Raw genomic sequence first — 71,291 nt, 5'->3', positions numbered from 1 at the left:
GTTAAATCTTCAGAGAATAATTACCACAGTCATTTTTAGACTGGACGCCGTGCGGCGACTTTGCTGTCAGTGAAGAGAGACGGGAAAGACCAAAGTGCCGTTTGCCCCTCTCAGTGTGGCCCTGAAGGACGGTGTCCAGGCTGAAGTTCTGTTCCCACCGGACGATCCTCCCCCCAGATTGTCCTTTCTGAGCTCTCGCCAGGTGATGGTAAACACTCAGGTGGGAAAGACCAAAATCTACAACAAGATGTTTAAAACAAAGCTGATATATTTAACAGATATCCAGAATATTAAACTCCAGCCCAGTTATAGGGATTATTAACATCAGCAGAAAGAAACCCCAAATGTCAGAATGAACATGGTTCAGCCCTGGATGCGATGAACAGCAGAATCCAAGCCCTGCAATCAGATGTTATCTCGTTGGTGTCTCAGCACGTCTGATGACTGAGCGAATCCCTTCAAACACACGGATCATAGAATGATAGAGAGTTACAGAACAGAAGGAAGCCATTCAGCCCATCGTGTCTGTACCGACCGAAAAAGAGCGATCCAACTTAATCCCACTTTCCAACACTTGGTCCATACCCTTAGAGGTTACGGCAATTCAGCTGCACATCCAAGTACTTTTTAAATGAGTTGAGGTTTTCTGCCTCGACCACCCTCTCAGACAGTGAGTTCCAGACCCCGAACACCCTGTCCGTTTCTGTGTATCCTGTTACTTTTTCACTGCTATCCGGAAGTCTATAAACAACTCCCACCAAAGTCTTGTATTCTATTCTGTTACTCATTTCTACGCAAAGCTTTTCTACTGCGTGCTCACCTTTACTGATATCTCTTCTTTGTAATGCAGTAATAGTATCCCTCCTCTATATCGCTGCTCCACCGCCTTTTCCAATGTCCCTATCCTTTCTAAACGGCTTATAACTTGAAATATTTATCTTCCAGTCATGCCTATTTGTCATCAGGTCTCAGTGATGAGCACTACGTCATGCACTATAAGCTGAATTTACGCTTCTGATTCACTTGTTCTATTTCTTATGCTACGTACATTAGTGTATAGAACATTTAATTGGGCATTAGAACTTGTCCTGCCTTTATGCCCTGATGTTGTGTTTAACATACTTGGTAAATAATGTTGGTGAGCTGCAGACACAAGTGGCAACATGGGATTATGTTATAGTGTCAATAATGGAGACCTGGCTCAAACAAGCGGAGGAGTGGCCACTTAAATATTCCTGGCTACAACGTATTCAGGAAAGGCAGGGAGAATAAAGTGGAGGGAGGGGGTAGAGGGGAGCAGGCACTATTGATCAAAAATACTGTTACAGCGGTAGAAAGTGTCGCCATGCTTAAGGGTTCAAAGGCAGAATCTATTTGTTTAGAATTAAGGAACAATTGAGGAGCTATTACGCTGCTGGATGCATTCGACAGGCGAACAAATAGTGGGAAGGAGATAGAGGAGCAAATTGACAGCAAGTTGCAGAAAGATGCAATAATTTTAGAGTAGTGATAAAAGGAAACTTCATTTATCAGAATATAGACTGGGATATAGCAGTGTAAAAGTCAAAGAGGGCGAGCAATTCCTGAAATGTGTACAAGAGAACTTTCTTAATCCGTATGTTTTCAGCCCAACGAGGAAGGAAGCAGTGTTGGATTTATTTAGGGGAAAGAAGTGGGGCAAGTGGAGCATGATTCAGTGGGGGAACATTTGGAGCAGGTTTAGTGCAGTTGTGGAAAATGCAAGGAAAAATCAAGTATGAAAATACTCAACTGGGAAGAGCGAATTTCAGCGAGTTGAAAATGGATCGGGTCCAGGTGGATTGGAATCAAAGATTGGCAGGTAAAACAGTAAATGAGCAATGGGAGGATTTGAGTGAGGAGATAGTTCGGGTACAGACTGGACACATTCTTACCAGGGGAAAGGTTGGGCATGGAAACTAGAGCTTCCTGGATGACAACAGAGTATTTGAGACAACATTTTGTACATTCTGACGACCAATGTCCGGACAGGTGTGCCCGCGGTTATCAACCACAACCTCGTCACTTCCACGCTGACAGATAAAAACCGGCCACATTCTGCTTCAGTGAGATGAAATCCGAGAGCGGTTTCAAGGTCAATTGCAATTGCGAGCAGAATGCATTCAGAAGACGTGAGATCATTGAGATACCTCCAAACACCCTGCCAGTTTGAACAGCAGCTCAAGATCAAAAGTCGGGGGGAAAAAATGAGGGCTCGTCCGGGATTTGAACCCGGGATTTCTCACATATTTCAAGCAACAAACCCAAAGCGAGAATCATACCCCTGGACCAACGAGCCCGCTTGAAAAAAAAACCAACAAGTAGTAGTTTCTGAGTATCAGCGGCCACTTTCCTCAAATCTCCCTTAAAGTACCGTAAATAAAAATGTGTCCGTATATTAGTGAAGAATCATAAAGCCAATTTCTTCTCTGTTGGGTTTTGTTTAGGTCTCCTGACGCTGATAAAGATGATTGGGGACAGTTGATGAGTTAACGGGTGTAAGGGCGTAGATACTCCGGTGTGAGGGTGCAAATACTCCGGTGTAACGGTGCAGATACTCCGGTGTGACGGTGCAAATACTCCGGTGCAACGGTGCAGATACTTCGGTGTAAGGGCGCAGATACTCCGGTGTGAGGGTGCAGACACTCCGCTGAAAAGGTGCAGATGCTCCGATTTAAGGGTGTAGATATTCTGGTGTAAGGGTGCAAATACTCGGATTTAAGGGTGCAGATACTCGGATGTAAGGATTTGTTGCCGCGACTGAAATGCGGCTTCGAACTGTTGTTACTATCCGAGGCAGCGCTGCAGGATCCTTTCATGATCTCTCCCAAATCCAATGAAACCCATCGGAATGTGAATACAATTTTGCGTTTCCAATAGAAAAGGGAATGATATTTATTGTGGAAACAGTCTGGTGTCGCTCACTGCAGAAATATCCATGTCAGAGTGAAGCGGCTCTCCTGCAACCTTCGGACCTTGTCTGTCAAGAAGAATTCTGATTTCCGCGAAGCCAATCACAGGTTCAATGGTGGAAGATCGGGCGCATTCAGCTGGCCATCGAAACCGGGCATTTTGTTTTGCAGCCAAAACAAACATCAGAAACCAGGAAATACGAGACCATGAATATTAAAGTAAGAATTACCCTATCGTCTCTGGGTGGGCTCGAACCACCAACCTTTCGGTTAACAGCCGAACGCGCTAACCGATTGCGCCACAGAGACCACATACGCACTTGGAATTGAATCACTGAATCAACGAGCTAAAAATTCAGGTTGCATTGATCAATTTCACCTCTCTCGACGATCATTTCACTTTTCCTCAATAAAGTGTGTGAAGTTTGCACGAGTGAAAATCTGTGCTCTATTATTCCTGAACATTAAATTCACCTTGCCATTAAACACCTGTGTGTTGGAAGACTCCGTCCCCTCGTGGTCGAGAGGATTGATTTATCGAGCTGTGATTCGCCATTCTCTATTCCAGTAATATTCAGGTTTGCTGAAAATGAGATGAGATGAAATGAGCAGGTCAGACGAGCAGGTCTGTGAAACTACATGGATTTTACAAAGTTGTCTCTTGCACTTACAGTGAAGCGGACGGCAGTTTTCACTTTTAAACGAGTAACTATGATGTTAAGAAAAAAATGTAGCCGAGAAATACTCGATTTCAGCGCGGTGACACTGGGTCAGAGTAAAGTTCAGTTGATGTGATTGCCGAGTGGCGAGAGGGTGGAAAGGCGAACAAAACTAAATCAAAGAAAGTGCAGGTCATTGAGGTGCCTTTAAATTCCTGATTGTTTGCACTGAGCTTCCTCCCAAAGCGTTTGAGATTCACGTGGAGCGATTTCGGGACTTATTTTCCCTCTTCTCAATAGTTTCATCTGGAGATCAAGATCAAATGTCGAGGGCAGCATGAGGCGCCTTCCTGAAATTTGGGAACTGGGGAAGCAGACTTTAGAACGAGGTTCTGTTTATTGAGAAAAAGCAGATAAAGCATTCATTCCGGAACGATCCAGAATCCTATCAGCTCTAAAAGTAACGGTTACCCGTGATTTGAACCTTCTGGTGACGCAATGGTAATGTGGATAGAAGCAGGAACTGGAAAAGTGAAAATTGATGGATTAAGTGAGTGGCCAAAACTGCGACAAAATAGAGTTCAATGTTGGGGAGAGCGAAGTCATCCACTTTAAATCTAAGAAAGGTAAATCAGAGTATTTTCTAAATGGTGAGAAACTAGGAAATGTGGAGGAGCAGAGAGATTTCGGGGTCCATGTACAGAAAACGCTACCAGCTGGCGTACAGGTACAAAAATTAATTACAATGCTGAATGGACTGTTAGTACGTCCGGTTAGCTCATTTGCTTAAAGTGAGCTGTAACGCCACGATCACGGATTTGATTCTTGTAATTTACTTAATTTATTTCTGGTTTTTGTAACTTTTAAAATCGAAGCTTTGCAAATAAAATCCACGGACAAATTCACGGAGACAGTTCTTGAATAACATCCATTGTAACTTTGCCCCTGGGCCGGAGAAATAAATCTTTCTTCTTTGGCCTTTTTCATAATTGATTATATGGCGCAATGGATAGCGTTTTAGACTTCTCCTTGGTTTGTTTGAGAAAACCTTTAAAGCTTGTGGGTTTGAATCCTACCAGAGTTGGATTTTCGTTTCGGGTTGTGTGTTCAGGGCGCTGGGAAATGAAACTTTGCAGCAAAACCGCAACAGGGTCATTAATGTCCGTCACGGATGTCAAACCGCCCCCCACACTTCATCTTACACAAGTGGCTCCAGTGACGCTCGAATTAATGATTGGATTGACGAAACACTCTCAAGAAGGAGACTCGACATCTGCTCTAACCGAAAGTCAATCTGCTGGTCTTCCTGCTCTGTCAGACTGCATGCTCCTTCAGACAGGTTTCTAACTGGACACATGCATCCTGCTGCCGTGCGAGCATTGGTGCTTGAGGGGTAGAATTCTTGCTTGCAGTAATTCTATTCCTGTCAAACTAGCTCCTGAAGTGTAGGATGGAAAGTATCCTGGCTGAGCGGTCAAAGGCACTGGTTTAAAGCTCCAGTAAAATCCCACGATTTGGAGATGGATCAAAATCATAGTTTGCGTCTCCAAAACCGCAGCCTCCCTCCTGTAAACAAGTAATACTAAACATCTCATCTGCTATTGCAAACAGCGTAGTCCGGAGGAATCACATGGCAATTCAAATAAGTAGATGCATTTTGGAACACACCAATTGGACCTTCAACTCCGGTCGAAATGTTCACCGGTAAAAGGTTTGTTTAATCTAGCTGAGACTCGAGTTAACAACCTGGCATTTTCCGACCTCATATATTGATCGATTGTGCCTCTAGAGCCCGGTCACTCTGATCACCTGTCCCACTCTGCTGGAAAGAATCTTGAGGTGAGTGGTCCTTACCTGTGCAAACGTGTCCTATCACCGTGATGAAACTAATATCTGCACTTTCACTTTCAGCTTCTTTCACGTCCTCTGCTCCATCGCACTACATTCGGGTTTTCTGTGAACAGGTCGAAATGAACTTTGCCAAAAATTCTGTCAGTGGTTAAATTTGAACCCAGAAACACCCCAGACATTGGATACACGAGCCTTTGACCACCAGCTCACGCTTCCAAAAAACATAGCCACTGTTTAAAGGTCTGTTTAATGCTCAAATAAATGAATTGGAGCTAATTGACCACATTTACCCCGTGCTGGGGTTGTTCCCCTTGAAGCAGAGAAGGTTCAGAGGAGATTTGATAGAAATGTTCAAAGTCATGAAGGGTTTAGATAATGTAAATAGAGAGACGCTGTTTTCATTGGCGGAAGGGTCGAGAACCAGAAGAAACAGATTTGAGGTGATTGGCAATAGAACCAAAGGCAACATGAGGAAAAACATTTTTACGCAGCGAATACTTATAATCTGGAATGCGCTGCCTGAAAGGGTGGTGGAAGCAGATTCGATCGTGGCTTTTAAAAAGGAATTTGATAAATACTTGAAGGGGAAAAAATAACGTGCCACGGGGAAAGGGCCAAACTGAGTTGCTGTTGCAAAAGGCCGGCACGGATTCGATAGATCGAATGGCCTCCTTCTGTACTGTGTCCATTCTATGATTCTACAATAATTATTATTTTACAAAGAGTGAACTGCCCAACCGAAAAATACTGTCCCTCTCGAAAGCAGAGAGACACTTAACCGCCGTGTAAAATGCGATGACCCCGACGTGCTTCTGATCTGGAGTTAGACGCGCTACCGTTACGCCACGAGGCTCACACCAAAAGGTTGCATCCGAATCCACAAGAGGGAGATCAGTGCCGACCGCTGCAGGGACTGACAGAGACGGAAGCAGCAACAGCAACAGCGCAGGAGCCCCACTCTCTCATCCAGCCGCTGCCCGGTCCCGGCCTGAGCCCTGTCTGGGAGCCGCCTGCCGCTCTCTCTTTTACTGAACGGGACTGACCCAGTATCAGCTCACACACAGAGTCAGGAATTCCACTCCTGGCAGATTCACTTCTTTAAACCTTCTTTAGATTCAGTTAATTATGATTTAATTCAATCCTGATCTGCCCTCCCCTCTGTCAGTTCAGGACTTTATTTAAACCGATACTTGGAGTTCTGTTTTACAGGGTGCCGGCTGTTTAAGCATTTCCCTGTCCCACTACTCCCATTAATAACACTTTTTGCTGCTAACCTGTGCTTAATACAAAATGCCCAGGAATGAGGAAATTTCTCCTGGGGACTGGGGAACTGACTCGGATTCGGCTCAACCCTCAAATCCCCAAAGTTATTGTCACTGCTGCTGCACAGGATTAAAGGAAGGGACCGATCCAGAAGCTGCTTAAAATTATTACTGGCAAATCAGGGTAAAAGGCAAAAGATACAGTCTGCTTCTCTGTCTGTCTATCTGCCTGTCTACCTGTATATCCGTCTGAATGCGTCTCTGCCTTATTCTCAGGCTTTTTGATTGCTGGCTGCAGGCCTCCCTCCTCGACTGAATTACCAAGTACCGGACCGTGTGTCGGAATGAATGACTTTGACTGACCGACTGTCTGCCTTTTTATGGACCCGCATGGCCACATTTCTGAGTTCCTGCCTTCGCTTTGTGTCTCGGGCCTGTTTCTGTATCTCAGGATGAAAATACACACACAACATTCACACACCGACTTTGACCACTGAACGCATCTTTACTCTGCTGCAGTGTGTACCAACTACAAGATGCACTGCACCAACTCGCCAAGGCTTCTTCAACAGCATCTACCACCTGGAATGACAAGGACTGCAGGCTCATGTGAACACCACCATATGCACATTCCGCTCCAAGTCACACACTATCCCGACTTGGAAATGTATCGTCATTCCTTCATCGTCGCTGGGTTAAATCCTAGAACTCCCAACCTAACAGCACTGTGGGAGAACATTCACCACACGGGCTGCAGCGGTTCAAGGAGGCGGCTCACCACAACCGTCTCCAGGGCAATTCGGGATGGGCAATAAATGCTGGTCTCGCCAGCGACGCCGAAATCCCATGAATTAACATCTTAGTTCCTTAGTTAGTTCCTTCAGATTTTTTCCTTTGTAACTTGTGAAATTTTGATCATTGAGATGTTTGTGAGGGAAAGCGTAAGAGGATTGCCGGCGTTTCGTGTGGGACAGAAGTGATGTTGTCTAACGGAGAAGCGACACAGTGCTATGAACTGAGCAAAGGTTTCTCTAGTTCAGCGGTCGACACGTTCGCCTCACACGCGAAAAGTCCCCGGTTAGAACCCAGGCGGAAACGTTATTTGGGAAGTTATCCTGATGACCTTCCAGGGCTGAGCTTCACCTGTGAAAATGTTTGTTCCTGTTAAATTTAACAACGGCTCTATCACAGTCCTGGTGTCATAAACACTGAACATTTTTAACCAGACTCTTAAAATACTGTCCGGGAAATGAGAACGGATGAAAGTTCGTAACATGCAAAGAACAAAGTTTCGCTGTCACTCGTTAACCATGCTAATATTTCCACCGGTCGGCAGCAGAAACTTATCGTTTCATTAATGAAGATTGCAGTTATTCATCTTTCACAGAGAATCATCGGTTTCGTGTATTCAATTCGGAATGCTCATAATTGTTTTGTGAAAATTATTTCCTTGATCGAGAATCGAACCCGCAGCACGAAAACGAAACCATTACATCGTAAACTCAAGCTGCCAGCCAGCAAATTAAGTAACGCAACGATTTCGGGAGATGAATCCCTGAATCTCTCTGCTCCTCCATACTCCCGAACTTCTCTCCATTTAGAAAATACTCTGATCTATCTTAGTTTCTCAGTGGATTATATCACACTTCCCCACATTGAACTCCATCTGTCACAGTTTTGTTCTCTCAGTTAATCATCAATGGCCCTTTGCTACTTTCTGCTCCCATCTACACTATTTACTGCGCCAACTATCTTGCTGATATAAGGGTGAAAACTGCCCTCCGCTTCACTGTAAGTGCAAAGAGGCAACTTTGTCGATGCCGTGTAGTGTTACAGAACGGCAGGTTGGACCTGCTCGTTTCATCTCATCTCATTTTCTGGTAACGGGAATATTACTGAAATAGAAGCTGGTCAAATAACAGTTCAAAAAACCAGTTCTCTCTACCACTGGGGACTGAGCCTTCAAACGTACAGGTATTTATGAGTCTAATGCTCAGAAATAATACAGCACAAATCTTCACTCGTGCAAGCTGCACACCCTTTATTTTAGAAAGGTAAACTGATGGTGGACAGCTGCTGTATTGGTCGCTGCAACCTCAAGCTTTAGCGCGGTGAATTAATGGTTTAGTACAAAGCACATAGTGTCTCTGTGGTGCAATCGGTCAGTGCGTTCGGCTTTTAATTGAAAGGTTGGTGGTTTAAGCCCGACCAGGATAACTTTTACCTCGGGATTTATTGCCTCACAGCGTCAGGTTTTCAATGTGTGTTTTGTCTGCAAGAAAATGCACGGTAAAAATTGCCAGCGGAGCACGGCTGATATTCCAGCATTGACCCGACGGTCCGATAGCAGGCACATACCAAAAATTTAAAAATCCGAGATTGGCTACACGGAACTCAGAATTCTTCTTCACAGACAAGGTCCGAAGGGAGGACTCAATGGTTGCCGGAGAGATGGTTCACTCAGATATGGATATTTGTGCAATGAGCGAGACCAGACTGCTACCGTGTTTCCACAATGAATGTCACTCCTTTATTTTGGAAAAGCAACATGGTTTGTACATTCCGACCGGTTTCAGTTGATTTGTGAGCGATCATTAAAGGCCCCTGCAGCGCTGTCTCGGCGAAAAACAGTTCTAAGCCGCATTTCAGACGGACAACAAAGCCATCAGTTTCCCGCTGTTCCCCAGCTCCCAAATTGAGAGAGGCTGCGAGAGCAGGATTTATGGAGATCCGGAGGGAGTGAAACTTTATTTGGGCTTCAGTGGGAAATCCAATGAAAGTGAATAAGAGTTCTAGGATTTGAACCAGTGAAACGCCCTGAGCGGGAATCAGATCCAAAAAGCAACTGGCAACAGAGCCGTGCAGCCACTGTAAAATTTCGCTGCAACGCAGCAGATCAGCCATCCTTCCGGAACACTGTGCCCATCCAATCTCGCTTTCTTGTACAATGTACGATATACAGCGATATCAGATTCAACACTAATTATTTCAAGTGAACAATATTTTCCGCTGTTCACCAATTCGTTTTGAATGTACGACTTGCATTATAATGATGAGTTTGCAGAATGAATTGCTCTGAAGCGACATAGATGTGGAGACATTGGCTAAGAACTCATCAGCTGGGTTGTAACTTTACTTTTCCTACCGTCTCAGCCTGCTGGTGTTGCAGGTTAGATCAGCCTTCGCCATTCAAGGGAGTCTGAGAATTCTATCAGGGGACAAAGCAGAGAGACAAGAGACAGAGTCAGGGACAGATACAGAGATGCAAGTAAATAAACAAAGAATATAAATGCCAGGTTCTGCAAACTAGCAGAATTTAAGATGCTGATTGGGAGATATTCCTTCTCGTGTCTTGAAATCTTGAAAGTGAACATTGGGCGGCCGCCACGGTGGAATGTCTCTCCTGCTTTGAAAAAGGTAAATGGGGCCAATTAGATCCAGTTTATTCATTTGTACATTGAACAGATCGTTAAACCGTAACTCACCGAGTAAAATTCAAACCTGTGCAAGAAAGCCCCAGTGGGGTATGAGACTCACGCTTCAAACACTGGGCCATCGCAGCTGTACACAGCAGTTCTTGCACAGCTGTAGGTCAGACTGCGTAGGGTTATCACAGTACCTCCGTCAGACTGCATATGCTTTCAAACAGGATTCCAAATGGACACATGCAACAAATGGCCATGCGAGGATTGGTGGTATTGGCGTTGAATTCTCGCCTGCTAATCATGCGACCCGATTTTGATACCTGGCCAATGCAGGATCGTTTTACATTCTGCACCAATGAGGAACACGGGAACAGGAGTCGGCCATTTCGCCCATCGAGTCTGTTCCGCTATTCAGTCCATAAAAAGCAGGACAAATCGAATCCGGCCAATTGCCGCACCATAAGTCTGCTCTCAATCATCAGCAAAGTGATGGAAGGTGTCGTCGACAGTGCTATCAAGCGGCACGAACTCACCAATAAGCTATTAATCGATGCTCAGTTTGGGTTCCACCAGGACAAACAGGCTCCAGATCTCATGACAGCCTTGGTCCTACCATGGACAAAACAGCTGAATTCCAGAGGTGAGGTGAAAGTGACTGCCTTGACAGCAAGGCAGCATTTGACCGAGTGTGACATCAAGAAGCCCGAGTAAATTTGAAGTCAATGGGAATCAGGGAGAAAACTCTCCAGTGGCTGGAGTCATACCGAGCACAAAGGAAGATGGTAGAGTTTGTTGGAGGCCAATCATCTCAGCCCCAGGACATTGCTGCAGGAGTTCCTCAGGGCAGTGTCCTTGGCCCAACCATCTTCAGCTGCTTCATCAATGACCTTCCCTCCATCATAACGTCAGAAATGGGGATGTTCGCTGATGATTGCACAGTGTTCAGTTCCATTCGCAACCCCTCAGAAAATGAAGCAGTCCGAGCCCGCGTGCAGCAAGACCTGGACAACATCCAGGCTTGGGCTCATAAGTGGGAAGTAATATTCGCGACAGACAAGTGCCAGTCAAGTGACTTTCTAACCACCTCGCCTTGACTTTCAACGAGATTGCCATCGCAGAATCACTCAAATCAACATCCTGGGGGTGACAACATATCAGAAACTTAACTGGACCAACCACATAAATACTCTGGCGACAAGAGCAGGTCAGCGGCTGGTTATTCTGTGGCAAGTGAATCACCTCTTCATTCTCCAAAGCCTTTCCACCATCGACAAGGCAGAAGTCAGGAGTGTGATGGAATAATCTCCACTTGCCTGGATGGGTACAGCTCCAACAACACTCAAGAAGCTCGACACCATCCAGGACAAAGCAGCCCGCTTGATTGGCAACCCATCCACCACCCTAAACATTCACTCCCTTCACCACCGGTGCACAGTGGCTACAGTGTGTACCATCCACAGGGTGGACTGCAGCAACTTGCCAAGGCTTCTTCGACTGCACGTCCCAAACCCACGACCTCTACCACCTAGAAGGAAAAGAGCAGCAGGCACATGGGGACAAAACCACCTGCACGTTCCTCTGCAATTCACACCCCGTCCCGACTTGGAAATATATCGCTGTTCCCTCGTCGTCACTGGGTAAAAATCCTGGAACTCCAAACCTAACAGCACTGTGGGAGAACCTTCACCACACGGACTTCAGCGGTTGAAGATGACGGCTCACGACCACCTTCTCAACGGCAGTTAGGGATGCACAATAAATGCTGGCCTTGCCAGCGACGCCCACATTCCATGAATATTTTAAAAAATGGCTGACCTGTGACCTAACTCCCGATAACCGCCTCAGCCCCATATCTCTTAGTACCTTCGGTTAACAAAAACCTATCAATCTCAGATTTAAAATTAACAATTGAGCTAGCTTCAACTGCCGTTTGCTGAACCGTGTTCCAAACTTCTACCAACCTTTGCGTGCAGAAGTGTTTCCTAACGTTACTCCTGAAAGTCCTGGCTCTAATTTTTAGTCGATGTTCCCTAATCCTAGACTCCCCAACCAGCGGAAATAGTTTCTCTCCATCTATGCCTTCAGTTCCCCTTAATATCTTGAAACTTCGATCAAATCACCCCTTACTCTTCTGAACTCCAGGGAATGCAACATAGGACGAGGAATAGGCCATTCAGTCCCTCGTTCCTGCTCTGCCATTTGATAAGATCATGGCTGATCTGTGATCTAACTGCATATACCTGCCTTTGGCCAACATCCCTTAATACCTTTGGTTACCAAAAAAACCTGTCTATCTCAGATTTAAATTTAGCAATTGAGCTGGTATTACTTGCCGTTTGCGGAAGAGAGTTCCAACGTTCTACCACCCTTTGTGTGTAGAAATGTTTTCGAATCTCTCTCCTGAAAGGTCTGGCGCTAATTTTTAGACTGAGCCATCTACTCCGAGAATCCCCAATCAGTGGAAATAGTTTCTCTCTATCCACCCTATCTGTTCCCCTTATAAACTTCGATCAGATCACCCCTTAACATTCGAAACTCGAGAGAATGCAACCCCAATTTGTGTAATCTCTCCTCGAAACTTAACACTTGAAGTCCGGGTGTCATTCTAGTAAACCTACGCTGCACTCCCTCCAAGGCCAAAATGTCCTTCCGAAGGTGCGGTGCCCAGAACTGCACACAATACTCCAGGTATAACCAGACTTTTGTATAGCTGCAGCATAACTTCTGCCCCCTTGTACTCTAGTCCTCTAGATATGAATGCCAGCATTCCATTAGCCTTATTGGTTATTTTCTGCTTCTGTTCATGACACTTCAATGATCTATGTACCTGAACCGTTAAGTCCCTTGGACATCCACTGTTTTTAACTTTTTACCATTTAGAAAGTACCCTGTTCTATCCTGCCTTGATCCAAAGTGGATGACCTCACATTTGTCTGCATTGAATTCCATTTGCCACAGTTTTGCCTATTCACTTAATCGATCAACATCGCTTTGTAATTTTATGTTTTCATCTACACTGCTTACAATGCAACCAATCTTTGTGTCATCGGCAAACTTAGATATGTGACTTTCTATGCCTTCACCTAAGTCGTCAATAATATTGTGAATAATTGAGGCCCCAAGACAGATCCCTGCGGGACTCCACTAGTCACATCCTGCCAATGTGAGTACCTACCCATTATCCCTACTCTCTGTCGCCTTTTGTTCAGCCAACTTCCTAACCAAGTCCGTACTTTTCCTTCGATTCCATGGGCTTCTATCTTAGCTAACAGTCTTTTATGAGGGACCTTATCAAATGCCTTCTGGAAGTCCATATAAATAACATCCATTGACAGTCCCTTGTCCACTACTTTAGTCACCTCTTCAAAAAATTCAATCAGGTTTGTCAGGCACGACCTACCTTTCACAAATCCATGCTGGCTCTCTCTGATTAACTGTAAATTCTCGAGGTGTTCACTCACCCTATCCTTAATTATAGACTCCAGCATTTTCCCCACAACAACCCGAGTTTGTGTAATCTCTCCTCATAATTTAGCGCTTGGAATCCAGATACCATTCTGGTAAATCTATGCTTCACTCCCTCCAAGGCCAATATATCGCTCCGAAGGTGCTCAGAACTGATCACAGTACTCCAGGTTTGGTCCAAACAGGAACTTTGTATTGCTGAAGCATGACTTCTAACCCCTTGTATTCTAACCCTCCAGATATAAAGGCCAACATTCCATTTGACTTTTTCCTGTACCTGTCCATGACAGTTTAATGATGTATGTACATAGACTCCTAAGTCCCTTTGGGCCTCAAGAGTTTCGAGCAATTCACCATTGATAAAGTATTCTGATGTAATATTTTTCGGTCCAAAGTGGATGGCCTCACACTTGCCTACATTGAAATCAATTTGCCACAGTTTTACTCATTCATTGAATCTAGTAATATCTCTCTGTAATCTAATTCTTCCATCAACACTGCTAACAATTCTGTCATCGGCAAACTTGGACATGTGATTCTCGATCCCGTCATCTAATATCAATCAGACCGGTCAAACTGGGGTAAATTCACATTCAGCTTCAATCTCCACATCATCTTGAGACATTTTATTTACTCCGCGTGTGCTGCGCCTTGGAAACTTCCACACTCTGTCCTCTGGAGTTCAAATCTCACAACTGCAAAGATGTCAAAATCCAATCGGTGACTTCTCACTCAGAAACAGTGATATAAAAGGTCCCGTCCGGGATTTGAACCCGGGACCTCTCGCATATTCACGTAGTTGAAACACCCGAAGCGAGAATCATACCCCTAGACCAACGAGCCGCTTGACAGACAGCCAGGCTAACATTTCACCACCGTCTTCAGCCGATTGGCCATCCTTTCAAACCGCTTCTGTCCATCCAACCTCGTTTTCTATTCCGATGTGCAGCAATATCAAGTTGTACACTAACTATTTCCAGTCACCAATATTATTCTCTCTTTACTAAATTCGTTTCCAATGAACGACTTGTTTTATCAAATAAGACTTTTCAGAATTAGTTAATCTGAAGCTACATTGTCATCTGTCTCGGCATCGTCATAGAATATAAGTTACCATCAGTGTACTTCACTTATAACGCTGTTTTCTTTCACTGTGAGGGCGAAGAGACATAAATGTGGAGACATTAGCTCCGAATTTATCAGCTGGGTTGCACCATTACTTTTCCTACCGTCTCGGTCTTTTTTTTCTTTACCTTTCCCTGCTGGTGTTGCAGGTTAGATCAGCCTTTACCGTTCCAGGATGCCTGAGAAGTCCATCAGGGGACAACACATAGAGACAAGAGACAGGGAGAGATAGAGAGATACATGTAAATAAAGTAGAGTATAAATGGGTGGTTCTGCAAAGTAGCAGAATTTTAGTTGCAGATTGGGCAAGATTCTTTCTTGTGTATTTGAATTTTGCAAGAGTACATTGGACACCCAATTAAAAGCGCCGGCCACGCTCGAGTATCTCTCATGCTCTGAGAGAGATAAATGAAGTGAATTAGATCCAGTTCATTCATTTGAGCATTGAACGGATCTTTAAACAATAATTCAGCGAGCAGAAATTAAACCCGCGAAGGAAAACTCCATTTGATCTTGAATTTAACGCTTCAACCACTCGGCGATCGCAGCGGCACATGGCAGTACTTGCATGGCTGTGGATCAGACTGAGTTGGGTTATCACAGGAGCTCTGTCCGACTGCATGTTCTTTCAGATAAGATTCCAAAAGGACAAATGCATTTACTGATCATGTAAGTATTGGTGGTTCAGGGGTCGAATTCTCGCTCACCACCTGAAAGGTTTGATTTCTGACCAATGGGGCTCCTTTAGCGTTCCAACAGCATCCACCGAAAATCGGACGACGTGAAACTTTCTTGGCGCCTCATTGGGCAAATCAGGGTCAGTAAATCACAGTTTCGGCGTTTGGATGGCCTCGCGGGTCGAAGGCGCTGCTTTTAGGTCTCCACCTCTCCTCGAGGCGTGGGTTGGATTCTGAATTCCGGCATTTAATCCTTTACAAACACGGAGATATTTTTTGTTCCTTTGGCTTTGGTTGATTTTTCTGAGCTGTTGATTTGATCCTTCCAGAAAATCAACCCGATATCCGTCCACGGTAGATTTGTTTTCAAGTAAACCAGCAAAAAATATAAGAACGGATTGTCCTTCACAGCAGCTGCTTCGCACTCGGCTCCAAGCAGCTCCACGACCAGCAGCGAAATCTTGCCTTGCTCTCTGAATACATTAATTACTTTGCTACAATCGGCGGTACCGAGCATCAGCAAGTGAACAACAGCAGAACGGAAAACCACATTAATCATGAATGATGCTGAGAAGAGCCCGAGCCTGTGGAAGGTAGACCAGGTTACCGGAAAGAAATAGCCACCCCGAGCTTCAGGAAGCAGGGAGAGCCTGTCTGTCTGACTGACTGGGAGAAGATTTTTTGCCTGAAAGTGAATGCGGTTTGAAGTGTTGCAGCTCGATGGCACTCCCTGCTGGTGGGAAGTGGCAAATGCTCCAGCAAAACAGCCGTGTTTGAGCAGACACAGAAAGCCTTGAGGTGCCACAGCGCCAAAATGTTAAGCTGTCAACTTACGAGAGCGGCCTTGAGCTAATTGCTGCTTGATCGCTCCTTTGAGACGGAACTGAACGAACGATCATAAAGATCTACTCCTTTGAAGTGTTCTGTTCGACCAGCAAAGCTGTCGTCGGCCGGAAAAAAAACGTACCTCTCTTTGGTAATTTTTTCGTGAGCGCCTTTTGATGCTCTCAGACTCGTGGTGTCCCGTGCTCATGACCGAGGCTGACTCTGGACCTGTTCATCTCGCAGCGCTGTGAGAGTGTGAGCTGCTGCTTACTTTCTACAATCTGAGCCAGTGGTGCAGTAAATAACGTATCTTCTAATAAATTTAAAACATTATAGCTTCGACTCTTACTCGGTTGAAAGGCTTCTGAATTTTTTGCATTACTTTATGACTTACAATGTGTAAAATGATAAAAATTCATCACATGCAAAGAGCAAAAAACTTATTAAAGTTTTGACTGTCTCCTGATGACCATGTCAGTATCTCCTTCAGTCTGAAATAAAAAGTTATCTGTTGATTCAAACAATGATGCAACGACGAACTGCGATTAATTTGCTTCATGCAGTTAATTCAACAGGTTCTTAATTCTTGTATAACGTTCATTCCCTGACTGGGAATCGAACCACGTGGCGGTGAAAGCACCGAATTCGAACCACCAGCCCACCGGTGAGTTCTCAACATTCCGCACCAAACACTGTGGAACTGATGCCATTTATTTCTCTTTCACTCTTTCGTGATTCATTCAGCTCTGTGTTTATTCTCAGGCCTCTGATCTCTCCATTCCTTTCAGCATTTGATTCCGGATATTCTTGTAGTTAAATTTGAATAAGATACCATCTCTCACAGCCCCGGTATAATTGCTGTTTCCCTCTGCAGTTCTGTACAAAATCAAACTGTCCGCAGATACGGACAGTCTCTCTCTCTCTCTCACTCCCCACAGAAGCAGCAGGAGATGCCACTTTAAACTGCCAGTTGCTTCAAACGATGCCCGATAGACCTGCGTTGTCTTGCAGCTTTCCCAGGAGCTACATTTGATTCGGTGCGTTAATTTTGGGAAATTGAATGAAATTCACCGGTAGCTTGTGGTAGTATATTACCTCACTTTCTATTTCGTGTATATGGCTACTTACTCTTGGTGCTGTCATTGCCTGAACATCACCTTTTGTCCCGATCGTAGTTCGAATAGAAAATGCTATTTTGTGCGAGCAGCTTGCCTGGCCCGAAAATGACAAATGACATTCTTTGCTGCTTGTTCGCAGCAAAGAATGTTCAGCGTTACCTTGTGATCTAGTGTTTAGCATTGGGCGCTTTCATCGCCACGACAACAGTTCGATTGGTGTCTGTCTCAAAATCTGCCGATTATACGCTCTACCAAAAGAACACTGTACTCAAATTGCTGATTTTTTCACTGTGAGGGCGAAGAGACATTAGTGGACATTAGTTATGAATTTATCAGCTGGGTTGCAACTTTGCTTCTCCTACCGTCTCAGTCTTCCTTTCTTTACACTTCCCTGCAGATTCAATCATCCTTGGCCGTTTAATAAAGCCTGAGAAGTCCATGAGGTGAAAACACAAAGAGTCAAGAGACAGATTAAAGTATAGAAACAAATATCAAGTTCTGCGAACGAGCAAGAATTTAACATGGAGCTCGGGAGAGATTCCTTCAAATGTCTTGTAAGAGACTATTGGACACTCGTCCGCTGAAGTATCTGTTTGAAGGAGAGAAATGTGGTTGGTTTAATCTGGTTCACATTTATTTGAGCTTCAAACAACATTGAAAAACTGGACCTCGCTCAGAATCAATCGTCAAATATTCCAAAGCGAGAATCAGACCCCAAGCCGAACAAGCCACCGGAAACAAACCACCGGTAACAAACCACTGCAGCCACTGCACAATTAAATACCAGCCGCAGCCAATCGGTTATCCTTTAAGATCTCTTCGATCCATCCAATCACGTTTTCTATTCCGATGAAGAGAAATGTCGAGTTGCACACTAATTATGACCTCCGTTCTCTTTCGCAAACATATCACTCAACAAAACTTCACAAGTCACCCAGGAAAAATAATTCAGTTCAACATCATTAGCTTCCGAAGGACCTGCGAGGACAGGCTGACCAAACCTGCGTTCAGTCGTGAAGCTTGTGGGTGTGTTGTCACCCGAAGGGAGAGAGACAGGCCTGTGACAAAGGGCGAAGGCAGGAACTCAGAAATGTGCCCATTCAGGGCTATATGTGGGCAGACAGTCAGTCACAGTCATTGATTCCGACACACAGCCCGGTCGTTGTTCAGTCAGTCGGGGAGCGAGGCCTGCAGCCAGCAAACAAAAAGCCTGAGAATAAGACAGAGACCCAATCAGACGGATAAACAGACAGACAGATTGACAGACAGACATCTGACTCAACGTCAAAACGCAGCGTGATCGAATCACGTTGGGGTGATATCATTTTCACAGGAGCTCAAGGTCTTGCCCACAGGTTTTATCGCGGGGCAGTGTTTTCTGGATCGGCTGTTCATTGTTCGTAAAATAATATTTTATCAGAATTTAATTTGTTAAATTAAAGTGCTCTTTGTTTGTCAATTTTGATTTACATCCTCGACAATGTATGCAGAAACAAGTAACAATGTTTAAGGCATGTGGCTTATTCAATATACGTTCAAAAGCCCTGTCAGCCGGTGTAAAAATAAACACAAACTACCCAACAAGTGAGAAAGCCCATAAAGCTAAGATGTACACATAGCCGGTTAGCTTAGTTGGTTAGAGCGTGGTGCTAATAACGCCAAGGTCGCGAGTTCGATCCACGGACTGGCCATAAGGTTCCCATTGCAATATTTTGGTAACTTTCAAAAGTTTGGCAGACTTTCGAAACAAGCGAATCCACACAAAATGTCATGAGGTCAATCTTTTGACGTAACATCCATTCATATGTTTTCTGATCTATCTTTTTGAGGTCCAAATTGGACGGCCTCAAACTTGCTTACGTTGAAATCCATTTGCCGCAGTTTTGCCCATTCACTTAATCTAGTAATATCTCTCTGTAATCTCATTCTTCCTTCCACAATGCTTATAATTCTGTCTATCTTTGTGTCATCGGCAAACTTGGAGATGTGGTTCTCGTTCCCGTCATCTGATATCAATGAGACCGCCTAAATTGGGGTAAATTCACATTCAGCTTCAATCTCCACATCATCTTGAGACATTTTATTTACTCCGTGTGTGTTGCGCCTTGGAAACTTCTGCACTTTGTCCTCTGGAGCTCAAATATAATTCAATTCGAACAACTGCATCGATGTCAGAATCCAATTGGTGACTTTTCACTAAAAAGCAGTGAGATAACAGGGCTCGTCCGGGATTTGAACCCGGGACCTCTCGCATATTCTATTAGAAAAACGCCCTAAGCGAGAATCATACCCCTAGACCAACGAGCCGCTTGCTGGAAAGCCCTGCAGCCGGTCTAAAATTTCACCATAGTCTTCAGCCGATCTGCAATCCTTTCCAACCGCTTCTGTCCACCCAATCTCGTTTTCTATTCCGATATACAGCAATATCAAGTTGTACACTACCTATTTCCAGTCACCAATATTAGCCTCTCGTTAATAATTCGTTTACAATGTACGACTTGTTTTTTCAAATAATACTTTTCAGAATTAGTTAATCTGAAGCTACATTGGCATCTGTCTCGGCATCGTCAGAGTATACAAGCTACCATAAGTATATTTTACTCACATTGCTGTTTCCTTTCACTGTGAGGGCGAAGAGACAAAAATGTGGAGACATTAGCTACGAATTTATCAGCTGGGTTGCACCTTTACTTTTCCGACCGTCTCAATCTTTTTTTTCCTTCACCTTTCCCTGCTGCTGTTGCAGGTTCGATCAGCCTTTACCGTTCCAGGAAGCCTGAGAAGTCCATCAGGGGACAACATCGAGACAAGAGACAAGGAGAGATAGTGAGATTCATCTAAATAAAGTCGCTTATACATGGGTGGTTCTGCAAAGTAGCAGAATTTTAGTTGCAGATTGGGCAAGATTCTTTCTTGTGTATTTGAATTTTGCAAGAGTACATTGGGCACCCAATTAAAAGCGCCGGCCACGCTCGAGTATCTCTCATGCTCTGAGAGAGATAAATGAAGTGAGTTAGATCCAATTCATTCATTTGAGCATTGAACGGATATTTAAACAATAATTCAGCGAGCAGAAATCAAACCTGCGAAGGAAAACTCCATTTGATCTTGAATTTAACGCTTCAACCACTCGGCGATCGCAGCGGCACGTGGCAGTACTTGCATGGCTGTAGATGCTACTTTAAACTGCCAGTTGCTTCAAACGATGCCCGATAGACCGGCGTTGTCTTGTAGCTTTCCCAGGAGCTTCATTTGATTCGGTGGGTCAAGTTTGGGAAATTGAATGATTTTCAGCGGCAGCTTGTGGTAGTATATTACCTCATTTTCATTACCGGTAATGAACCACTGCAGCCACTGCAGAATTCGGTGCCACCCACAGCCGATCGGCCATCCTTTCAGACCTCTTCTATCCATCCAATCACGTTTTCTATTCCGATGTAGAGAAATGTCGAGTTGCACACTAACTATTTCCTCCGTTCTCTTTCGCAAACATATCACTGAACAAAGCTTCACAAGTCACTCAGGAAAAATAATTCAGTTCAAAATCATTAGCTTCCGAAGGACCTGCGAGGACAGACTGACCAAACCTGCGTTCAGTCGTGAAGCTTGTGGGTGTGTTGTGATCCTAAGGGACAGAGACAGGCCTGCGACACAGAGCGATGGCAGGAACTCAGAAATGTGGCCATAAATGGGCAGACAGTCAGTCACAGTCATTGATTCTGACACACGGCCCGGTAGTTGTTCAGTCAGTCGGGGAGCGAGGCCTGCAGACAGCAAACAAAAAGCCTGGCCTGAGAATAAGGCAGAGATCCAATCAGACGGATAGACAGACAGACATCTGACACAACGTCAAAACGCAGCGTGATCGAATCACGTTGCGGTGATATCATTTTCACAGTAACTCAGGGTCCTGCCCACAGGTTTTATAGCGGGGCAGTGTTTTATGGATGGGCTGTTCATTGTTGGTAAAATAATATTGATCGGAATTTAATTTGTTACATTAAAGTGCTCTTTGTTTGTTAATTTTGATCTACGTCCTCGACAGTATATACAGAAACAAGTAACAACGTTTAAGGGATGTGATTTATTCAATATTCGTTGTAAAACCCTGTCAGATGGTGTAAAAATAAACACAAACTACCCAACACGCGGGTAAGCCCATAAAGCTAAGATGTATACATGGCCGGTTAGCTCAGTTGGTTAGAGCGTGGTGCTAATAACGCCAAGGTCGCGGGTTCGATCCCTGTACGGGCCATAAGGTTCCTATTGCAATATTTTGGTAACTTTTAAAAGTTTGGCAGACTTGAGAAACAAGCGAATCCACACAAAATGTCATGTGGTCAATTTTTTGGAGTAACATCTATTAATATGTTTTCTGATCTATCTTTTTGAGGTCCAAAGTGGACGGCCTCCAACTTGCTTACGTTGAAATCCATTTGCCGCAGTTTTGCCCATTCACTTAATCTAGTAATATCTCTCTGTAATCTCATTCTTCCATCCAAACTGCAAAGAATTCTGTCTATCTTTGTGTCATCGGCAAACTTGGATATGTGGTTCTCGATCCCGTCATCTAATATCAATGAGACCGCCTAAATTGGGGTAAATTCACATTCAGCTTCAATCTCCACATCATCTTGAGACATTTTATTTGCTCCGTGTGTGTTGCGCCTTGGAAACTTCTGCACTTTGTCCTCTGGAGCTCAAATATAATTCAATTCGAACAACTGCAAAGATGTCAGAATCCAATTGGTGACTTTTCACTAAAAAGCAGTGAGATAACAGGGCTCGTCCGGGATTTGAACCCGGGACCTCTCGCATATTCCATTAGAAAAACGCCCTAAGCGAGAATCATAGCCCTAGACCAACCAGCCGCTTGCTAGAAAGCCCTGCAGCCGGTCTAAAATTTTACCATAGTCTTCAGCCGATCGGCTATCCTTTCCAACCGCTTCTGTCCACCCAATCTCGTTTTCTATTCCTATTTGCAGCAATATCAAGTTGTAAACTACCTATTTCCAGTCACCAATATTAGCCTCTCTTTACTAAATTCGTTTACAATGTACGACTTGTTTCTTCAAATAATACTTTTCAGAATTAGTTAATCTGAAGCTACATTGGCACCTGTCTCGGCATCGTCAGAGTATACAAGCTACCATAAGTATATTTTACTCACATTGCTGTTTCCTTTCACTGTGAGGGCGAAGAGACACAAATGTGGAGACATTAGCTACGAATTTATCAGCTGGGTTGCACCTTTACTTTTCCGACCGTCTCAATCTTTTTTTTCCTTCACCTTTCCCTGCTGGTGTTGCAGGTTCGATCAGCCTTTACCGTTCCAGGAAGCCTGAGAAGTCCATCAGGGGACAACATCGAGACAAGAGACAAGGAGAGATAGAGAGATTCATGTAAATAAAGTCGCTTATAAATGGGTGGTTCTGCAAAGTAGCAGAATTTTAGTTGCAGATTGGGCAAGATTCTTTCTTGTGTATTTGAATTTTGCAAGAGTACATTGGGCACCCAATTAAAAGCGCCGGCCACGCTCGAGTATCTCTCATGCTCTGAGAGAGATAAATGAAGTGAGTTAGATCCAGTTCATTCATTTGAGCATTGAACGGATCTTTAAACAATAATTCAGCGAGCAGAAATCAAACCTGCGAAGGAAAACTCCATTTGATGTTGAATTTAACGCTTCAACCACTCGGCGATCGCAGCGGCACGTGGCAGTACTTGCATGGCTGTCGATGCCACTTTAAACTGCCAGTTGCTTCAAACGATGCCCGATAGACCGGCGTTGTCTTGTAGCTTTCCCAGGAGCTTCATTTGATTCGGTGGGTCAAGTTTGGGAAATTGAATGATTTTCACCGGCAGCTTGTGGTAGTATATTACCTCATTTTCATTACCGGTAATGAACCACTGCAGCCACTGCAGAATTCGGTGCCACCCACAGCCGATCGGCCATCCTTTCAGACCTCTTCTATCCATCCAATCACGTTTTCTATTCCGATGTAGAGAAATGTCGAGTTGCACACTAACTATTTCCTCCGTTCTCTTTCGCAAAATATCACTGAACAAAACTTCACAAGTCACTCAGGAAAAATAATTCAGTTCAAAATCATTAGCTTCCGAAGGACCTGCGAGGACAGACTGAGCAAACCTGCATTCAGTCGTGAAGCTTGTGGGTGTGTTGTGATCCGAAGGGACAGAGACAGGCCTGCGACACAGAGCGATGGCAGGAACTCAGAAATGTGGCCATAAATGGGCAGACAGTCAGTCACAGTCATTGATTCTGACACACGGCCCGATAGTTGTTCAGTCAGTCGGGGAGCGAGGCCTGCAGCCAGCAAACAAAAAGCCTGGCCTGAGAATAAGGCAGAGACCCAATCAGGCGGATAGACAGACAGACATCTGACACAACGTCAAAACGCAGCGTGATGGAATCACGTTGCGGTGATATCATTTTCACAGTAGCTCAGGGTTCTGCCCACAGGTTTTATAGCGGGGCAGTGTTTTATGGATGGGCTGTTCATTGTTGGTAAAATAATATTGATCGGAATTTAATTTGTTACATTAAAGTGCTCTTTGTTTGTTAATTTTGATCTACATCCTCGACAGTATATACAGAAACAAGTAACAATGTTTAAGGGATGTGATTTATTCAATATTCGTTGTAAAACCCTGTCAGATGGTGTAAAAATAAACACAAACTACCCAACACGCGGGTAAGCCCATAAAGCTAAGATGTATACATGGCCGGTTAGCTCAGTTGGTTAGAGCGTGGTGCTAATAACGCCAAGGTCGCGGGTTCGATCCCCGTACGGGCCATAAGGTTCCTATTGCAATATTTTGGAAACTTTTAAAAGTTTGGCAGTCTTGAGAAACAAGCGAATCCACACAAAATGTCATGTGGTCAATTTTTTGGAGTAACATCCATTAATATGTTTTCTGATCTATCTTTTTGAGGTCCAAAGTGGACGGCCTCAAACTTGCTTACGTTGAAATCCATTTGCCGCAGTTTTGCCCATTCACTTAATCTAGTGATATCTCTCTGTAATCTCATTCTTCCATCCAAACTGCTTATAATTCTGTCTATCTTTGTGTCATCGGCAAACTTGGATATGTGGTTCTCGATCCCGTCATCTAATATCAATGAGACCGCCTAAATTGGGGTAAATTCACATTCAGCTTCAATCTCCACATCATCTTGAGACATTTTATTTACTCCGTGTGTGTTGCGCCTTGGAAACTTCTGCACTTTGTCCTCTGGAGCTCAAATATAATTCAATTCGAACAACTGCAAAGATGTCAGAATCCAATTGGTGACTTTTCACTAAAAGGCAGTGAGATAACAGGGCTCGTCCGGGATTTGAACCCGGGACCTCTCGCATATTCCATCAGAAAAACGCCCAAAGCGAGAATCATACCCCTAGACCAACGAGCCGCTTGTTAGAAAGCCCTGCAGCCGGTCTAAAATTTCACCATAGTCTTCAGCCGATCGGCTATCCTTTCCAACCGCTTCTGTCCACCCAATCTCGTTTTCTATTCCTATTTGCAGCAATATCAAGTTGTACACTACCTATTTCCAGTCACCAATATTAGCCTCTCTTTACTAAATTCGTTTACAATGAACGACTTGTTTCTTCAAATAATACTTTTCAGAATTAGTTAATCTGAAGATACATTTGCAACTGTCTCGGCATCGTCAGAGTATACAAGCTACCATAAGTATATTTTACTCACATTGCTGTTTCCTTTCACTGTGAGGGCGAAGAGACAAAAATGTGGAGACATTAGCTGCGAATTTATCAGCTGGGTTGCACCTTTACTTTTCCGACCGTCTCAATCTTTTTTTTCCTTTACCTTTCCCTGCTGGTGTTGCAGGTTCGATCAGCCTTTACCGTTCCAGGAAGCCTGAGAAATCCATCAGGGGACAACATCGAGACAAGAGACAAGGAGAGATAGTGAGATTCATCTAAATAAAGTCGCTTATAAATGGGTGGTTCTGCAAAGTAGCAGAATTTTAGTTGCAGATTGGGCAAGATTCTTTCTTGTGTATTTGAATTTTGCAAGAGTACATTTGGCACCCAATTAAAACGCCGGCCACGTTCGAGTATCTCTCATGCTCTGAGAGAGATAAATGAAGTGAGTTAGATCCATTTCATTCATTTGAGCATTGAACGGATCTTTAAACAATAATTCAGCGAGCAGAAATCAAACCTGCGAAGGAAAACTCCATTTGATCTTGAATTTAACGCTTCAACCATTCGGCGATCGCAGCGGCAGTGGCAGTACTTGCATGCTGTAGATGCCACTTTAAACTGCCAGTTGCTTCAAACGATGCCCGATAGACCGGCGTTGTCTTGTAGCTTTCCCCGGAGCTTCATTTGATTCGGTGGGTCAAGTTTGGGAAATTGAATGATTTTCACCGGCAGCTTGTGTTAGTATATTACCTCATTTTCATTACCGGTAATGAACCACTGCAGCCACTGCAGAATTCGGTGCCACCCACAGCCGATCGGCCATCCTTTCAGACCTCTTCTATCCATCCAATCACGTTTTCTATTCCGATGTAGAGAAATGTCGAGTTGCACACTAACTATTTCCTCCGTTCTCTTTCGCAAACATATCACTGAACAAAACTTCACAAGTCACTCAGGAAAAATAATTCAGTTCAAAATCATTAGCTTCCGAAGGACCTGCGAGGACAGACTGACCAAACCTGCGTTCAGTCGTGAAGCTTGTGGGTGTGTTGTGATCCGAAGGGACAGAGACAGGCCTGCGACACAGAGCGATGGCAGGAACTCAGAAATGTGGCCATAAATGGGCAGACAGTCAGTCACAGTCATTGATTCTGACACACGGCCCGGTATTTGTTCAGTCAGTCGGGGAGCGAGGCCTGCAGCCAGCAAACAAAAAGCCTGGCCTGAGAATAAGGCAGAGACCCAATCAGACGAATGGACAGACAGACATCTGACTCAACGTCAAAACGCAGCGTGATCGAATCACGTTGCGGTGATATCATTTTCACAGTAGCTCAGGGTCCTGCCCACAGGTTTTATAGCGGGGCAGTGTTTTATGGATGGGCTGTTCATTGTTAGTAAAATAATATTGATCGGAATTTAATTTGTTACATTAAAGTGCTCTTTGTTTGTTAATTTTGATCTACATCCTCGACAGTATATACAGAAACAAGTAACAATGTTTAAGGGATGTGATTTATTCAATATTCGTTGTAAAACCCTGTCAGATGGTGTAAAAATAAACACAAACTACCCAACACGCGGGTAAGCCCATAAAGCTAAGATGTATACATGGCCGGTTAGCTCAGTTGGTTAGAGCGTGGTGCTAATAACGCCAAGGACGCGGGTTCGATCCCCGTATGGGCCATAAGGTTCCTATTGCAATATTTTGGTAACTTTTAAAAGTTTGGCAGACTTGAGAAACAAGCGAATCCACACAAAATGTCATGTGGTCAATTTTTTGGAGTAACATCCATTAATATGTTTTCTGATCTATCTTTTTGAGGTCCAAAGTGGACGGCCTCAAACTTGCTTCCGTTGAAATCCATTTGCCGCAGTTTTGCCCATTCACTTAATCTAGTGATATCTCTCTGTAATCTCATTCTTCCATCCAAACTGCTTATAATTCTGTCTATCTTTGTGTCATCGGCAAACTTGGATATGTGGTTCTCGATCCCGTCATCTAATATCAATGAGACCGCCTAAATTGGGGTAAATTCACATTCAGCTTCAATCTCCACATCATCTTGAATTTTTGTAGGAAGTCTGTAGTTTCGCGACAGAAGCTGGGGGTTCCCTGTACGATGGGTTTCAGGATGCCCTCGATGTATCCAGAGAGGTCCTGACCTTCAAAGCATCCTGCACGCTCTCATCCCACGTACTCCCCGAGTGGGAGACTTCTACTGCCTCCCAAAGATACACAAAGCCAACACACCCGGACGTCCTATCGGATCCCTGTGTGAGAACTTCTCTGGATACATCGAGGGCATCCTGAAACCCATCGTACAGGGAACCCCCAGCTTCTGTCGCGAAACTACAGACTTCCTACAAAAACTCAGCACCCACGGACCAGTTGAACCAGGAACACTTCTCACCACGATGGACGTCTCGGCACTATACACCAGTATCCCCCACGATGAAGGCATCGCTGCGACAGCATCAATACTCAACACCAACAACAGCCAATCCCCAGACGCCATCCTACAACTCATCCGCTTCATCCTGGATCACAATGTCTTCACCTTCGATAACCAGTTCTTTACCCAAACACACGGAACAGCCATGGGGACCAAATTCGCACCCCAATACGCCAACATTTTCATGCACAAGTTCGAGCAGGACTTCTTCACTGCACAGGACCTCCAACCAACACTATACACCAGATACATCGACGACATTTTCTTTCTATGGACCCACGGCGAAGAATCACTGAAGAGACTACACAATAACATCAACAAATTCCATCCCACCATCAAGCTCACCATGGACTACTCCTCAGAATCAGCTTCTTTCTTGGACACACGAATCTCCATCAAAGACGGGCACCTCAGCACCTCACTCTACCGCAAGCCCACGGACAACCTCACGATGCTCCACTTTTCCAGCTTCCATCCAAACCACGTCAAAGAGGCCATCCCCTATGGACAGGCCCTGCGAATACACAGGATCTGCTCAGATGAGGAGGAACGCGATGGACACCTACAGACGCTGAAAGACGCCCTCGTAAGAACGGGATATGATGCTCGACTCGTCGATCGACAGTTCCGACGGGCCACAGCGAAAAATCGCATAGACCTCCTCAAAAGACTAACACGGGACGCAACCAACAGAGTACCCTTCGTCGTCCAGTTCTTCCCCGGAGCAGAGATACTACGCCATGTTCTCCACAGCCTTCAACATGTCATCGGTGACGGCGAACACCTCGCTATGGCCATCCCCACACCTCCACTACTCGCCTTTAAACAGCCACCCAACCTCAAACAGACCATCGTTCGCAGCAAATTACCCAGCTTTCAGGAGAACAGCATCCACGGCACCACACAACCCTGCCACGGTAACCTCTGCAAGACATGCCAGATCATCGACACAGATACCACCATCACACGAGATGACACCACCCACCAGGTACATGGTTCATACTCCTGTGACTCAGCCAACGTTGTCTACCTCATACGTTGCAGGAAAGGATGCCCCGGAGCATGGTACATTGGCGAGACCATGCAGACACTGCGACAACGGATGAACGGACACCGCGCAACAATCGCCAGACAGGAGGGTTCTCTCCCAGTCGGGGAACACTTCAGCAGTCAAGGGCATTCAGCCACCGATCTTAGGGTAAGCTTATTCCCAGGCGGCCTTCGAGACACACGACAACGCAAAATCGTCGAGCAGAAATTGATAGCCAAGTTCCGCACCCATGAGGACGGCCTCAACCGGGATCTTGGGTTCATGTCACGCTACACGTAACCCCACCAGCGGAAAAAAAAAATATCTGTTTTTAATTCAACGAGTCATTTTCTGTCTTTCTCTTCCTTTCGGATGTTTCTCCCTCTCTCTCTCTGTTTTGTGTTCTGGCCGTTTGTATATTCGGTGGTCCTGTATGTAACAACTCTCTGTCTGCACACCTTGCTTGCCTTGACAACGGGCAGTTGGAAAGATTATCTGTCATCACCAGGTATTGTTCTCTGAATATAAATGCGAAACGTTCAAGGATTTCCTGACATTAACCTGACGAAGGAGGAAGCCGCCGAAAGCTTGTGATTTTCAAATAAAATTGTTGGACTATAACTTGGTGTGGTAAGATTGTTTACATCTGTTTAAAAGTGATGTGCTGTAATTCCGGGATCATTCCGTGTCTCTGTCTGTTTAAAAGCGATGTGCTGTAATTCCCGGATCATTCCGTGTCTGTTTCCGTTTAAAAGGGATGTGCTGTAAGTCCCGGATCATTCCGTGTCTGTTTCCGTTTAAAAGGGATGTGCTGTCAGTCCCGGATCTTTCCGTGTCTGCGTCTGTTTGAAAGGGATATGCTGTAAGTCCCGGATCATTCCCTGAATGTGTCTGTTTTAAAAGGGATGTGCTGTCAGTCCCGGATCTTTCTGTGTCTGTGTATGTTTAAAAGGGATGTGCTGTAAGTCCCGGATCATTCCGTGTCTGTGTCTGTTTAAAAGGGATGTGCAAAAAGTCCTGGATCATTCCGTGTCTGTCTCTGTTTAAAAGGGATGTGCTGTCAGTCCTGGATCATTCCGTGTCTCTATCGATTTAAAAGGGATGTGTTGTAAGTCACGGATCATTCCGTGTCTGTGTCTGTTTAAAAGTGATGTGCTGTGAGTCCTGGATCATTCCGTGTCTGCGTCAGTTTATAAGGAATGTGCTGTCAGTCCCGGATCATTCCGTATCTGTTTCACCCGATTTTCTTGATACCTTTTTCCTTCTGAACTGAAATGACGATCCTCTCTGGAGAAGAAGGTTCACCGCCTGCTGTTGAGTTCAAATTCATTCTGCTGGGCTTCCATTCAAATCTCCGCACTCTATCCCCCATTCAGTCCCACCCCCGCCTGGACATTATAATCTGCGATATTCATAAGGGAATGGAGAAGCAGAATATCATGGTTATAATTTTCTTGGCTCCACAACACTGAATATTGTCAATTCCAACGATTCAGAAGGTCATCATAGAATCATAGAATCTTACAGCATAGAAGGAGGCCATTCGGCCATCGTACCTGTGCCGGTTATTTTTCGAAGACCTGTCCAAATTAGACCCACACCCCAGATTTTCCCCATAACCCTGCAAATTAGTCCTTCAAGTACATGTCCAATTGCCTTTTGAATGATCCTGTGGAATCTGCTTCCACCACCCTTTCAGGAAGTGCGTTCCTGATCTTAACAAACCCTCTGTGTGAAAAAAAATCTCTTAGATTCCTCTCTAGTTATTTTCCCAATTATTTTAAATCTGTGATCTCTGGTTACCGACCCACTTGCCAGAGGAAACAGTTTCTCCCTACTTGCTCTTTCAAAACCCCTCATTATTTTGAATATCTCTATTAGGTCTCCCGTTAACCATCTCTGCTGTAAGGAGAATAATCCCAGCTTCTCCAATCTCTCCACATAACTGAAGTCCCTCATCCCTGGTATCATTAAGGTCAACCTGCTCTGAATCTTCTTCAATCCTTTTTCATCCTTCGTATAGTATGGTGTCCAGAAGTGTACAATACATTCCAGCTGAGGCCTAACCAGTGATTTGTAAAGTTTTAGTGTGACTTCCTTGTATTTAAATTCAATGCCCCCATTTACAAAGCCAAATATCCCATACGCTGTTTTAACTACCTTATCAACTTGCCCTGTTTTGTGAATATGCTCCCCCAGGTCCCTCTGCTCTTGCAACCCCTCATAAATTGTTCCATTTAGATTATACTGCCTCTTCTTGTTCTTCTTCCAAAAGTGCATCACTTCACACTGATCGGCGTTAAATCTGTCACGTGACTGCCCATTTCACCAGTCTGTCCATGTTCTCCTGAAGTCTGCTACTATCTTCCTCACTATTTTCTACGTTGCCAAGTTTTCTATCATCCGCAAACTTCGAAACTGTACTCCCTATTCCTACATCCAAGTCACGTATATATAACAAGAAAAGCAATAGTCCTAATACCGACCCCTGGGGGATCCCACTGCATATTTCTCTCCAGTCAGAAAAACATCCGTTCACCACTACTCTCTGCCTCCTATCCTTTAGCGAATTACGTGCTCACGTTGCCACCGGTCCTTTAATCCCACGTGCTTCTAGTTTTCGGATAAGTCTGTTATGTGTTAATTTCTAAAATGTGTCCTCAAAATAACTGTAACCCTGTAATTTTATTCTCAAGCAATGAGAATACAGATATTAAGACCGAATGATAGATTGGGTTCATTCCCATTTCCCGAAGGTGACGGGACCCGAGGAGGTGAAAACCCATCTGGGATTATATTTTCCAAAAACGGAGACGAAAATCGCAAAGCTCATCCCGTCGAAACACAACAATTGGACTGAAGATCCGACATTCTGGAAACCCGGGCGTTTCAGAAACCCTTCCGGAACGCCCGAGTTTCCAGACCTCGCCGTTCAAAGATTCCGGATAAGACCATCAGGGGGAAACACAGAGAGAGAAGAAACGCAGACAGAGATATCGAGATACATGCAAAGAAAAATAGTATAAGTCTCCAAATTCTGTGATTGAGCAGAATTTAAGGTGAAGTTTAAAGTCAATCCGTGAAATCTTCGAGGTGGACATACGGGAATTCTGCCAGACTGCATGTTCTAGACATGTATCCAACGCTACACGTGCAGTCTGCAGCCGTGTGTGCATTGGTGGTTCAGTGTGGGACTCTTGCCTGCCGGCGGTAAACCATGAGTTTGTTTCCAGGACAATGCAGCTTCCTTTACCTTTTGTATTCTGTGCCCATGAGATCGCCTGAATTGGGATAAATTAATGTGACGGCTTCAATCTGTCCAACTTCTTGAAAGATTATCTTCATTTCGTCTCCGTGTGTTGCGTGGACAAACCCTCTGCATTCTGTCCTCTGGTGCTCAAACATGCTCTGCTGGAGATAAGTCAAGCCTGCCTTCTGCACCGCTGAAAGGAAATGAGAAGCCAATTGGTGATCATTGACTAAAAATGGGGACACAACGGGGCTCATCCGGGATTTGAACCAGTGAAACTCCCTGACCGAAATCAGACCCAAAGACCAACTGGCAACAGAGCCGGACAGCCACTGTAAAATTTTGTTGCAACGCAACCGATGCGCCATCCTTTCAGGACGCTCTGTCCCTACAATCCCGCTTTCTTGTACGATATACGATGTAGAACAATGTCAGGTTCTGCACTAATTATATCATATCAACAATATCAAATTCGTTTTTAATGTACGACTTGTATTATCAAGTAACACTTTACAGAATGAATTGCTCTGAAACGACATTGTTGTTTACACTCGACCATAAGTAAACTTTCCTCAAATTGCTGCTTTCATTCACTATGAGAGCGAAGATCCATGAATGTGGATACATTAGCTACCAATTTATCAGCTGGGTTGCAACTTTCCTTTTTCTACTGTCTCACTCTTTTTTTCATTACCATTCTCTGCTATTGTTGCAGTTTAGATCATCCTTTGCTGTTCAAGGAAGCCTGAGAAGTCCATCAGGGACAATACAGAGAGACAAGAGACAGAGACAGGGAGAGAGAGAGAGATGCAGGCAAAGAAAATGAAGAGTAGAAATGTCAGGTTTTGCAAACTAGCAGAATTTAAGTTACAGGTTGGGAGAGATTCCTTCTCGGGTCTTGAAATCTTGCAAGAGAAGTTCTGACACTAATTAAAAGCACCGGCCACGCTGTGGAATCTCTCATTCTGGGAGAGAGATAAATGCGGTCAATTAACTCCAATTAATCTATTTCAGCACTGAAGTGATCTTTAAACAGTAGCTCTGCGAGCAGAATTCAAACCTGCGCAGGAAAACCTCAATTGAATTTTGAGTCCAACGCTTTAAACACTCGGCCACCGCAGCTGTAAACGGCATGTTCATTCAGATCGGATTCCAAATGGACACTTGCCGCTATTAAGAACGCGCGCATTGGTTGTGCAGGGGTCGAATTCTCAATTCTTATGTGGGAGACTTTGGTTCGATTTCCGGCCAATGCAGAATCATTCTCACCAATGAGGAGCTGAGGAATATCAGTATGCCATTTCACCCCTCGAGCCTGTTCCGCAATTCAAACAGATCATGGCTGATATGTGACCGAACTCCATATAATCGCTTTAGCCCCGTATCGCTTAATAACTTCAGTTAACAAAAATCGATCAATCTCAGGTTTAAAATTAACAATTGAGCTCGCATCAACTGCTGTTTGCGGAAGAGAGTTCCAAACTTCTACCTCCCTTTGCTTGCAGAGGTGTTTCCCAACTTCACTCCTGAAAGTCCTGATCCTAATGTTTAGGCGATGTCTCCTAATCCTAAACATCATAACCGGCGGAAATCGTTTTTTCTCGACCTACTCCATCAGTTCCCCTAAATATTTTGAAAAGTTCGATCAAATCAGCCCTTAATCGACTAAATTCGAGGTAAACCCAAGTTTGTGTAATCTGTCCGCGTAAGGGTGGAAAATTATTGGAAAAAATTCTGAAGGACAAAATTAGTCTCCACTTGGAGAAGCAAGGATTAATCAGGGATAGTCAACGTGGCTTTGTCAAGGGAAGATCATGTCTGACTAATTTGATTGAATTTTTTGAGGGGGTGACTGGGCGTGTGGATGAGGGTAACGCAGTGGATGTGGTATACATGGATTTCAGTAAGGCCTTCGATAAAGTCCCGCACAGGAGACTGGTCAAGAAGGTACGAGCCCATGGAATCCAGGGTGCCTTGGCACTTTGGACACAAAACTGGCTTAGTGGCAGAAGGCAGAGGGTGATGGTCGAAGGTTGTTTTTGTGACTGGAAGCCTGTGGCCAGTGGGGTACCACAGGGATCGGTGCTGGGTCCCTTGCTGTTTGTGGTCTACATTAACGACTTGGATATGAATGTGAAAGGTATGAACAGTAAGTTCGCTGATGATACAAAAATTGGTAGGGTGGTAAATAGCGAGGAGGATAGCCTTAGTCTGCAGGACGATATAGATGGGTTGGCGAGATGGGCGGAACAGTGGTAAATGGAATTTAACCCGGAAAAGTGCGAGGTGATGCACTTTGGAGGGACTAACAAGGCAAGGGAATACACAATGAATGGGAGGACCCAAGGCAAGACAGAGGGTCAGAGGGATCTTGGTGTGCAAGTTCACAGATCCCTGAAGGCGGCGGAGCAGGTAGATAAGGTGGTAAAGAAGGCATATGGGATACTTGCCTTTATTAGCCGAGGCATAGAATATAAGAGCAAGCAGGTTATGATGGAGCTGTATAAAACACTGGTTAGGCCACAGCTGGAGTACTGTGTGCAGTTCTGGTCGCCGCACTACAGGAAGGATGTGATCGCTTTGGAGAGGGTGCAGAGGAGATTCACCAGGATGTTACCAGGGCTGGAGCGCTTCAGCTATGAAGAGAGACTGGGAAGATTGGGTTTGTTTTCCTTGGAGCAGAGGAGGCTGAGGGGGGACATGATTGAGGTGTACAAAATTATGAGGGGCACAGATAGGATGGATACTAAGGAGCTTTTTCCCTTCGTTGAGGGTTCTATAACAAGGGGACATAGATTCAAGGTAAAAGGCGGGAGGTTTAGAGGGGATTTGAGAAAGAACTTTTTCACCCAGAGGGTGGTTGGAGTCTGGAACTCACTGCCTGAAAGGGTTGTGGAGGCAGGAACCCTCACAACATTCAAGAAGCATTTGGATGAGCACTTGAAATGCCATAGCATACAAGGCTACGGACCAAATGCTGGAATATGGGATTAGATTAGACTGGGCTTGATGGCCGGCGCGGACACGATGGGCCCAAGGGCCTCTATCCGTGCTGTATAACTCGATGACTCGATGACTCTATGACCCTCGAACAACTTACCCACTACAGATGTCAGGCTCACCGGTCTGTAGTTCCCAGGCTTTTCCCTGCCGCCCTTCTTAAACAAAGGCACAACATTTGCTGCCCTCCAATCTTCAGGCACCTCACCTGTAGCTGTCGATGATTCAAATATCTCTGCTAGGGGACCCGCAATTTCCTCCCTAACCTCCCATAACGTCCTGGGATACATTTCATCAGGTCCCGGAGATTTATCTACCTTGATGCGCGTTAAGACTTCCAGCACCTCCCTCTCTGTAATATGTACTCTCCTCAAGACATCACTATTTATTTCCCCAAGTTCCCTAACATCCATGCCTTTCTCAACCGTAAATACCGATGTGAAATATTCATTCAGGATCTCACCCATCTCTTGTGGTTCCGCACATAGATGACCTTGTTGATCCTTAAGAGGCCCTACTCTCTCCATAGTTACTCTTTTGCCCTTTATGTATTTGTAGAAGCTCTTTGGATTCTCCTTTGCCTTATCTGCCAAAGCAATCTCATGTCCCCTTTTTGCCCTCCTGATTTCTCTCTTAACTCTACTCCGGCAATCTCTATACTCTTCAAGGGATCCACTTGATCCCAGCTGCCGATGCATGTCATATGCCTCCTTCTTCTTTTTGACTAGGGCCTCAATCTCCCGAGTCATCCAAGGTTCCCTACTTCTACCAACCTTGCCCTTCACTTTATAAGGAATGTGCTTACCCTGAACCCTGGTTAACACACTTTTGAAAGCCTCCCACTTACCAGACGTCCCTTTGCCTGCCAACAGACTCTCCCAATCAACTTCTGAAAGTTCCTGTCTAATACCATCAAAATTGGCCTTTCCCCAATTTAGAATTTTAACTTTTGGCTCAGACCTATCATTCTCCAAAGCTATCTTAAAACTAATGGAATTATGATCACTGGTCCCAAAGTGATCCCTCACTAACACTTCTGTCACCTGCCCTTCCTTATTTCCCTAGAAGAGGTCAAGTTTTGCCCCCTCTCCAGTCGGGCCACCCACATACTGAATGAGAAATTCCTCCTGAATACACTCAACAAATTTCTCTCCATCCAAGCCTCGTCACCGACATGCTCACAGATACAAAGCGGCCACACTCTGCTTCAGTGAGTTGAAAGCCCAGAGCGGTTTCAAGGTGGAATGCAATTGTAAGCAAAGCTCGTTCAATGAAAGTACAGGTCATTGAGGTGCCTTTAAAGTCCTGATTGTTTGAACTGAACTTCTTCCGAAGCTGCATGAGATTCCGGTGGAGTGATTTGGGGACTTCTTTCCCCACTTTGCAAAAGTTTGAACCGCAGGTCAAGATCAAAAGTTTAGGGTTAAATTCGGGCTTCTCCGGGCTATGACTCTCGAATCGAGAATTATACCCCGACCTCAACCAGCCCAGAGACAAGAACGTGTCCTTTCATTGACGTGTTACGGTCACATTCGATGAGAGGTCCATCTGCAAAATGAAAGGGCATTTTTGAAGAGACATTCTGATCAGTTCTGTGTTGGCTCTCTGAACAAGGACACGCACCGCACTGCATGTTTTCGCATGTCAGATTCACGAAACATTATAAATTACATGAAGGCACCGCTGGGAATTGAACCAAGAATCTCCTGTTTACTGGATAGGCGCTTTAACCAACTAAGCCACGGAGCCAATACCTGGTATTAGTTTTCATCTCCTCTCATTAATATCTATCAGCCACACGTCACATTCTGTTGGGGGTTCAGACTGTTCCATCTTTGTCAATTTCGCTTGCCCGTTTCCCTGTGAATCCCGATACTGCCTCCGTTTCAGGCTGTGTTTATCTGTGTGTGTCCATCAGTGCGTTGATACACGGATGAATATGTTTGCTTGTGTTTGTTTGTTACATTAAATAAATTCGCTGATCAGACAATTCTCGCTCTGACACTGAAGAACTAATTGAGCAAATTTCACAGCGAAGTGTTGTTTATCCTGGTGCTGAAATTTTTTTAAATCTCAAGTGGTGCAAAAAGGGAAAACGAGAATAACTTGTGAAGGAAAATACGGACAACTCTCACGGTATTTACAGTATACAAAGCGAAAGAAGGGTGACTTCGAGTAATGTGGGCCCTTGAAAGATGGTTGGGGGCGATATTGTAATTGAAAATCAGGAAATGGCAGACTTGCTTAATACTCTCAGAAAAGGATGAGGATAATATCCCAGAGACACGAGGAAAACTGAAAATAAATCAAGGGGATTCAGTGCAAGGAAAATAATGGTAATGGAGAAAGTAATTGGACTAAAGATAAACAAATCTCCAGGACCTGATGGTTACCATCCCAGGGGATTAAAAGGAATCGGTGAGGAAATTGTACATGCTTTAGTCATGATCGTTCAAAAATCTCTTGAATCAGGGATTGAAAAATTGGCAATGTCACTCCATTATATAGGAAGGGGAGGAGAGATAAAGTAGAAAATTACAGACCTGTTATTCTGGCGTCTGTTGTGGGGAAGTTACCAGTATCTGTTATTAGAAAAAGAATGACTGAGCACTTGGATACACATGAATTGATCAGAGAGAGCCAGCATGGATTTGTAAAGGCGAAGTCAAGTCCAACGAAACTAGTTGAACTTTTTGAAGATATAATAACGTGGTAGATAATGGAGTGTCTCTGGGTGTTATATGTATATTAACTTCCAGAGGCATTCGATAAGGTGCCACATAAGAGACTGTTAACACAAATGGGAGCACATGGAAATTAAAACAACCCATTGGCATGGGTGGGGAGTTGGTTGGGAGGTAGGAGACAGAGAGTAGAGATAATGGATCTGTGCTCAAATTGACAGGATGTGATTAGTGGTGTCCCCCAGGGATCTGAACCGGGGCATCAGCTTTTTACTATATGCATAAATGACGTAGATGAATGAATGAGAGCCGTATATCCAAGTTTGTCGACGACACCAAGTTAGGTGGCACAGTGAGTAGTGCAGGTCGGAGCATAAAGTTATAAGAGAAATTGATAGATTAAGTGAGTTGGTGAAACTGTGGCAGATGGAGCTTACACAGAATGACATAGAATGTACATTTCAGAAACGGACAATTCGGCCCAACTAGACTCTGCCGGTGTTTATGCTGCAGACGAACCTCCTCCAACCCCTCTTCATCTAATCTTATGAGCAAACCCTTATATTCCTTTCTCCTCCATGTGTTTATCTAGCTTCCCCGTAAACGCATCCATGCTATTCGTCTTAACTACTTCTTGAGGTAGCGAGTTGCACATTCTAACGAGTCTCTGGGTAAATATGGTTCTCTTGAATGCCATATTGGATTAATTAGTGACTTTTTTTTTATGGCCCCAAGTTTTGGAATCCTCACCACCAAAAGTTCAAACACCTTATCCACATCTGACCTATCAAACCCTTGTATAATCTTGAAGTCCGATATCAGGTCACCCCTCAGCATTCTCTTTCCTATGGAAAAGAGCCCCAGTCTGTTCAATCTTTCAATATGGGGAAGTATGAACTTTGGACCTAAGCAAGATAGGTTGGAATATTTTCTAACTGGTGAGAAGCTAGGAACTGTGGAGGAGGAAAGATGTTTAAGGGTCCAAGTGCAGAAATCACTAAAGGTCAGTGGGCATTTACAAAAAATAACCCAAAATGCAAATGGAATGTTGACCTTTATCTTAAGGGAGCTGGAATTCAAAGGGGTGTAAGTTATGTTACAGATATATAAACTCTGCTGAGACCACATTTCGAGTCCTGCATTCAGTTCTGAGCACCACACCTCAGGGAGGATATTTTGGCCTTGGAGGGGGTGCAGCGCAGATTCACCAGAATGATACCGGGGCTAAAATAGTTAAGTTATGCGGGACAGGTTGCACAGAGAAGGTTTGCATTTCCTTGTGTATAGAAGATTAAGTGATGATGTAATCGAGTTGTTGAAGGTGATTCAATGAGCCAATGATGTGTGTGTGATCTGTGAAACAGCTTGAAATACCAATCCTCTCCACCACTGGGGACTGAGTCTTCCAACAGACAGGGATTTTCACTCGTGCAAGTTTCATCCACATTTTCTGCTCTTCATTTCTCCGACTTGCTTGTTGCGCCTTTCCCTTCAATTCAGGACTTACAGGAAAAACTCGATTCTGCCATCAATCTTCGGGTCACATGGTGAGATTTCAACTAATTGAAATCGACTCTTATCAACCCCAATATCGTCACCTGCACGTTTGACGAATGCAAAGCGGCTTCGATCGCGGTTTTGTTGCACAACTCGTTCAAAGATACTGTCGGTAATTGGAGGGTCTTTCAAGTCATCACACGAACATAACAGTTCGCACTGCCGTTTTCTGAAAGACGCTTCAGATTCATGGGGAATGATTTCGGTCTGGCGGTTCAATCCGTTCCCTCTTCACAAATCCGCCTTGGAACCCGGGACTTTTAGTAATAACCGACACCAAACTGGTTTGTCCTGTATTTTACATTATTTTCTAAATATTACAGATAAGCAGAGCACTTGAGCTGTCACAGCTGTGACTTTGACTTTTCTCCCTCTGTTCTCGACCTCCCCGGAAACTCCCACGAACCACAATCTTCTGACACACTGCTCCATCAGAAAGTTCCGAGCCTCGGTTTTCAAATGCAATAACGCCCATCTCTTCAATCAACGACCGCCCAGAGAGAGTTTCTTAGTTTCAGCTCCCACTTTCCCCAAATCCACAAAGTAGCATCAAAATAATTGTCCTTAAGTTAATAATAATAATATAATTCAAAGTTCTTATCTTCTGGGGCTTTGTTTCAAATGCCACGGCTTTTAACGGTCACTGCGGATGTTCAACGAATCGCCTCTTGGTTGGAGGCTTCTGTGTGGGAAAGATCAGGAAGAGATAATTGAGAGACCGAGGATGAAGCTGTTTGATGCGAGCACTGGTGACACAGACCGTGCGCGGCTGCGGTGGCGCATTGGGTCAGCGCGCGTTACTTCCACAATAATTATATGCTCGAGAAATGCTGGAGTTGTGAACTCCAGCGCCGTCGAAGGTAGTTGAAACTTCTCAAAATTTTGACTGGAGTTCAAGGTAAAACCGGTTCCATAACGCATCGACTTCTTCATGTCCCCATGTGGGCAATGAGGCTCCTCTGGCCGACCGTCTTGCAATAGCAGGTGAGAGTTTATTTGTTAAAAGGAGGGAGAGTGGGCAATTGGCGACAACTGAAATGGTAAAGCGGCCGGCACGACATCTTTAAATCGAAAGAACCAAAAACACAATTCTTCTTTCCGTGAAGTAGGTTTTCATCGGTTTGAAGTTTCGTGTCGGGAAAATTCGGGAGGCAAATCTGCTGCTTGGTGTCACGGTGTGACGGTTGAAATTATTCAGCTTTCAATTGTTGATCGGCTGAAAGGTCGAGAGGCCTTTTCCAGCTCCCGTGTGGAACAAGTTTAGCTTTGGAGCCATTGGGTAAAGTGTTATTTTTAACTGCTGCTAACGAATGACAAGACATTTTGTACAAACAAGAAGAGTTGCAAAATCACGAGTTCACTGTCCATGTTTCATACATCATGTTCAACAGAAGCAAGGATTCTCCTCAACACGATGCTGGAAATTGTCTCAAAGCGATATTCCCCCAAATTCGAAATCGACAGGTATAATTCAGAGTCCTACCATGAATCTGTATGATGGAAACCAATCCAACAGCGAGCCTGAATAGCTCAGTCGGTAGAGCATCAGACTTTTAAGAACGGGTAGTGATCTGAGGGTCCAGGGTTCAAGTCCCTGTTCAGGCTCAAAATTTTAAAACAGCTGGCAACTTCTGCTTTTCCAGCGGACCAACAGAAGCGAAAGGAGCAAGAGTTGGCCATGCAGTGGCCTGCTCCGACATTTGATCGCGTCATCGCTGATCTTCGATCTCAACTCCATTTTCCCGACCTCGCTCCATCTCCCTTGAGTTCCTTGGTGTCCAAAAATCTACCAATCTCAGTTTTGAATCTATTCAATGGCTCAGCATCCACAGCTTTCTGGGACAGAGAATTCCAATGGTTCACAACCCTCTGAGTGAAGAAATTATTCCTCAACACTGTTCTATATGGCCGGCCCCTTATGTTGAGATTATAACCATTAGTTCTAGACTCTCCAGCTAGGGGAAACAGCGTCCCAGCATCTACCCTCTAAGAATGTTATATGTTTCAATGAGATCACCTCATTATTGTAAACTGCAGAGAATATAGGCTCATTCTACTCAATCTCTCCTCACAGGACAACCCTCGCATCCCAGGAATCAATCGAGTGAACCTTTGTTGCACCCACTCTAAGGCAAGTATATCGTTCCGCAGGTAAGGAGATCAAAACTGTACACAGTACTCCAGATGCGGTCTCACCAAAGCCCTATATAATTACAGCAAGACTTCCTTATCCTTGTTCTCCAACCACCTCGCAATAAAGGCCAACACACCATTTGCTTTCCTAATTGCTTGCTGCACCTGCATGTTAACCTTTTGTAATCCGTGTACAAGGACACACAAATCTCTCTGACTATGAACATTTCGTAGTCTATCACCTTTTAAAAGATATTGTGCTTTTCTAATCTTCCTACCAAAGTGAATAACCTCACATTTCCACACTTTATACTTCATTTGCCACCTTCTAGCCCACTCACTTAACCTGTCTACATCACTTTGCATCCTCTTTGCGTCCTCCTCACAGCTTACTTCCCCACCTGGTTTTGTATCGTCAGCAAACTTGGATACATTACACTCGGTTCCCTCATCTAAGTCATTAATATAGATTGTAAATAGCTGAGGCCCAAGCATTGATCTTCACAGCACCCAACTGGTTACAACCTGCCAACACGAAAATGACCTGTTCATTGCGACTTTCTGTTTTCTGTACGTCAACAAATCCCCAATCCATGCGAATATATTACCCACAATCCCATGAGCCCTAATTTTGTTTAACAACATTTTGTGTGGCAACTTATCGAATGTCTTTTGAAAGTCCAAATATTCTACATCCACTGGTTCTCCCTTATCTACCCTGCTATCTACACACTCAAAACCTCTCATAGAGTTGTCAAACACGATTTCCCTTTCATAAAACCGTGTTCCATGTGCCTAATCATATTATGAGTTTCTAAGTGCCATGTTACCACGCCCCTAGTAATAGATTTTCCCAATTTCCACACTACTATTGTCAGGCTAAATGGGCTGTAGTTCACTGTTTTCTCTCTCCCTCCTTTCTTTAATGGCGGGGTTACATTTGGTACCTTCCAATCCATGGGGACCTTTCTAGAATCCTGGGAACTCTGGATGGTAAATCCAATGCATCCATTTTCTCTGCAGCCACCTCTTTTAAAACCCGAGGATGTTGGCTATCATGTCCAATGAATTTGTTAGCTTTTAGTCCCATTAATTTCTCCAGTTCTTTTTCATTACTAATCTTCATTGCTTTAGGTTCCTCACTCTCATTAGAACCTTGGTTCCCCAATAATTCTGGTATGATTTTTGTGTCTTCTACTGTGAAGACAGATACAAAATCCTTGTTTAACCTCTCTGCCATTTCCGTTTTCTCCATTGTAAATCCTCCTGTCTCTGTCACCAAGGGACCCATGTTTACTTTCGCTAATCTCTTGCTTTATACACACTTGTAGAAGCTCTTACAATCCATTTTAATATTTCTTGCTGGTTTACCCTCATTCTATTTTCTCCCATTTTAACAATTTCTTGGTCATCCTTTGCTGATTTCTAAAAACCCTCCTATTCCTCAGGCTTACTACTCTTTTTGGCAACATTGTAAGCCTCTTTTAACCGAATACTATCATTAATTTCTCCAGTTAACCAAGGTTGCACCACTTTTCCTGTGAAGTTTTTAATCCTCAAGGGAATGTAATTTTGTTGAAGAATTATGAATTATTTCTTTAAATGTTCGCCATTGCTTATCTACCATCATATTTTTAATCTAATTTCCCAAACTACCTAAGCCAACTCACCCCTCATAACTAAGTTATTGGTTTTGTTTGAATTTAAGACCCTAGTTTCGGACTTAACGACATCACTCTCAAACTCAATATGAAATTCTATCATATTATGATCATTCTTCCCCATGGGATCATTTACGATTAGATTACTAATTAAACTTGTCTCATTACACAATACTGGATCTAAAATAGCCTGTTCCATTGTTGGTTCCTCGACATATTGATCTAGAACACAGGCTCGAATGCATTCCATGAGCATAAAACAGCTTATCTTGAGTTGCTAACATGAAGTCTGCACGATGGGATGACTTACGACTCGAAGACACGATCAGGTTGCCAGGTGAATTAGATGTTTGGTGCAAACACGGAGAATTAATGAAACCAAGACTTCGCTGCAGATCAGGGAGTTGGAAAGAAAGATGCTGGGCATTGAGAGGCGAAGGATTTTGTGGATAGCAGGATGAATGGACAAAAGGATCTCAACTCCCTGCTTCTTTTCGACACTGATAAATCTAGACAAAAATCTCATCTCCGTGCTTCTTCCAGATAATGAATGTCTTAATGCTCAAGAGATCACTGATCCAAGCCAATTATCTCCACTCGCACTCTCCTTCCAATCTTCCACACGTTGCTTAGCTTTGAAATTGTTCATTTTTTCACACTGGGATTCAATTTAACATAAGACATAAGAAATAGGAGCAGGAGTAGGCCAATCGGCCCCTCGAGCCTGCTCCGCCATTCAATAAGATCATGGTGAATCTCCTCTGCACCCTCTCCAAAGCGATCACATCCTTCCTGTAGTGTGGCGACCAGAACTGCACACAGTACTCCAGCTGTGGCCTAACCAGTGTTTTATACAGCTCCATCATAACCTCCTTGCTCTTATATTCGATGCCTCGGCTAGTAAAGGCAAGTATCCCACATGCCTTCTTTACCACCTTATCTACCTATTCCGCCACCTTCAGGGATCTGTGAACTTGCACACCAAGATCCCTCTGATCCTCTGTCTTACCTAGGGTCCTCCCATTCAAAGGAGGAGCGCGTTCGGAGCAGTTAAGAGGATTGGAGCAAGAGGCTCAATAAACCCCGGGGCCCGGGTCCGGGCTCAGGCCCAGGCTCAGGCTTTACAAACCGCGAGTGCGGCCCCAGACCCGAATGTATTCCCTTGCCTTGTTAGTCCCTCCAAAGTGCATCACCTCGCACTTTTCCGGGTTAAATTCCATTTGCCACTGTTCCGCCCATCTGACCATCCCATCTATATCGTCCTGCAGACTGAGGCTATCCTCCTCGCTATTTACCACCCTACCAATTTTTGTATCATCAGCGAACTTACTGATCATACCTTTTACATTCATATCCAAGTTGTTAATGTAGACCACAAACAGCAAGGGCCCCAGCACAGATCCCTGTGGTACCCCACTGGCCACAGGCTTCTAGTCACAAAAACAACCTTCGACCATCACCCTCTGCCTTCTGCCACTAAGCATTTTGGAGTATTTCTCCATTCAAATAACATTTTGCTTTTTATTTTTTCCTCCAAAAGTGGATGAATTCACATTTTCCCACATTATATTCCATCTGCCAAATTTTTGCCCATTCGCTTAACCTGTCAGCATCCCTTCGCAGACACTTTGTGTCCTCATCGTAACTTGCTTTTCCACCTATCTTTGTGTCATCAGCAAATTTGGCCACAAGACACTTTGTTCCTTCATCCAAGTCATTGATATATATTGGAAATAGTTGAGGCCCCAGCACTGATCCCTGCCGCACCCCACTAGTTATTGGAAATTCCTATAAATTTACGCTCCTCCTATTGGTGCGGAACTCTCCTTAATCACCAGGGCGGGGTTAATGGTGAGACTGGCAAACTGAGGTGCAGTTGGAAAATAAACCTTAATTGAACCCGTCAGTTGCAATATTTAATAAAACAAATTTAATAAAAGTTACCGAAAAAAATAATTTCTGGAGTTCACCAAAGTGGGGGGTGGGTGGGCGCGTCAACGCTGTGTGTTTGTGCCGGTTAAAATGGCACCAAGGGCTGCGGTTTCAGTTTATTTTCTAATCCTTGGTCCAAACGCGCTCTCCCTGCTTCCAATCGATTTCCTTTTCGGCCAGATATTAAGATCATCAATGGAGGCTGCATCACCCAGCATGCTGCGCGGTATAGATTGTGCCCTATCTGAATCAGTGGAGCACAGTGCGCAGGCGCAGTAATGACTCATTGTTGGTAAGTGTGTCCTGAGCATGCGCGGCCAGTCGAGGCTGCGGGAGGAGCGCGTTCGGTGCAGGTGAGAGGATCGGAGCAAGAGGATCAATAAACCCCGGGGCCCGGGTCCGGGCTCAGGCCCAGGCTCAGGCTTCACAAACCCCGAGTGCGGCCCCAGACCCGAATATAAAACAGTGAACATTATCCCCCCCTCACAACCCGCCGGTTTCCGGTTTCTCCCGTTTCGCTCCGGACCAACTCTCAACAAAAGGCCGCGGCCTCGCGCATGCGCGGTGTAAACTGGGAATTCTCAGGGAGCGTCTGTAAATGAAGGAGAAATGGTGATCGGTCAGGGAGCGTGTGTAAATGAAGGGGAAATGGTGATCGGTCAGGGAGCGTCTTTAAATGAAGGACAAATGGTGATCGGTCAGGGAGCGTCTGTAAATGAAGGACAAATGGTGCTCTCTGTATCTTTCGTCATCCAGGGATCTCGAGCTTTGGAGGCCGTTCCATTCCTCCTCGTGGGAATCTGCCTGCTCTCTGCCCAAAGCAACTCCTCCTTCAAGGCCTCCCATTGTTCAATTACTGTTTTGTTGCCAAATTTTGATCCCAATCCACCTGGACAAGATCCCTTTTTAACTCACTGAAATTAGCCCTCCTCCATTTAAGTATTTTCACATTTGTTTGCTCCTTGTCCTTTTCCTAACTATTCTAACCCTAATGAGATTATGATCACTGCTGCCCCACTGAAACATGCTCCACCTGCCCCACTTCATTCTCCACACCCAGCCCACTGCTGTACTCACATTCACTCTCTCATACTCACTCTCTCACATTCACTCTCTCACGCTCACTCTCACATTCACATTCCCACATTCACCCACTGTCACATTCACTCTCTCACGCTCTCTCACCTTTTTGCTCATGGTTTTGGGACACCGAAAGGTGATGCGATGGGTTTGGATTTCAGCACAGGGAGGAGGGACAGTGTGTGGGACGGGGATTTACATCTTTAGAGGAACAAGAGAGGAAAGAATGTTCCATAGAAACTAGAATTGTCTGTTCTGAATTTATATCCTCTATTTACAGTGATAACTTTTATAACCTCCTTTTACAGGGTATGAGAAGGGGAGGATTTGCAGAGGGAAACTCAAACCAAAGATCACGTCAAATCTGACAGTCACTCGATTCATCAGGATCTGAATATCATCGGCCTCTGTTCTGTCTGTGGGAGAAGATTTCAAACAACAGTGTCAGCGGAAAAGCACCGAGTGAAAGTGTTCCAGTGCACTGACTGTGGAAAGAGCTTTTGCCAGTTACACAGCCTGAAAAATCACCGCACCATTCACAGCGGGGAGAAACCGTACACGTGTTCTGTGTGTGGACGAGGCTTCGTCTGATCGTCCAAACTGGAGAAACACAAGGACACCCGCACCACGGAGAAACCGTGGAAATGTGGGGACTGTGGGAAGGGATTCAATTACCCGTCAGAGCTGGAAACTCATCGACACAGTCACACTGGGGAGAGGCCGTTCACCTGCTCCGTGTGTAAGAAGAGATTCACTCAGTCATCCAACCTGCTGAGACACCAGCGAGTTCACACTGATGAGAGACCTTTTAAATGTTCTGACTGTGAGAGGAGCTTTAAAAGCGAAATTAATCTGCTGAGACATCAAAGCGCTCACACTGGGGAGAGGCCGTTCTCCTGTTCCTTGTATAAGAAAAGATTTACTCGATCATCCCACCTGATGGCACACCAGCGAGTTCACACTGAGGAGAGGCCATTCTCCTGCTCTGTGTGTGGGAAGAGATTCACTCAGTCCTCCACCCTGCTGATACACCAGCGAGTTCACACTGGGGAGAGGCCGTTCTCCTGCTCTGTGTGTGGGAAGAGATTCACTCAGTCCTCCACCCTGCTGATACACCAGCAACTTCACTCAGATGAGAGACCATTTAAATGTTCCGTCTGTGAGAAGAGGTTTAAAAGCAAAATTAATCTGCTGACGCACAAACGCACTCACACTGGGGAGAGGCCATTCTCCTGCTCTGTGTGTAAGAAGAGATTTACTCGGTCATTCCACCTACTGAGACACCAACGAGTTCACACTGGGGAGAGGCCGTTCTCTTCTTCTGTGTGTAAGAAGAGATTTAATCGTTCATACACCCTGCTGAGACACCAGCGAGTTCACACTGGGGAGAGCCCTTTAAATGTTCTGACTGTGAGATGAGGTTTAAAAGCAACAGGAATCTGCTGACACACCAACGTACTCACACCGGGGAGAGCCCTTTAAATGTTCTGACTGTGACAAGGGCTTTAAAAGCACAAATGATCTGCTGAAACACCAACACACTCACACTGGGGAGAGCCCTTTAAATGTTCTGACTATGAGAAGGGCTTTAAAAGCACAATGATCTGCTGAAACACCAACACACTGACACTGGGGAGAGACTGTTCACCTGCTCTGTGTGTGGGAAGGGATTCACTAATTCATCCCACCTTCTGAGACATCAACTTGTTCACACTATTGAGTGACCTTTTAATTCACTGACTATGAGAAGAGCTTTAAAAGCAGAAATGAACTGCTGACACATCAACTCGCGCCCATTGTGGAGAGACTGTTCACCTGCTCCGTGTTTGGGAAGGGATTCACTCAGTCATCACACGTGCTGAGACACCAGCGAGTTCACATATGACTGCAGGGGTTGGATTCTGCTGTTAATCACATCCAGGACTGAACCATGTTCATTCTGACAGTTGGGGTTTGTTTCTGCTGATGTTAATAACCCCTATCAGTGGGCTGGAGTTTAATTTTCTGGATACATGTTAAATAAATCAGCTTCGTTTCAAACACCTTGTTGTAGATTTTGGTCTTTCCCACCTGAGTGTTTAGCATCACCTGCTGGATCTCAGAAAGGACAATCTGGGGGGAGGATCGTCCGGTGGGAACAGAACTTCAGCCTGGACACAGTCCTTCAGTGCCACACTGAGAGGGGCAAACGGCACTTTGGTCTTTCTCGTCTCTCTTCCCTGACAGCAAAGTCGCCGTGCGGGTTAATCTTGAGGCGTGTAAGAAATGTCTCCCAGCCGCTCCCTTTTATGGTTCAGGGCTCCTAGGAACAGAACAGAAGGGTCCTGTACAATGGTGTTTATGAGTCAGGAAGAGCAAGAACAATGTGTAAGGATTAACCCATTAACAGATATAATTTAGTATAATTATAATCAATAGTAGAAGTACAATGAAATGTACTATGAATCTATGAATCAATAAATGTAAACTGTACTGTGTATTAATATAGTATGAACCATGTAACGTGTATTCAATAAGAAAGTGCTGGTGGGCCTAGAAGGATGCATGATGGTTATTATAGTCAAGTTTGCAGTTAAAACTAATAGGATGCTGACAACATTAAAGTGGGAATTAACAGACTGTGGGTAAATCAGAGGCACAAAGGGAGGATGTGCTGGAATAGCATAATGTCTAAAAGACGTAGATAACTGGGACTGAAGGTTAATTAAATCAAGGTGTAACACAGGCTTAGGCCTCTCTATCTCGAGCCTCCACAAGCTAGTGAATAGAAGTCTGTTTATACAAATGGTTCTGTGAAGGCTGGCAATGTAAACTCTAAGATAAGGTTCTGTTCAGTCTGTAACAACAAGGCACGGATGGTACCAGGAGTTATGCTTGGAATGTAACTTCTGAAGGTTGAGAGACATGAATAATGGTGAGGCTGAGAGATGTGGATGTGATAGTGAACTTCCACATAGACTGAAAAAGGGGATAAGGAGAGACCTCAAAAGCTGAGTAAGGCGCACAAGATTCTGGCAAGGAAGAAGAGAACTCTTCAGTCAACAGATCACAGCGAGAGAGAGAGAGAGAGAGAGACCATGCCGCAGTCACTTGGAGGGATACTTCCGAGGTTTCAAGGAACAGACTGTGACTTTTTCTTTTTTTTTAAGTATCACCTTTTTTGTACTAATTGTGATGTGCTGAATAAATCTGTTTTGCCTTCAACCATAATACCAGTACCGTGGTGGTCTTGTTGTTATCAGGAACCAGTTCTTAGATTGGATTAGATTATAATCCTGAAAATAGTGGTTTAAATCCTACAATTGATGACTACGAAGAGACTATTTCTGACAACAGCCAAAACCTGGTATTAATGGATATAAGGTAACCAGAGAACCATAGAAAAGATATAGCACAGAAGGGGGCCATTCGGCCCAACGTGTCCGTGTCGGCTTGAAGAACAACCAGGTGCCCATTCTAATCCCACATTCCTGCACCCGGTCCATATTCCTGCAGCTTACAGCACTTTAGGTGCAGGTCCAGGTACTTCTTAAATGAGTTGAGGGTCCTTGCCTCTACCACCAATTCGGGCAGTGAATTCCATACACCCAGCACCCTCTGGGTAAAAAAGATTTTCCTCATGTCCCCTCGAATCCTCCTGCCAATCAGTTTAAATCTATGTCCTCTAGTTCTTGAACTCTCCGCTCGGGGAAACAGGTATTTCCTGTCTACTCTATCTCCGCCCCTCATAATTTTGTACACGATTTATATCACCCCATCCGCTTTGTTTGTAATACTCCTTCCATTGAAATATATACCCTTTAACCCCGTCAAATTCCTGTGCTGAACACTAACCTTTGCTTCTTTTGCCTTTCTGAGTCGCTAACTATGTAACTAACTGCATTTCTACTTCCCGTTTCCTGGTCTGCATTTGTCCTATCTGTACCTGCCCTTTGGTTCCCATCCCTCTGCGATACCAGTTTAAACCCTCCCCAACAGAACGAGCAAATGCCCCCGCGAGGATATTGGTCCCGGTTCTGCTTGGGTGCAACCCATCTCAGAAGGTGGGATGAATTAGTGAATCCCTTCCTTCACTCGGACCAGGTGAACAGTCTCTCCCCAGTGTGAGTGCGTTGGTGTTTCAGCAGATCATTTGTGCTTTTAAAGCCCTCTCACAGTCAAAACATTTAAAGGTCTCTCCCCAGTGTGAACTCGCTGGTGTGACAGAAGGCGGGATGACCAAGTAAATCTCTTCTTATACATGGCGCAGGAGAACGGCCTCTACCAGTGAGTGCGTTGGTGTGTCAGCAGATTTATTTTGCTTTTAAACCTCTTCCCACAGTCGGAACATTAAAAGGTCTCTTATCAGTGTGAATTTGCTGGTGTGCCAGCAGGTGGGATGACTGAGTGAATCCCTTCCCACAAACGGAGCAGGTGAACGGCCTCTGCCCAGAGTGACCTCGCTCCTGTGACAGAAGGTGTGATGACCAAATGAATCTCTTCTTACACAAGGAGCAGATGAACGGCCTCTCCCCAGTGTGAGTGTGTTGATGTTCCAGCAGCTCGTTTGTGCTTTTAAAGCTCTTCTCAAAATCAGAACATTTAAAAGCTGTCTCCCCAGAGTGAACTCGCTGGTGCGTCAGCAGTTCAGATGAAATAGTGAATCCCTTCTCGCACACAGAGCAGGTGAACGGCCTCTCCCCAGGATGAGTACGTTGGTGGCTCAGCAGCATGTATGTGCTTTTAAAGCTCTTTCCACAGTCAGAACATTTAAAAGATCTCTCATCAGAGTGAACTCGCTGGTGTGTCAGCAGGGTGGATGACTGAGCGAATCCCTTCCCACACACAGAGCAGGTGAACGGTCTCTCCCTGGTGTGAGTGCGCTGGTGTATCAGGAGGTCGTATGACTGAGCGAATCCCTTCCCACACACGGAGCAGGTGAACGGCCTCTCCCCAGTGTGACTGCGTCAATGAGCTTCCACCTCTGACGGGCAATTGAATCCCTTCCCACAGTCCCCACATTTCCATGGTTTCTCCGTGGTCCGGGTGTCCTTGTGTCTCTCCAGGTTGGACGATCAGTTGAAGCCTCGTCCACACACAGAACACGTGTACGGTTTCTCCCCGCTGTGAATGGTGCGGTGTTTTTTCAGGCTGTGTAACTGGTTAAAGCTCTTTCCACAGTCAGTGCACTGGAACACTCTCACTCGGGTGTGTGTGTCTCGGTGATTTTCCACTCACACTGATGTTTGAAATCTTCTCCCAGAGATAGAACAGACGAACATTTCTCCTTCCACATTCAAAGGCCGATGATATTCAGGTCCTGATGAATCGAGTGACTCTGTAAGATCTTGACATGATCTTTGGTTTGAGTTTCCTGTCTGCAAATCCTCCCCTTCTCATACCCTGTAAAATGAGTTTAGAAAAGTCATCACGGTAAATACAGGATAGAAATTCAGAACAGGCTCTTCTGGTTGCTATGGAACATTCTTTCGTCTCTTTATCCCCCAAAGCTGTAAATCCCCGTCCCACACACTCTCCCTCCTCCCTGTGCTGAAATCCAAACCCATGGCATCATCTTTCAGTGACCCTAAACCATGATTGAAAGGGTGAATGTGAGAGAGTGAATGTGAGAGAGCGAATGTGAGAGGGTGAATGTGAGAGAGCGAATGTGAGAGAATGAATGTGAGAGAATGAATGTGAGAGGGTGAATGTGCGAGAGTGAATATGAGAGGGCGAATGTGAGAGAGTGAATGTGAGAGGGTGAATGTGAGAGAGTGAATATGAGAGGGCGATTGTGAGAGAGAGAATGTGAGAGGGCGAATGTGAGAGGGTGAATGTGAGAATGAATGCGAGAGAGTGAATGTGAGAATGAATGCGAGAGAGTGAATGTGAGAGAGCGAATGTGAGAGGGCGAATGTGAGAGAATGAATGTGAGAGGGTGAATGTGAGAGGGTGAATGTGAGAGGGTGAATGTGAGAGGGTGAATGTGAGAGGGTGAATGTGAGAGGGTGAATGTGAGAGGGTGAATATGAGAGGGCGAATGTGAGAATGAATGTGAGAGAGTGAATGTGAGAGAGTGAATGTGAGAGGGTGAATGTGAGAGAGTGAATGTGAGAGGGTGAATGTGAGAGAATGAATGTGAGAGAGTGAATGTGAGAGGGTGAATGTGAGAGGGTGAATGTGAGAGTGAATGTGAGAGGGTGAATGTGAGAGGGCGAATGTGAGAGGGCGAATGTGAGAGAGTGAATGTGAGAGGGCGAATGTGAGAGAGTGAATGTGAGAGGGTGAATGTGAGAGAGTGAATGTGAGAGAGTGAATGTGAGAGGGCGAATGTGAGAGAGTGAATGTGAGAGAGTGAATGTGAGAGGGTGAATGTGAGAGAATGAATGTGAGAGTGAATGTGAGAGAGTGAATGTGAGAGAGTGATTGTGAGAGAGTGAATGTGAGAGGGTGAATGTGAGAGAGTGAATGTGAGAGAGTGAATGTGAGAGGGTGAATGTGAGAGAGTGAATGTGAGAGAGTGAATGTGAGAGGGTGAATGTGAGAGAATGAATGTGAGAGAGTGAATGTGAGAGGGTGAATGTGAGAGAGCGAATGTGAGAGAGTGAATGTGAGAGAGTGAATGTGAGAGAGTGAATGTGAGAGAATGAATGTGAGAGAGTGAATGTGAGAGGGTGAATGTGAGAGGGTGAATGTGAGAGAGTGATTGTGAGAGAGTGAATGTGAGAGAGTGAATGTGAGAGAGTGAATGTGAGAGGGTGAATGTGAGAGGGTGAATGTGAGAGAGTGAATGTGAGAGAGTGAATGTGAGAGAGTGAATGTGAGAGGGTGAATGTGAGAGAATGAATGTGAGAGTGAATGTGAGAGAGTGAATGTGAGAGAGTGATTGTGAGAGAGTGAATGTGAGAGGGTGAATGTGAGAGAGTGAATGTGAGAGAGTGAATGTGAGAGGGTGAATGTGAGAGAGTGAATGTGAGAGAGTGAATGTGAGAGGGTGAATGTGAGAGAATGAATGTGAGAGAGCGAATGTGAGAGGGTGAATGTGAGAGGGTGAATGTGAGAGGGCGAATGTGAGAGAGTAAATGTGGGAGAGTGAATGTGAGAGGGTGAATGTGAGAGAGTGAATGTGAGAGAATGAATGTGAGAGAGTGAATGTGAGAGAGTGAATGTGAGAGAGTGAATGTGAGAGGGCGAATGTGAGAGAGAGAATGTGAGAGAGTGAATGTGAGAGAGTGAATGTGAGAGAGTGAATGTGAGAGAGTGAATGTGAGAGAATGAATGTGAGAGGGTGAATGTGAGAGAGTGAATGTGAGAGAGTGAATGTGAGAGAGTGAATGTGAGAGAGTGAATGTGAGAGGGTGAATGTGAGAGAGTGAATGTGAGAGGGTGAATGTGAGAGAGTGAATGTGAGAGAGTGAATGTGAGAGGGTGAATGTGAGAGAGTGAATGTGAGAGAGTGAATGTGAGAGAGTCAATGTGAGAGAGTGAATGTGAGAGAGTGAATGTGAGAGAGTGAATGTGAGAGAGTGAATGTGAGAGAGTGAATGTGAGGACAGCAGTGGGCTCGGTGTGGAGAATGAAGTGGGGCAGGTGGAGCATGTTTCAGTGGGGCAGCAGTGATCATAATCTCATTAGGTTTAGAATATTTACGGAAAAGGACAAGGAACAAACAAATGTGAAAAGGCTTAACTGGAGGAGGGCTAATTCCAGTGAGTTAAAAAGGGATCTTGTCCAGGTGGATTGGAATCAAAAATTGGCAACAAAACAGTAATTGAACAATGGGAGGCCTTGAAGGAGGAGTTGGTTCGGGTACAGAGCAGACAGATCCCCACGGGGGAGAAAGGAAGGGCATCCAAAGCTAGAGCTCTCTGGATGACTAAAGAGATAGAGATTAAAATGAAACAGAAAAAGGAGGCTTATGACGAATGTAAGGTTCATAATATCGTGGTGAACCAGGCTGAATAAAGAAAGTACAGAGGAGATCTAAAAAAGGGAATAAGAGGTGCAAAGAGAGAGTATGAGAATAGATTGGCGGTTAACATAAAAGGGAATCCAAAAGTCTTTTATAAACATACAAACAGGAAATGGGTAGTGAAAGGAAGGGTGGGGTCGATTAGGGAAAAAAAAGATATCTTTTTGTGGAGGCAGAGGGCATGGCTGAGGCACTAAATGAGTACTTTACATCCGTCTTCACCAGAGAAGAGGATTCTGCCATTGTAGCAGTTAAGGAGGAGGTTGTCGTGATACTGGAGACGATAAAAATAGATAAAGAGGAGGTACTTAAAATATTGGTAGTGCTCAAAGTAAAAAAGTCTTTCGGTCCAGATGGGATGCCTCCTAGATTATTGAGGGAAGTAAGGGTGTAGATAGAGGAGGCTCTGACCACAATCTTCCAATCCTCCTTGGATATGGGAGTGGTGTCTGAGGAATGGAGGATTGCAAGTGTTACACCCCTGTTCAAAAATGTGGGAGAGGGATAAACCCGGCAATTACAGGCCAGTCAGCCTAACGTCGGTGGTGGGAAACTTCTAGAGACCAGAATCCGGGACAAAATTAATTCTCACTTGGAAGAACGTGAGTTAATAAATGAGAGCTAATATAGATTTGGTAAAAGTAAAATCATGTCTGACTGATTTGATTGAGTTCTTCAATGAAATAACGGAGAGGGTGATGAGGGTAGTGACTCGATGTTGTGTACATGGACATTTAAAAGGCGATTGGTAAAGTATCACCGAATGGACCTGTTGGTAAAATTGAAGCCCATGGCAGCATGGATACAAAATTGGCGGAGAGACAGAATGCAGAGAGCAGTGGTGAACCGTTGTTTTACAGACTGGAAGGAAGTATGCAGTGGTGTTCCGCAGGGATTGGTATTAGGACCATGACTCTTTTTGATATGTATTGATGACCGAGATGTGTAACAAATGGGGTGCCACAAGGATCAGTGCTTGAGCCTCAGCTATTTACAATATATATCAATGACTTAGATGATGGGACCGAATGTAAAGTATCCAAGTTTGCTGATGATATAAAGCTAGATGGGAAAGTAAGCTGTGAGGAGGGCACAAAGAGTCTGCAAAGGGATATAGACAGGTTAAGTGAGTGGGCAAGAAGGTGGCAGATAGAGTATAATGTGGGGAAATGTGAGGTTATTCACTTTGGTAGGAAGAATAGAAAAACAGAATATTGTTTAAACAGTGAGAAACTATTAAATGTTGGTGTTCAGAGAGATTTGGGTGTCCTCGTACAAGAAACACCGAAAGATAACATGCAGGTACAGCAAGCAATTCGCAAGGCAACTGGAATGTTGGAATTTATTGCAAGGGGGTTGGAGTAGAAGAATAAGGAAGTCTTGTTGCAATTGTACACGGCTTTGGTGAGACCACACCTGGAGTACTGTGTACTGTTGTGCTCTCCTTATCTAAGGAAGGATATACTTGCCTTGGAGCCGGTGCAGCGAAGGTTCACTAGATTGATTCCTGGGATGAGAGGGTTGTCCAATGAGGAGAGATTGAGTAAAATGGGCTAATTCATTCTCTCTGGAGTTTGGAAGAATGAAACGTGATTTCATTGAAACTTATAAGATTCGGAGAGGGCTTGAGAGGGTAGATACTGAGAGGATGTTTCCCCTGGCTGGAGAGTGCAGAACTCGGGGCATAGTCTCAGGATAAGATGTTGGCAATTTAGGACTGAGAAGAGGAGGAATTTCTTCACTCAGAGGGTTGTAAATCTTTGGAATTCTCTACCTCAGAGGGCTGTGAATGCTCAGTCGTTGAGTTTATGCAAGGCTGAGATCGATAGATTTTTGGACTCGAAGGGAATCAAGGGATATGGGGATCGGGCAGTAAAGTGGAGTTGAGGTCGAAGATCAGCCTTGATCTTATTGAATGGCAGAGCAGGCTCAAGGGGGCGTACGGCCTACTCCTGCTCCTATTCCTTATGTTCTTATGAACCGTCACATTTTCTTCCTCATTTACAGACTCTCCCTGACATTCAACATTTCTCCTTCATTTACAAGCAATTCCTTACCGATCACCATTTCTCCTTCATTCACAGATGCTCCCTGACCTTCACCATTTCTCTTTCATTTCCAGATGCTCCCTGACCAATCCATGTTTCTCCTTCATTTACAGACGATTCCTAACCAATCATCGTTTCTCCTTCATTTACAGACGCGCCCTAACCTATCTCCATTTTATAGATGCTCGCTGACCGATCACCATTTCTCCTTCATCGAGAGACGCTCCCTGACCGATCACCATTTCTACTTCATCCACAGACACTCCCCGACCGATCACCATTTCTCATTCAGTTACAGAGGCTTCCCGACCGATCACCATTTCTTCTTTATTTAAGACGCTCCCTGAACGATTACCATCATTTACTGACACTCCCTGACCGATCACCATTTCTCCTTCATTTACAGACGCTCCCTGACCGATCACCATTTCTCCTTCATTTACAGACGCTCCCTGACCGATCACCATTTCTCCTTCATTTACAGACGCTCCCTGACCGATCACCATTTCTCCTTCATTTACAGACGCTCCCTGACCGATCACCATTTCTCCTTCATTTACAGACGCTCCCTGACCGATCACCATTTCTCCTTCATTTACAGACGCTCCCTGACCGATCACCATTTCTCCTTCATTTACAGACGCTCCCTGACCGATCACCATTTCTCCTTCATTTACAGACGCTCCCTGATTCGATGAGTCACGAGGTTTGACGCTGACTCTGCGCATGCTCGGAGGCCGCGGGCCGTGTGTTGAGTTTCGGGTCTGATCTAAACCGGAGCCCCCGGAGTGTAGAGAGAGAGAGGAGAATGTTCACTGTTTGATATTCGGGCCCGGGGCCGCACTCGGGGTTTGTGAAGCCCCCGCCCCCTCCCCCGGGGTTTATTAACCCGCTCCCCCCGCCCATCTCTCACCTGTTGCGGACACGATCTCGGCCTCACTCCCCGCCCGCCGCGCATGCTCAGCTCACACTGCCCGGGTGATTGACGGGAACTCCGGACCAATAGGAAGAGCGGAGAGGGACTGGAGGACCGAGCGGGCGGTTGGTCCTCCAACCAATGGGAGTGTGTGAGGGGCGGGACTTGCGGCACCGAGTGGGCGGGGCTGAGCCCGGATCTCCCTCATTGGCTGAAACTCTGCCTCATTTTGAAAGCTGATTGGTGTGAAACTCTTGGGGAAAACTGGCCCTTTGTGTTGTGGCGAAAAACCGATGGAACCGAGTGGGTGGAGCAAAGATTTCAACATTGGGAATGAAATGGATTAATTCAGGACAGACAGCAGGGATTATTGGAGGGAATAACACAGTGTGGGGATAAAATGCAATGGAGGTTGTGAAGATGGATTGTTAAAAAGTGTTTGAGAAGATGCCGGACAGGAGGCTTGTTGATCAGATTAAAGCTCACGGTATTAAAGGGAGTGGGTCAGTGTGGATGGGAAGTTGGAGAAAGGGCAGAGTGGTGGTTAATGGATGTTTTTCAGACTGTGGGGATGTAAACAGTGGTTTCCCCCAGGGGCAGTGTTGGGACCATTGCTCTTCTCAATGCAGAGAAATGACCTGGGCTTGGGAACAAGGGCAGAAGATCAACATTTCCTGACAACATCAACATAGGGAGCATTGAGAACTGTGAAGAGGAATGTTAGCAACTTCAGTGTGGCATCGGAACATAAGGAACAGGAGTAGGCCATTCAGCCCCTCGAGCCTGTTCCACCATTCAGTGAGATGGGTGTCAGTGACTGTGGGGTTGGATTATATCAGACAGGAGGATGTTGGTATCAGTGACTGTGGAGTTGGTTTTAATCAGTTCGGAGGAGATTTGTGTCAGTGCCTGTGGTGTTTTTTTTATCAGACTGGAGGTGATTGGTGTCAATGACTGGGTTCATGAACTGGAATTAGCCATTCAGCCCCTGAAGCCTACTCCGCCATTCAATTGGATCAGGACTAATCTGTATCACAACTCCATTTACTTGACTTTGCTCCATATCCCTTGCAACCCTCACACAACACAAATCTATCAATCTCAATATTGAAAATTTCAATCGAGCCCCAGCATCCACAGCCTCTCAGGGAAGTGAGTTTGTAATTTCCACTATCGTTTGTGTGAAAAATTGCCACCTTATTTTGCTCTTAAATGACCTCGCTCTAATTTTAAGATTATCAAGAAGGTGGCAGATGGAGTACAATGTGGGGAAATGTGGAAATTATTCACTTTGGTAGGAAGAATAGAAAAGCAGAATATTTTTTAAAAGGTGAGAGTCTAAGAAATGTTGGTGTTCAGAGGGATTTGTGTGTCCTTGTACACAGAGCACAGAAAGTTAACATGCAGGTACAGCAAACAATTAGGAAAGCAAATAATATGTTGGCCTTTATTTTAAGTGGGTTGGAGAATAAGAGTAAGGAAGTCTTGCTGCAATTATATAGGGCTTTGGTGAGACCACACCTGGAGTACTGTGTACAGTTTTGGTCTCCTTACCCGAGCAAGGATATACTTGCCTCAGAGGGGGTACAACAAAGGTTCACTAGATTGATTCCTGGGATGAGAGGGTTGTTGTATGCGGAGACATTAAGTAGAATGGCCCTATATTCTCTGGAGTTTAGAAGAATGCGAGATGATCTCATTGAAACATCTAACATTCTTAGAGGGCTTGACAGGGTCGATGCTGAGAGGCTGTTTCCCCTGGCTGGAAAGTCTAGAATGAGGGGGCATAGTCTCAGGATAAGTGATCGGCCATTTAGGACTGAGATGAGGAAAAATTTCTTTAATCAGAGGGTTGTGAATCCTTAGAATTCTCAACACCAGAGGGCTGTGGATGCTCAGTCATTGAGTATATTCAAGAATGAGATCAAGAGATTTTTGTACACCAAGGGAATCAAGGAATCAGGCAGGAAAGTGGAGTTAAGATAGAAGATCAGCCATGTACTTACTGAATGGCAGAGCAGGCTTGAGGGGCCGTATGGCCCACTCCTGCTCCTATTTCTTGTGCCCTCTTGTTCTGGATTCCCCCTCCAGAAGAAATCATTTCTCTGTATCTACCTTATTAAATTCCTTTATTATTTTAAACATCTCGATGAGATCACATCTCAATGTTTTAAACTCATTGGAATAAAAACCAAGCTCATGCAACCAGTCCTCATAATTTAATCCTTTTAACCCCGGCATCATTCTGGTGAATCTGCACTGTATCTTTCCCAAGGCCGATTGATCTCTCTCTCGGTTCGGTGCCCAGTTCTCCAGGTGGGGTCTGACCAAGGTTCTTTACAACTGAAGCATAACTTCTGTATTCCAACCCCACTCAAGATAAAGATCAACATTCAATTAGACTTGTTGATTATTGTCAAGATTTGTGAGGTATTTGCAAAGGATTCGAGGGGATCTTCGAGTTGGGATTTTTCTTTATTCTGTCCACTCAAGGAGTGTGATAACAGACTTACTACTTTGAATTTAGTGCTGGATTATTGAGCCGTGATGTGTTTATTGTTTGTATTTTGTTAAATACATTTGCTGAGTGGATTTAAATTTAAGACGAGATTTCCAGGCCTGATGCTCTATTCACACATCGAAGGTGAGAGAGATGCTGTGGGACACACGATAAGTCCAGTAGCTGAAAGTGATTCACAGACTGGGTTTTGTGTTTAGTGATCCCGGGTACATTACTGATACCTTCCCTGGATCCCAAGGCTGGGAGAGGCACTCAGGAAGGACCGGGGAACTGGGACTTGGCCATGAGAGTAATTGAAGGTATGAGAACTGAAATAATTTACAGTGAGAAAGGAGAAAAGACATAATAATCGGTAATTAGGACATCAATTAGTCTCTTATCTTGAATACAGCAAGTAATTGAACCTTTCCGTTTGAAACAAAATTGATTTATTTGACATTTATCCAGAATATTGAATTTCAGCCCAGTTACAGCGGTTATTAACATCATCAGAAACAAATCCCAACTGCCAGAATGAAGTTCTGCTGCTGAAACCCTCATCCGTGCCTTTGTTTATCTCTAGACTCGACTATTCCAATGCTCTCCAGGCCCGGCCTTCCACTTTACACCCTCCCTAAACTTGAACCCACAATCTCCAGATCAATAATCAGTCACATTATTCATTGTGTCACTGGCCCAGGCTGTGGAGAACACGGAGCAGCTCACACTCCCACAGCACTGCGGTATGAGCAGGTCCCGAGTCAGCCTCAGTCATGAGCACTGGAATCCACAAGTCCGGGTGTGTCAAAGGTGTACGGTGAACAATCACCAAAGTGAAACATTTTTGCCGCTTCCCTTCGATACCTCAGCTGGTAGCGCGACAAGACTGTCGTGGAAAATAAGACAAAGTCATTCTTACGTCATTTGTTCAATTCCTGCTCGAAGGAGTACGTGTGCTTTTGCAATAAGCAGCAATTAGTTCAAGGTCACTCTCTTAACTTTACACACAACTTACAGACTAACATGTTACCATGAAGGCACAGGACGCCTATTTTCTTTTCTCAAGCCTTAAAACTTTCTGTGTCTGCCCAAACAAGGCTGTTTTGCCTCTGCTCACCAGCAGAGAGTGCTTTTGAGCAGCAATACTTCAAAACACTCAGCTCTCGCTTTCAGGCAAAATAAGTCTTCGATCAGCACTGGACTCCACGAGTCTGAACATGTCAACAGGCGCACGGTGAACAATCACCAAAGACAGTCCTTTCTATCGCTTCCCTTCGATAGCTCAGCTGGTAGCGCGGAGGACTGTAGTGAATTAACCAAAGTAAAGTCATCCTTAGGTCGCTGGTTCAATTCCGGCTCGAAGGAGTGAGTGTGCTTTTGGAATAAGCAGCAATTACCTCATGGTCGCTCTCTGAACTTTACAGGCAGCTCACAGATTAACATGTTGCCACTGAGTCACAGGACACCACTTTTCCTTTCTCAAAACCTTAAAGCTTTCTGTGTCTGCCCGAGCAAGGCTGTTTCACTCGAGCATTTCCCTCTGCTCACCAGCAGGGAGTGCCTTTGAGTAGCAACACTTCAAATCGCCCTCAATTTCAGGCAAAAAGATCTTCGATCAGTCAGTCAGTCAGGGCTCACGCTGCTCCCTCAAGCTCGGGCGGCTGTTGCTTTCCGGTGACCTCGTCTTCCTTCCGCAGGCTCGGGATCTTCTCAGCATCATTCAGGATTACTGTGGCTTCCCGTTCTGCTGTTCCTCACTTGCTGATGCTCGACACCGCCGATTGGAGCAAAGTATTTCATATATTCAAGGAGCGGCAACCCAAGGCAAGATTTCTCTGCTGGTCGTGGAGCAGCTTGGAGGCGAGTGCGAGGCGGGAACTGTGAAGGGCGATTTACAAACAGCAAACGAGGAATTAGCTCAACTGGTAGATCGCTCACTTGGCATGTGAGAAGTAGTGGGATCGTTGATTATATTCTCCACTCACCGTTTGTCTTGGTGCAATTATACAGAAACAAGAGTGTTGTCAGCGATTCCATAGCCCATGAACTTCCTAAACTTCACTGTTTGTTTGGGTACAGAGAGGTCAAGGGGCAGAAAATCTTTTGATGGGCTGCAGTAAGCAAAAGCTCTTGATTTTGCTCTGCAGCAAAGATGGAAAGATGAGGTGAGAGATGGAAAAAAAGCTTCGTAATCCCTGATGCCTTCTCTGAAGATTGAATTCAGGACCCTCAGATTATGACAATGATGCACTGCTTGCTGGCACTGAGAAGGCACTTATGGAGCCAGGCAGCACCACCAAGTTGGACAGCTTGCAAGGTATTGAAAGCCATAAAATAATGCACAGTTTGCAAAAGAAATGCGAGCCAAGTCAGAGTTGAACCTATAGTGGTCGGATCCGTAATCAGATGCGTTATCCTTTGCACCACCAGCCCCTGTTATAACGAGGGAGTAGCAGTGGGAGGCAGTGAGCATGGCGGAGGTACTAAATAAACACTTTGCATCTGTCTTCATCAAGGAAGAAGATGCTGCCAGAATGTCAGTGAAGGAAGATGTCGTTGAGATACTGGATTGGCTAAAAATTCATAAAGAGGAGGTACTTGAAAGGCTGGCTGAACTTAAAGTAGAAACGTCACCTGGTCCGGATGGGATGCATCCTCGGTTGCTGAGGGAAGTAACGGTGGAAATTGCAGAGGTACTGGCCATAATCTTCCAAACATCCCTCGGTATGGGGGTGATGCCAGAGGACTGGAGAATTGCAAATGTTACACCCTTGTTCAAGAAAGGGTGAAATATAAAACCCAGCAACTACAGACCAGTCAATTTAACCTCGGTAGTGGGGAAAGTTCTCGCAACGATAATCCGGGGCACAATTGGCAGTCACTTGGACAAGGATTAGGGAAAGCCAGCACGGATTTGTTAAAGGCAAATCGTGTTTAACTAACTTGATACAGTTTTTTGATAAGGTAACAGAGAGGATTCGATGAGGACAATTCGGTTGATGTGGTGTGTATAGACTTTCAAAAGGCGTTTGATAAAGTGCCGCATGATAGGCTTGTCATCAAGATTCAAGCCCATGGAATAAAAGGGGCAGTAGCAGCATTGATACAGAATTGGCTGAATAACATGAAGCAGAGAGTAGTGGTGAATGACTGATTTTCGGAATGGAGGGAGGTGGGCAGTGGTGTTCCCCAGGGGTCGGTGCTGGGACCACTGCTTTTCTTGATATATATTAATGACTTGGACCTGGGTATACAGGGCACAATTTCCAAACTTGCAGATGACACAAATCTTGAAAGTGCAGTGAACAGTGAGGATAATAAACTGTGAGGAGGAGAGCGATTTACTTCAAGAGGTTCCCAATTCGATTCAGAAATGCAGTGGATCCGTGACTCTAACACAGGCGGACACCCTAAATGGGAAGATATGGAGGAAAAATTAGGATAAATTGGATGGTGGCCGGGTATGAGACGGGATATTAAAGATCTTGTGGCGGGATGTGTGATTGGTGCTCGATCTGACCCTGTAAGGAAACACAAACGGGCGGCTCGGATGTGACAACCACCCTCGGGTCCATGGGATCGGATACAGATTGATTAGACAGGGCCCTGACCGACTACCTCACCCGGTCACCAATATCTCCTGGTTGGGGGAGATCCATTCTTAAGGCTCTTCCCACCCGCAATCAGATGGCTGAAATTACCGCTACTAAACTTGTTTATGATGTCTTTACTCAGTGGGGAATTCCTCGGATAGTGGATTCTGATAATGGATCCTCATTTTTCGGGGCTGTGGTAAAAGGTATCCTGGAAATACTCGAGATTGATCAGAAGTTCCATATTACTTATCACCCCAAGCAGCAGAACAAGTGGAAGGTATGAATGGCCCCATCAAAAAGGAATTGATCAAATCTCTGAATCGGACCTGTTCCAATTGGGACTTGGTACTTCCCCTTGTCTTGATGCGGATCCGTGCTAGGATGTGCAAATCTACAGGGTTTGCACGAAGCACGGGCCGTCCAATGCAATTCTGGAAGAATCTTCTTCCTCCATTTGCCCCTGATGATCAGACACAGGTCTTGTATCAGAAGTGGATGCAACGCTTTAAAGAGCATCTCCTCGCTGTACAAGTGAGTGTGGGAGCTACTGACGAAACTAACCTTGTCCGTCGGATTGTACGGTGTGATGATAGGTCAGATATTTCTGAAATGGAGCTTGGACAGAAGGTTATGGTCCTGAATGACAAGGCCTTTGGTACATTTTGGTTCCACAAAATGGAAAGGTCGGTTTACAGTCGTTGACAGACTGGGTCCCTCTTTATATCCTGTCAACATGGGGTAATTGGGCGTCTCATGGAAGCATGTAACGCAAATTAAAACGTTTGGAATACAGAAGGGGAAATGAGGGGAAAAAAACAGCATTAAGATTCTTTAGCCTATGGCAGAAGTTCTTTTGTTTTCAGTGTCCTGTCTCTGTAGGAAGTCGGTGTGATGCTGTCTTTTTATAAAAGCCGGTGTCAATGTTTCGATGTTATTGGCTGTCGCTACATTTTTCCCTCATGATTAAATCATAGAATCATAGAATCATAGAATCATAGAAGTTACAACATGGAAACAGGCCCTTCGGCCCAACATGTCCATGTCGCCCAGTTTATACCACTAAGCTAGTCCCAATTGCCTGCACTTGGCCCATATCCCTCGATACCCATCTTCCCCATGTAACTGTCCAAATGCTTTTTAAAAGACAAAATTGTACCCGCCTCTACTACTGCCTCTGGCAGCTCGTTCCAGACACTCACCACCCTTTGAGTGAAAAAATTGCCCCTCTGGATCCTTTTGTATCTCTCCCCTCTCACCTTAAATCTGTGCCCCCTCGTTATAGACTCCCCTACCTTTGGGAAAAGATTTTGACTATCGACCTTATCTATGCCCCTCATTATTTTATAGACTTCTATAAGATCACCCCTTAACCTCCTACTCTCCAGGGAATAAAGTCCCAGTCTGTCTAACCTCTCCCTGTAAGTCAAACCATCAAGTCCCGGTAGCATCCTAGTAAATCTTTTCTGCACTCTTTCTAGTTTAATAATATCCTTTCTATAATAGGGTGACCAGAACTGTACACAGTACTCCAAGTGTGGCCTCACCAATGCCCTGTACAACTTCAACAAGACATCCCAACTCCTGCATTCAATGTTCTGACCAATGAAACCAAGCATGCTGAATGCCTTCTTCACCACCCTATCCACCTGTGACTCCACTTTCAAGGAGCTATGAATCTGTACTCCTAGATCTCTTTGTTCTATAACTCTCCCCAACGCCCTACCATTAACGTAGTAGGTCCTGGCCCGATTCGATCTACCAAAATGCATCACCTCACATTTATCTAAATTAAACTCCATCTGCCATTCATCGGCCCACTGGCCCAATTTATCAAGATCCCGTTGCAATCCTAGATAACCTTCTTCACTGTCCACAATGCCACCAATCTTGGTGTCGTCTGCAAACTTACTAACCATGCCTCCTAAATTCTCATCCAAATCATTAATATAAATAACAAATAACAGCGGACCCAGCACCGATCCCTGAGGCACACCGCTGGACACAGGCATCCAGTTTGAAAAACAACCCTCGACAACCACCCTCTGTCTTCTGTCGTCAAGCCAATTTTGTATCCAATTGGCTACCTCACCTTGGATCCCATGAGATTTAACCTTATGTAACAACCTACCATGCGGTACCTTGTCAAATGCTTTGCTGAAGTCCATGTAGACCACGTCTACTGCACAGCCCTCATCTATCTTCTTGGTTACCCCTTCAAAAAACTCAATCAAATTCGTGAGACATGATTTTCCTCTCACAAAACCATGCTGACTGTTCCTAATTAGTCCCTGCCTCTCCAAATGCCTGTAGATCCTGTCCCTCAGAATACCCTCTAACAACTTACCCACTACAGATGTCAGGCTCACTGGTCTGTAGTTCCCAGGCTTTTCCCTGCCGCCATTCTTAAACAAAGGCACAACATTTGCTACCCTCCAATCTTCAGGCACCTCACCTGTCGCGGTGGATGATTCAAATATCTCTGCTAGGGGACCCGCAATTTCCTCCCTAACCTCCCATAACGTCCTGGGATACATTTCATCAGGTCCCGGAGATTTATCTACCTTGATGCGCGTTAAGACTTCCAGCACCTCCCTCTCTGTAATATGTACACTCCTCAAGACATCACTATTTATTTCCCCAAGTTCCCTAACATCCATGCCTTTCTCAACCGTAAATACCGATGTGAAATATTCATTCAGGATCTCACCCATCTCTTGTGGTTCCGCACTTAGATGACCTTGTTGATCCTTAAGAGGCCCTACTCTCTCCCTAGTTACCCTTTTGCCCTTTATGTATTTGTAAAAAAGCAATGAGATAACAGGGCTCGTCCGCGATTTGAACCCGGGACCTCTCGCATATCCCATTCGAAAAACGCCCAAAGCGAGAAACATAACCCTAGACCAACGAGCCGATTAAAGGATCAACTGCTGTCTCTGTGATAACAAACTGGTGAAATCTTGTAGATTGCGCTGCAGCATTGTTTCACAGAGTAGACCATTTTAAAAGAAATCCGGATTTAGTTGTATTAGGACCCTTGTGCATCTTTTGCAGGCACAAAGACTGAAAAAGTGGAAATATTTTTTCTTTTTCATTTGGCAAAGTTTTAAAAGAAAAGTGTAATTGAAACCTGTGAGAAGCTGTGTGACACTGGTCAGTGATGTCTGGGTCCGTCTTCTTCCTGATAAGAAATTGACGCCTTCCACAAGCAGCCGTGTCTTTTTTTGGTTTCTGGTGTGTGCTTGACTCGGCTTAAATCTGAGCAACATTCAGGAGAAGGAGAAAATGTTGGAGTGAGCGATGAAAACTTTGTTTCTCCGACAGATGACCGATGATAAAGAATCTCCGATAGTTAATCCAGCCACGATCCAAGGACATGGAGAGAAAAAGGACCGTGGTCGAACTCTCTTGTCTGTGGTCTATTTTTGCTCATGGTGGGGACAATATTGTTGGTATCTGTTGGTACGCAAAAAGCTTTCATCTTTGAAACTTCTGTCTCTGTCCCATCGAGCCCTATTAAACATGGGGCTGACTGGGTGGAAGGAGTAAATGATCACTGTCGTTTTTTTTTATTCATTCACGGGATGTGGGCGTTGCTGGCAAGGCCGGCATTTATTGCCCATCCCTAATTGCCCTTGAGAAGGTCGTGGTGAGCTGCCTTCTTGAACCGCTGCATTCCGTGCGGTGACGGTTCTCCCACAGTGCTGTTAGGAAGGGAGTTCCAGGATTTTGACCCAGCGACGATGAAGGAATGGTGATATATTTCCAAGTCGGAATGGTGTGTGACTTGGAGGGGAACGTGCAGGTGGTGTTGTTCCCATGTGCCTGCTGCCCTTGTCCTTCTTGGTGGTAGAGGTCGCGGGTTTGGGAGGTGCTGTCGAAGAAGCCTTGGCGAGTTGCTACAGTGCATCCTGTAGATGGTACACAGTGGGGCTACGGGGCACTGCTGGTGAAGGGAGTGAATATTTAGGGTGGCGGATTGGGTGCCAATCAAGCGGACTGCTTTCTCCTGGATGGTGTCGAGCCTCTTGAGCGTTATTGGAGCTGCACTCATCCTGGCAAGTGGAGAGTATTCCATCACACTCCTGACTTGTTCCTTGTAGATGGTGGAAAGGCTTTGGGGAGTCAGGAGGTGAGTTACTCGCCGCAGAATACCCATCTTCTGACCTGCTCTTGTAGCCACAGTATTTATCTGGCTGATCCAGTTCAGTTTCTGGTCAATGGTGACCCCCAGGATGTTGATGGTGGGGGTTCGGCGATAGTAATGCCGTTAATATCAAGGGGAGATGGTTAGACTCTCTCTTGTTGGAGATGGTCATTGCCTGGCACTTGTCTGGCGTGAATGTTACTTGCAACTTATCTGCCCAAGCCTGGATGTTGTCCAGGTCTTGCTGCATGCGGGCATGAATTGCTTCATTATCTGAGAGGTTGCGAATGGAACTGGACACTGTGCAATCATCAGCGAACATCCCCATTTCTGACCTTATGATGGAGGGAAGGTCATTGATGAAGCAGCTGAAGATGGTTGGGCCGAGGACACTGGCCTGAGGAACTCCTGAAGCAATGTCCTAGGGCTGAGATGATTGACCCCCAACAACCACTACCATATTCCTTTGTGTTAGGTATGCCTCCAGCCACTGGAGAGTTTTCTCCCTAATTCCCATTAACTTCAATTTTACAAGGGCTCCTTTGTGCCACACTTGGTCAAATGCTGCCTTGATGTCAAGGGCAGACACTCTCACCTCACCTCTGGAATTCAACTATTTTGTCTGTCTATGTTTGGATCAAGGCTGTAATGAGGTCTGGAGCAGAGTAGCCCTGGCGGAACACAAACTGAGCATCGGTGAGCAGGTAATTGGTGAGTAAGTGATGCTTGAAAGCACTGTCGATGACACTTTCCATCACTTTGCTGATGATTGAGAGTGGACTAATGGAGCGGCAATTGGCCAGATTGGATTTGTTCTGCTTTTTGTGCACAGGATAAACTAGTTAATTTTCCACATTGTCGGGTAGATTCCAGTGATGCAGCGGTACTGTAACAGTTTGGATAGATGCGCGGCTAGTTCTGGAGCACAAGTCTTCAGCACTGCAGCCGGGATGTTGTCGGGGCCCATAGCCTTTTCTGCATCCAGTGCACTCAGCCGTTTCCTGATATCACGTGGAGTGAATCTAATTGGTTGAAGATAGGCTTCTGTGAAGGTGGGGCGACTCCGCAATTCTGGCTGTCGATGGTTGCAAACACTTCAACCGTGTCTTTTGCACTCACATGCTGGTCTCTGCAATCATTGAGGATGGGGATGTTTACAGAGCATCCTCCCCACACTTAGTTGCTCAATTGTCCACCACCATTCACGACTGGATGTGGCATCACTGCAGAGCTTTGATCTGATCCTTTGGTTCTGGAATCGCTTAGCTCTGTCCATAGCATGTTGCTTCCGCTGTTTAGCATGCATATAGTCCAGAATTGTAGCTTCACCAGGTTGGCACCTCGTTTTTAGGTACGACTGGTGCTGCTCCTGGCATGCTCTTCCACACTCCTCATTGAATCAGGGTTGATCACCTGGATTGTTGGTAATGGAAGAGTGAGGAATATGCCTGGCCATGAGGTTACAGATTGTGCTGGAATACAATTCTGCTGCTGCTGATGGCCCACAGCGCCTCATTGATGCCCAGTTTTGAGCTGCTGGATCTGTTCTGAATCTATCCCATTTAGCACGGTGGTAGTGCCACACAACACGTTGGATGGTGTCCTCAGTGCGAAGAAGGGACTTCATCTCCACGAGGACTGTGCGATGGTTTCTCCAACCAATACTGTCATGGACAGCTGCATTTGCGACAGGTAGATTGGTGAGGACGAGGTCAAGTAAGTTTTTCCCTCGTGTTGGTTCGCTCACCACCTGCCGCAGGTCCAGTCTGGCAGCTATGTCCTTTAGGACTCGTCCAGCTCGGTCAGTAGTGGTGCTACCGAGACACTCTTGGTGATGGACATTGAAGTCCCCCACCCAGAGTACATTCTGTGCCCTTGCTACCCTCAGTGCTTCCTCCAAGTGGTGTTCAACATAGAGGAGGACTGATTCATCAGCTGAGGGAGGGCGGTAGGTGGTATTCAGCAGGAGGTTTCCTTGAATGAAGGCGAAATGGTGATAGGTCAGGGAGTTTCTGGAAATGAAGGAGAAATGGTGATCGACCAGGGAGAATCTGTAAATGAAGCAAAAGTGGTGATAAGGAAGGGAGAGTCTGTAAATGAAGGTGAAATGGTGACGGGTCAGGGAGCGTCCGTAAATGAAAGAGGTATGATGATCGATCAGGGAGTGTCTGTAAATGAAGGAGAAATGGTGATTGGTAAGGAATCGTCTGTAAATGAAGAAGAAATGGTGAATGTCAGGGCGAGTCTGTAAATGAGGAAGAAAATGTGACGGCTCATAAGAAAATAAGGAATAGGAGCAGGAATCCGCCATAAGCCCCATTGAGCCTGCGCAGCCTTTCAATGAGATCAAGGCTGATCTTTGACCTCAACTCCACTTTACTGCCCAATCTCCATATCCCTTGATTCCCTTAGAGTCCAAAAATCTATCAATTTCAGCCTTGCATATACTCAACGACTGTGCATCCACAGCCCTCTGAGGTAGAGAATTCCAAAGATTTACAACCCTCTCAGTGGTGAAATTCCTCCTCATCTCAGTCTTAAATGGCCGACCACTTATCCTGAGACAATGCTCCTTCTTCTACACTCTCCAGCCAGGGGAAACATCCTCTCAATATCTACCCTCTCAAGCCCTCTCAGAATCTTACAAGTTTCAATGAGATCACCTCTCATTCTTCGAACCATAGAAAAGATACATTACAGAAGGGGGCCATTCGGCCCATCGTGTCCAAACTGGCGCGAAGAACAACCAGGTGCCCATTCTAATCCAACCTTCCAGTACCCGGTCCGTAGCCCTGCAGCTTACAGCACTTTAGGTGCAGGTCCAGGTACTTTTTAAAAGAGTTGAGGGTCCCTGCCTCCACCACCAATTCGGGCAACAAATTCCATACACCCAACAGCCTCTGGGTAAAAAAGTTTTTCCTCATGTCCCCTCCAATCCTTCCGCCAATCAGCTTAAATTTATGTCCTCCAGTTCTTGAACTCTCTGCCAGGGGAAACAAGTACTTCCTGTCTACTCTATCTGGGCCCATCATAATTTTGAACACGTCAATCAAGTCACCACTCAGCTTCATCTGCTCCAAGGAAAACAACTCCAACCTATCCAATCTCTCCTCGTAGCTGTAATTTTCAAGCCCCTGCATCATTCTTGTAAATCTTCTCTGCACTCTCTTCAGACCAATTAAGTCCTTCCTGTAATATGGTGACCAGAACTGTGCACAATACTCCAGCTGTGGCCTTACCAGCGTTTTATACAGTTCCATCATTACATCCCTGCTATTGTTTTCTTTACCTCGGCAAATAACGGAGAGCATTCCGGATGCCTTCTTCACAACCTTATCTACCTGTACTACCACCTTCAGGGACCTGTGCACATGCACCCCATTGTCTCTCACTTCCTCCACCCCTCTCAATATATTCCCGTTTACTGCAGATTCCCTTTTACTGTTTGCCCTCCCTAAGTGCATTGCCTCACACTTCACCGAGTTGAACTCCATTTGCCACTTGTCTGCCCACTCCACCAACCCATTGATATATTCTTGGAGTCCACAGCTACCCTCTTCACTATCAATTACACAGCCAATTTTTGTGTGATCTGCAAATTTGCCAAACATGCCCCCAACATTCAAGTCCAAATCATTAATGTCGTCCACAAAGAGCAAGGGACCAAACACTGAGCCCTATGGAACACCACTGGAAACAGATTGCCATTCGCAAAGACATCCATCAACTTTTAACTTTTGTTTCCTGTTACTGAGCAAATTTTTGATCTAATTCGCCACATTTCCCTGTATCCGATGGGCTTTTACCTTTCTGACCAGTCTGCCATGTGGGACCTTGTCAAATGCCTTACTAAAATCCGTGCAGAAAACATCCACTGCACTACTCTCATCAATCCTCGTCACTTCCTCAAAGAATTTAAACAGATTTGGAAGGCATGACCTTCCCGAAACAAATCCATGCTGATTATCCCTTATTAAACCATGCCTTTCCAAGTGACAGTTTATCCTATCTCTCAGTATTGATTCTAATAGTTTGCCCACCACCGAGGGAAGACTGACCGGCCTATAATTGTTCGCCCTTTCCCTTGTACCCTTTTTAAAAAATGGTCGTATGTTTGCAGTCTTCCAGTCCTCCGGTACCTCCCCTGTATCTCGTGAGTATTGGAAAATGATCCTCAGAGCGTCCGCTATTTCCTTCCTGGCTTCCTTCAATAGCCTCGGAAACAATCCATTCGGCCCTGGTGACTTATCAACTTTCAAGGATTCCAGTCCCTCAGGTACTTCCTCTCTTCTTATGTTTACCTTATCCAATATTTCACACCT

General features: G+C 45.0%; 2 protein-coding genes and 10 non-coding genes across 12 annotated transcripts; 7 read left to right on the top strand and 5 right to left on the bottom strand.

Moving 5' to 3' along the window:
• Positions 1-3,165: 3,165 nt before the first annotated feature.
• On the bottom strand, positions 3,166-3,239 carry trnan-guu (transfer RNA asparagine (anticodon GUU)). Its single transcript has one exon. It is a non-coding gene; the product is annotated as a tRNA-Asn (tRNA).
• An 11,104-nt stretch (positions 3,240-14,343) lies between these two features.
• Positions 14,344-14,435, bottom strand: trnap-cgg (transfer RNA proline (anticodon CGG)). Its single transcript is given in 2 exon segments — positions 14,344-14,380; positions 14,400-14,435. It is a non-coding gene; the product is annotated as a tRNA-Pro (tRNA).
• Positions 14,436-18,954: 4,519 nt separating this feature from the next.
• On the top strand, positions 18,955-19,028 carry trnai-aau (transfer RNA isoleucine (anticodon AAU)). The gene has a single exon. It is a non-coding gene; the product is annotated as a tRNA-Ile (tRNA).
• A 526-nt stretch (positions 19,029-19,554) lies between these two features.
• Positions 19,555-19,644, bottom strand: trnap-agg (transfer RNA proline (anticodon AGG)). The gene is given in 2 exon segments: positions 19,555-19,590; positions 19,609-19,644. It is a non-coding gene; the product is annotated as a tRNA-Pro (tRNA).
• Positions 19,645-21,518: 1,874 nt separating this feature from the next.
• On the top strand, positions 21,519-21,592 carry trnai-aau (transfer RNA isoleucine (anticodon AAU)). Its single transcript has one exon. It is a non-coding gene; the product is annotated as a tRNA-Ile (tRNA).
• A 2,490-nt stretch (positions 21,593-24,082) lies between these two features.
• Positions 24,083-24,156, top strand: trnai-aau (transfer RNA isoleucine (anticodon AAU)). The gene has a single exon. It is a non-coding gene; the product is annotated as a tRNA-Ile (tRNA).
• Positions 24,157-24,682: 526 nt separating this feature from the next.
• trnap-ugg (transfer RNA proline (anticodon UGG)) lies at positions 24,683-24,772 on the bottom strand. Its single transcript is given in 2 exon segments — positions 24,683-24,718; positions 24,737-24,772. It is a non-coding gene; the product is annotated as a tRNA-Pro (tRNA).
• Positions 24,773-26,644: 1,872 nt separating this feature from the next.
• Positions 26,645-26,718, top strand: trnai-aau (transfer RNA isoleucine (anticodon AAU)). Its single transcript has one exon. It is a non-coding gene; the product is annotated as a tRNA-Ile (tRNA).
• A 13,809-nt stretch (positions 26,719-40,527) lies between these two features.
• On the top strand, positions 40,528-40,613 carry trnak-uuu (transfer RNA lysine (anticodon UUU)). Its single transcript is given in 2 exon segments — positions 40,528-40,564; positions 40,578-40,613. It is a non-coding gene; the product is annotated as a tRNA-Lys (tRNA).
• A 5,888-nt stretch (positions 40,614-46,501) lies between these two features.
• LOC137335671 (zinc finger protein 79-like) lies at positions 46,502-47,309 on the top strand (the record flags this gene model as incomplete). The annotated part of the gene is made up of 2 exons (XM_068000958.1): positions 46,502-47,204; positions 47,287-47,309. Coding segments are annotated over 2 exons (726 nt in total), but the record flags the coding sequence as incomplete, so codon positions are not given.
• Positions 47,310-48,057: 748 nt separating this feature from the next.
• On the bottom strand, positions 48,058-50,526 carry LOC137336006 (gastrula zinc finger protein XlCGF71.1-like). The gene is made up of 2 exons (XM_068001510.1): positions 50,221-50,526; positions 48,058-48,138 (listed from the first exon to the last, which is right to left on the bottom strand). The coding sequence occupies exons 1-2, from the start codon at positions 50,524-50,526 to the stop codon at positions 48,058-48,060; spliced, it is 387 nt and encodes a 128-aa protein (XP_067857611.1).
• Positions 50,527-60,500: 9,974 nt separating this feature from the next.
• On the top strand, positions 60,501-60,594 carry trnay-gua (transfer RNA tyrosine (anticodon GUA)). Its single transcript has 2 exons — positions 60,501-60,537; positions 60,559-60,594. It is a non-coding gene; the product is annotated as a tRNA-Tyr (tRNA).
• The last annotated feature ends 10,697 nt before the right edge of the window (positions 60,595-71,291 follow it).

The sequence above is a fragment of the Heptranchias perlo genome, chromosome 20 (assembly GCF_035084215.1).
Source record: "Heptranchias perlo isolate sHepPer1 chromosome 20, sHepPer1.hap1, whole genome shotgun sequence".
NCBI classification, from domain to species: domain Eukaryota; kingdom Metazoa; phylum Chordata; class Chondrichthyes; order Hexanchiformes; family Hexanchidae; genus Heptranchias; species Heptranchias perlo.
The sequence above is the reverse complement of the archived record's forward strand: the minus strand, read 5'-3'. Positions and strand labels throughout refer to the sequence as shown.

Bases quoted from the DNA above. Each gene is read 5' to 3' on its own strand.
- LOC137336006 (XM_068001510.1), bottom strand. From the start codon at position 50,526: ATGCTGCTGAGCCACCAACGTACTCATCCTGGGGAGAGGCCGTTCACC. The intron at 48,139-50,220 runs GTTTGTGGGAAG...ACCATTGTACAG, and splicing joins AGAGGCCGTTCACCTGCTCC to GACCCTTCTGTTCTGTTCCT.